This window comes from Callospermophilus lateralis, chromosome 5, assembly GCF_048772815.1.
Source record: "Callospermophilus lateralis isolate mCalLat2 chromosome 5, mCalLat2.hap1, whole genome shotgun sequence".
Lineage (NCBI taxonomy): Eukaryota > Metazoa > Chordata > Mammalia > Rodentia > Sciuridae > Callospermophilus > Callospermophilus lateralis.
Window position 1 is genome coordinate 34,203,672 of NC_135309.1, and position 51,220 is coordinate 34,254,891.

At 36.8% G+C, this 51,220-nt stretch overlaps 2 protein-coding genes across 5 annotated transcripts; one reads left to right on the top strand and one right to left on the bottom strand.

Annotated features, from left to right (window-relative positions):
- Positions 1-338: 338 nt before the first annotated feature.
- Hint1 (histidine triad nucleotide binding protein 1) lies at positions 339-5,996 on the bottom strand. Its single transcript, XM_076855751.2, has 3 exons — positions 5,798-5,996; positions 3,740-3,844; positions 339-654 (listed from the first exon to the last, which is right to left on the bottom strand). The coding sequence occupies exons 1-3, from the start codon at positions 5,909-5,911 to the stop codon at positions 490-492; spliced, it is 384 nt and encodes a 127-aa protein (XP_076711866.1). The 5' UTR covers positions 5,912-5,996; the 3' UTR covers positions 339-489.
- A 5,451-nt stretch (positions 5,997-11,447) lies between these two features.
- Positions 11,448-49,429, top strand: Lyrm7 (LYR motif containing 7). 4 transcript variants are annotated; one of them, XM_076856431.1, is made up of 5 exons: positions 11,448-11,515; positions 17,723-17,795; positions 20,581-20,651; positions 31,968-32,049; positions 49,187-49,429. In XM_076856431.1, exons 1-5 carry the CDS (start codon positions 11,498-11,500, stop codon positions 49,342-49,344), a joined length of 402 nt encoding a protein of 133 aa, XP_076712546.1. In that variant the 5' UTR covers positions 11,448-11,497; the 3' UTR covers positions 49,345-49,429. The 4 variants fall into 4 exon arrangements, with proteins under 4 accessions (XP_076712546.1, XP_076712547.1, XP_076712548.1 ...); XM_076856432.1 differs by having other exon boundaries at positions 20,584-20,651; XM_076856433.2 differs by lacking the exon at positions 49,187-49,429 and adding an exon at positions 37,782-42,226.
- Positions 49,430-51,220: the final 1,791 nt, after the last annotated feature.

A 51,220-nucleotide genomic window follows, 5' to 3' on the forward strand; every position in this document is an offset into this window, starting at 1 on the left:
GGAGAATGAGAATTAGATTAGAAAATCTTCTCCTGGACCAATACTTTAGCCAAATTTGTGAACTCTTGTGATTTGTCTTCAAAGACTAATCACACCATTATAACAATGCAGTATTCAAATGCTGTGTCCTCCTGGGGAAGCAAATATAAGAAATATGAGCTAAGGGTACAGCTCAGTGGTGGAGCACTTCCTAACACTTGCCAAGCTCTGGGTTCAATAACCAGCACTGTCTCCGCCCCCCGCCAAAAAAGGGCACAAAATCTCCAAAATATGAACCTACCTTTCATAAATTCCATCAAATACATTTCTTAAAAGAACCAATCAATTCAGAGACAGTAAACCATGCAACAATGTATTTATTATGTATAGGCATTTAAAATTATTTTCCCAATATCTCTAGACCGGGGCACAAATAATCATGCTGCTTAACATATTGGAAAATGCAAGCATAATCATTGCCTAGAGAAGGGAAAACCATCTAATACATGCTTAGCCAGGAGGCCAATTCATCTGCCGACCTCCAAGAACATGCAGATGAACATGATAGACAGACTGTCCTCCATCTGCACCTTCATTCACCACCATCCGATAACCCTTCTTCAGGCCTAGATCAGCAGCACATTTCTTGCCAACAATCATTAAATGTCCAAGAAGCTGAAAAAGAAAAAGAGTTTCTTAAGCAGAAGAAATTTACACCTTCTTGCCATTAAATAACAGTCAAGTTTAAATACCAAATTAAAATATTGCCAAGGTGAAACACACACCCTCTTGGGCAAATATTCTGAAACTCTCTTAATCCTAATACAGCATAATTTATAATTAAAATCCCATTAAAAGTAGGTACTTAGCCATTACTAATTTTAATAAACAAATCAAATATAAAATTTGCTGCTCCATTAAAAAGCTCTTTAATTATATTCCAAGTGTTTCTAAAAATATGTATGTGTGTCATTCCAATGACTTGGGAGACTGAAGTAGTAGGATCACAAGTTCAAGGCCAGCCTCAGCAACTCAATAAGACCCTTGGTGCCAGGAGCGGTGGCACATGCCTGTACTCCTAAGAGGCTCGGGAGGCTGAGGCAAGAGGATTGCAAGTTCAAAGCCAGCCTCGGCAACTTAACAAGGCTCTAACCAACTCAGCAAGATCCTGTCTCTAAGTAAAATATAAAAAAGGGCTAGGGATTTGCTCAGTGGTTAAGTGCCCCTGGTTTCAATCCTGGTAACAAAAAAAAAAAAAAAAAAAAAACTTGGCAATATGTACAGGTCCCGTCTCAAAATAAAAAATAAAAGGGTCTTGGACTGGAGTTGTGGCTCAGGGGCAGAACACTTGCCTAGAATGTGTGAGGCACTGGGTTTGATTCTCAGCACCACATATAAATAAATAAAAAATAAAGGCCTGTTGACAACTAAAAAAATATTTTTAAAAAATAAATAAAAATAAAAAGGTCTGAGGATGTATGTAGCTCAGTGGCAAAGTTCTCCAGTGCCGAAAGAAAATAAATAAATCTGAAGTCCCATTAGATCTTCTCCCTTTGGTACAGGGCTACTTACATTGAGATAGAAGAAACTCATCAAGGCACAAAAATGCCTCTTTGCTACTGCCCCCCAACATTAAAGAAGCAAGTCTGCTCTAGGAATCAAAACCCTTCTGAAGGTATAGTTTTCCCACTGTATTGAGTTAATAGTAAACAAAAGATATGTTGACTGTGGTGACAATGCTCTCTGCTTCCTGGAGTCATATTCTGAGCTGCCTTCCTCCACCTCACTTTTCCACCATTATATTCTGCCTCATCTTAGGCCCAGAGCAATTGATCCAGCTGTCTATGGACTAAGACCTCTGAAACTGTGAGCCCAAAAATAAACTTTTCCTCCTCTAAAAATTGTTTTTGTCAGATCTTTTGTTGCAGCAATGAAAAAGTTGACTAAAATACAGTTTTCTCTGCACAGAATAGGCAGCAGAGCCTACTATCCTGGTGCTTACTAAGGCAATGGGAACAAAAAACCTAAGACTCTCTCTCCCTTCCCTCTTTTCTTGCCATAGGAACTTCTTGAGAACTTGTAAAAATATTGGGAAAAGAGGCTAATCCCCTTTGTTCTCTTACCATGAGAAATAGCAAACAATGAACTGGTACTTTAAAGTTCTTTCTGTCACCCAACCTGCCTCTCTCTAACTTTTATTAAGAGACAAAGTTGGCAACACATAGGTAGACTCCTTGTGTAAACAGGACAAATTGCCCATTGACTGTATTGAAAAACAAAAACAAATGACCCAAAGTGAAATTAGGTATTTGCCACAGGTCCTACAAGTCCCCAGGCAATGTAAGAGATCTGGCAATGTCCACAGGAAAAACTACTACAGTGTGCTTTTTAAGTTATACCTTAATTTCACAGGTTTTCTAATTCCCTCTATAGAGCTAAGCAATTGATTCTGACTACCCTCTCTTTCTGTTTCTGGCCCATTGCCTCTAACCCAAGAAAGTCATAAGGGCAAAGAAAAATGTTCAGACACATTTCAATATTATACAATCCTATCAATGGGATCTGAAATATTAAAAACATTAAAGTCTGACTAGTACAATGTGATTCTAAGACTGTTGGGCTTTTGAAATTTTTGAAATACATATATTTGGGGGGCTGAGAATTAAACCCAGGGCCTTGTGCATGCTAGGTAAGTGATCTACCACTGAGCTACATCCCCAGCCCTCAACTTCTATCTTAATTTCACAGGTTTCCTGGTTGCTTCAATATAACAAAGTAATTAGATTATGACTACCCCTCTGTTTCTGGACTACTGCCTCTAAACCAAGAGTCATCAAATTTTCTCTGCAAAGGGCCAGACAGTGGATTACTTGGCCTCTATTAAAAACTACTCAAGGGCTGGGGTTGGGGCTCAGTGATAGAGCACTTGCCTTGAACCTGTGAGCAACTAGGTTTGAATCTTAGCACCATATAAAAGCAAATAAATAAAACAAAGGTATTTAAAAAACTATAAATAAAAACTTTATTTATACTGGAATCCAAACCTATAAATACAACTGTCCACTAAATAATTCACACAAGACATTTCTTAATTTCTTTTATTCAAGGGTCTTTGTAGAACAAAAGTAGCCATGGACACTAAACAAATAAAGTTATTGTATTCCAATAAAACTTTATTTATAAAAATAAGCAGCCAGTTAGATGTGGCCCACAGCCCAGCTGCCAGTCCTGGCTCAATTATGGGTTTAGTAATCAGATTTATAGACATAATAGGAATGTGCATTTGTAATTGAGTGTTGGAGAGGTTCACTTTGAGATATGCATGTGGATTCTAATGTTATCTATTTTGGGTAGACATGATTAAATTTGACTTGGAGTTTCATAAACTAGTGAGTTTCCTTTCAGTATAGGCCTTGAATGTTTTTGCACAAATTATCCTTTAGAAGATTTGTCATTACCAAAATTTTGGTCATAATTTTAATATTTTCTATTTGTATTTTTTCCCTCTCATTCAATCATGTAGCACACCAGTTCTTGGTCTTATGACATGCCAATAAAATCTATTTTATTTCTCTATATGCCTAATTTATAAAAATCAAAAATTACTTCTGTATGTTTACCTTACTTCAAAGTGTCACAATGCTTTGTTTTTCCTCAGTAATGCTCTTAGGAAGATGAAAAAATGACACCATTTTAAGAACAAAATATAATCTCCCAATTTAAAAAGCAATAAAATAAACTGTGTTGGAATTTTACTTACATTTTCATCATCATCTTCTGCAGCAGAAATCTGGGTTATATGTTTCTTGGGTACCACCAGAAAATGTGTTGGTGCTTGAGGGGCAATGTCATGGAAAGCAAGACACTAAGGGGTTAAAAAAAAAAGTCAAAGTTTTAGTATATTATCTGCTTGGCTTAAACTTTTTCTTTCAACATGTATTCATTAAACACTAACCATGTGGGAGACACTGTACTAGATGCTAAAAAATATAAATAAACAATGCACATACAGACTCCATGACCCCTTCTAAAAAGAAATTAACCACATCATCTCCCCAGTCAAGATCTCCTGAAACTCTTTACCTCCAAGTTATACTGTCCTTCAAAGCCCTCTATCCTCAGAGCTTTCCCCCTCTACTTCAAAGATGCTCTCTCCCTCCATACCCAACTTTTGCTGTTTAATTTTAAATGCTAGTCATTCCTCAACTTGAAGTGCTAAATCCTCTCTTCCTAGCACACCCATATATACTATATACATATATATATATATATATATAAAATTTCTGAAGGAAACCTGATTCCCTTCCCCTCACACTTTCTCTAGTCAGAGTCCTGATTGTGTAATTTCTGTGTGTGTTTTTTTTTTTCCCCTTTACAGGAATTAATCAGTTTTGTAATCACACGTTTGTCTCATATTTAAAGATGTATTCTTCCCATTTAACCCAACTATTTAAGAAACATATATGTTACCTTTTGTGGAACTGAACAGTAGCATTCTGACAAATCATTTACCACACTAGAAGTATCTGTAAATACACATACTGTATGAATGTCTTTATATCATTTGTTCTTTACTGAAAGTGGAGGCTGCTTAATAGAACTCATGCATGTTTATTTGTCTCAGAAGTAATTTTATTTGGTATTCCCTACAAAATGCTGTATCATGCTGTTGTGCTGAACAAAAGTCCTTACTTCAACATTCATTTATAAAAAGCAACTGGAAACTTTTAAAAAGAAACATGCTTTTTCTAAAACAAAAGAACTTCCCAACTAGTAACAAAAGTATCTAAATAAAATCCAACTCAAAAGAACTAATTAAACCTTAGATAAGGCTTTGAATCTAGTATCAGTAGCACTGGTTTTCTTTTATTCCGTTATTTCTTAAAGTTTGTAGATGGACACAGTAACTTTATTTATTTTTATGTGGTGCTGAGGATCGAACCCAGTGCCTCACATATGTTAGGTGAGCCACCTCTGACCACAACCCCAGCCCTCTTAAAAGTTTTTTAACAAAATGTTTACAAAAGTTTTTCTACCTATATGTGCCAAACTCCTGCTCAGCTTTATTTATACTGGAATCAAAACCTATAAATACAACTGCCCACTAAATAATTCACACAAGACATTTCTTAAGTTTAATCAACAAGGATTTCACCTGTAATGAAGTTAACTACTTAAGAACTATAAAACTAAAAGTTATAAAACTGTTTCCCGTGGAATACGAAAGAAATCACTGACTTAAGTGCACGTTTTTCAGCGGTACAGATCAAGCAGAGCACATCCCAGCCCGCCCTGCGCGACCCTGCGGCCGCCAGCGCAACGCGGTGCGCCTGCTGTGCGGTGCGGTTCCGGCCGAAGCCGCGCGGGGACGCCCGGGGAGGGCCAGCTGTGCGCGGGAGATCTCAGAGATTGGGCCCGAGTCAGGGCGCGATCGGGTTTCTCCCTGTCAAGCAGAGCGCGGGCGAGATTGCGAGATTCCTGACACCAACGTGGCCCGCGGCAGACGCGGAGCCGGCGGGCGTTGCTCCCGAGGAGTCCACGCGCCCAACGCCTGCCCAGGCTCCGCGGTGTGCAGCCCCACGAGCGGCCGGCGGCCTGGCCCGCACCCGTGGCTGATAACGCGTAACTGGAGCGCCGGCACGCGCCGGCAGGCCGCTTCCATACCCGCCGCCCTGCCCGTTGGCTGGGGGCCCGAGGTAGAGGCCACGCGGGCGCACGGCCGGGGCGGCGGGGCCCCTTCCCTCCCCTCCAGGGAAACCGGCGGGTCCTCGGGCCATTGCCCCGCCTTAGCCCCCGAGCGAGACGTGCCAGCGCCTACTTGGTCATCCTCGAAAATGATTTTGGCGGGGATTTCCTTGCGGATTATCTTCTCGAAGATGGTGTCGCCGTCAGAAGGCTGGGCCACCTGAGCCTTGGCGATTTCATCTGCCATCTCGGCCACCCTCCCGCACGGTGGCCAGGGGGGAAGTCGAGAAGAGGGAGGAACCCGGGGAGCCGGCAGAGGGCGTGTGCACGCGGTCCCGGCCACGCCTGCGCAGGGACCGCTGCTCGCGCGCTCGAGTGGTTCTGCGACTGCGTACTAGCCACCCGGGCTGCAGATGCGGCTGCGGCAAGCGCGCGGAAGTAGCGAGTACACCTCCTGCAAGGAGACACACCCGGGTCGTTTTCCCTTCGTCCTTTCTGGTTTGCCGCGGAGTGGAGCTATTGGCTTAAGCCTTTCATTTGCTTATGGACCCTTGTAGGAAAAAATGGACGCTGTGACTAAAAAGATTTGATTATATGCTGCTGGCTCCTGTTTGCTGACTGAGACATCTTAACACTTCCTTTCTCAACTACTTAATTAAGGTCTCGGCTAGAGCAATGAAGTCCATTTTGCATCAAGTTGTTTCTTTCCCTAGCAGTGGCTCTCAACTTTGCGCATTAAAGTCACTTGGAGATGTTATTTATTTATTGGCAGTGGGGATTTATTTTTTGGTATCCATCTCTGTGGCACACGCCTGTGATCCCAGCGACTCAGGAGGCTGAGACAGAAGGATCACAAGTTGGAAGCCAGCCTCAGCAATTTAGCAAGACCCTGTTCAAAATAAAAAGTAAGGACTGGGATTACAACTCAGTGATAGAATGCTTATCTAAAGCCCTGGGTTCAATCCCCTATATCACACACGCACACACAAGAATGGATAAATACTCTTAATAAAATAAATAATTTAAAAAGGCAGGAGATGTAGCTCAGCGATAGAGCATCTCTGGGTTCAATCCCCAGTGCCCCAAAACAAAACAAGTTAGTAAAATCATTCGGGAAGCTTTTAAAATTCCCTGTGAACCTGGCAATACACCAGACCAATTAAATCCAAATCTCTGAGGATAAGACCCAGGGATCAGTATTTGTAAACGCCCTTGGCTGCTCTCCAAAGATTCCCCCCCCCCCCAGCAGTCATCAACAAAGTGTAAAATACCTCACCTTAAAGGAACAAAGCCTTCCTTAATCCCACCTCCCCTTCCATATCTTGGCTCCTTTTAAAAAAGTGTTCTTTGCACATTATGTACACTTTCTCAGCTTTCACTTTTTAGTCCATTTCTCGCTTATCAAGGGTACTTTTTAGTACTAACAATTCTAGTTATCATGCTAGATCCCCTGGCATCATTTGCTACTGTTGACCATTCCCTCCTTTCAGCAGTGGATTTCACTCTACCACTTCTCTGCTGCCATTTTCTCCTTCCTTCACAGTGAGCTTCAGTTCCATACTTCTCAGTGGTTTCTGTTCTTGGCCTCCTTTTTAGATAACACAATCTCCATTGTCCATATTCAGAAAACTGTAACTATACCTCCTGAGTTACCCTTAACTTAACCACTTTGTTTTGGCAAAATTATTCCTAGTGGTTCCCTTTAATCTTAAAAGTGCCCCTTAACCTCTATTATCAAAGACATTACTGCCACAATTGATGGAATCTAAATAATGCCTATAAATGAGACAATAGTTTTTAAATCATGTTAATATCCTTTTTAACAACAGCAAAATTTTCAAAATCATTTGGTCTAAAGTGGGGTCCTCTAAGTTAGGTTTCTAACATGTTCCTAGGAAATGTGGTTGCTGCTGAACCTGGAACCACACTTTGAGGACCACCAGGTATGTTTTATAGGAAAACATCCTCTGACATATTTAGAGGTATAGGAGTATCATGTCTGCAACCTACTCTCAAACAGTTCAGAGGGAAAAAAAAATCTTTCGAGAAGGATAAGTAATCACAGTAAAATGTTAACATTTGGAGAATCTTTTTTTTTTATATATATATATTTTTTAGTTGCCATCGGACCTTTATTTTATTTATTTATATGCAGTGCTGAGAATTGAACCTAGTACCTCACACATGCTAGGCAAGCGCTCTACCACTGAACCACAGCCCCAGCATTTAGAGAATCTTAGTGAAAGGCATATATAAATTCTGTATTTTTCTGGCAACTTTCCTTTAAGTCTAAAATTGTCAAAAAAAAAAAAAAAAGAAGAAGAAGAAGAAAAGAAGAGAAAGAAATAAAGAAAAAGAAAAAAGAAAGTGCTATTTTAGCCCCAGCTACTAAGGAGACTAAGGCAGGAGGATCACTTGAGCCCAGGAGCTTGGAGCCAGTGAGGGCAACATAGTGAGGCCCTGTCTCAAGAGATAAAATGTGTCTATTTTGGATAATAAATAATACAGACAACTTCCACGTCATCTAAAGGCTGTATCATCTAAAGGCTGTATCATCTATAAAGCAATCACTTAGGTACTTGTCTCCTGACCTGTCTCTCCCCTTAATTCCATACTAGCCAAAAAATGTAAATTATTTCTTACTCATCACCTCCACTTACTGTCTACAAGGCCCTTGAAATATAGTTTTACTCTGTCCACAACAAACCCAAACCACCTCCTATTATATTCAATATCCATGATAGGGCTGGGGATGTGGCTCAAGCGGTAGCATGCTCGCCTGGCATGCGTGCGGCCCGGGTTCGATCCTCAGCACCACATACAAAGATGTTGTGTCTGCTGAAAACTAAAAAAATAAATATGAAAAAAATTAATTTAAAAAAATCCATGATAGAACCATTCACCGAGTTGCTCAAGTTAAGAGGTTTGAAATTAATCTTAAATCTTCTGTGGCATTTTCAACAGATATCATGAACCTAATTCTCATTTCCTCTATCCCCACTACTCTAATCCAATATCATCCCTGGCCTGGAGTCCTTGGAGGGACTTCTAGTTGGAAAGACTCTCTGCTTTCATGGTCATCAGTTTGCCACACAGTACCCAAAGTGTTCTTTGCAAAATATAAATCATGATGCCACTCTTTTGCCAGGTAATATTCCTGGGAATTCCATCACAGAATAATTCACATCCTGGCAGCTTCTCCTATCTCATCTCCTCCTATTGCAACCTGATGATTTGGTCTCACCGACTGAGGATGAGGTAGGTGGAATCTTGCCATATCCTAATCCCTGAGGCCTATGAATATGTTACCTTACATGGAAAAGGGATTTTGCAGATTGATTAAGGATCTCAAGGTAGGGAGATTTCTGGATTATTCACGGGGATCCAGTGTAATCACAGGGCCCTTTGTGAGTGAAAGAAAGAGATTCCATCACAGGAGTGAGAGAGAGAGAGATGTGATATCAGAAGCAGGGTGGAGATTTGAAGATGTTCTGCTGTTGGCTTTAATGATGGAAAGAGCCATCACAAGTGGCCTGGAAGTCATAAGTCAAACTGGATTCTACTCAGCTAAAATGAAATTGTCAAAAGGGCTGCATTCTTTGAAGACTCTACAAGTGAATCAACTCTCTTACCTTTTCCACCTTCCAGAGACCACCTGCACTCTTGGTGTGTGGCCTCCTCCATCTTCAAAGTGAGCGCAGGAGTATCTTCAGGCTTCTTCCTGTCTCTTCTTCCTTTTTCTACTTTAAATAATCTTTATCCAAGGATCAAGAATTTGTGCTCCATTTGTGTACAAGTGTCAAAATGCATTCTACTGTCAAATTAAAAATTTTTAAAAATCTTTGTTTTTCATTAGGCACAACATACAATCCAAGATAATATTCCATCCCTAAATTCTTAATTTAATCATATCTGTAAAGCCCCTTTCATCACATAAAGTAATATAATCAAAGGTCCTGGACATATAATCTTTTGGAGGGCATTATATTCCCTACAACAAAGCTCTGTGAACTTATGTGATGTTGGAATTTCCTGTTTGGTTCTGGGCCACACACTTTCAGATGCAGACAAACACGGACGCTTTAACCAGAAAGAGTTATTTCATTTGTGGAACAGTGAAAGGAACCACAAAGGTTTATGTAAGACAAAAGCACCCACAGATTGAACTGATTTGGACATTATAGGAACTAAATTTTCAAATATCAGAAGATGATCAAGCATGGTGGTGCAGGCCTGTAATCTCAACAGCTAGGGAGGCTGAGACACAGGTATTATAAGTTCAAGACCAACCTTAGCAATTTAGTGAGGCCCCAAGCATCTAGTGAGACCCTGTCTCAAAATAAAAAAGGTTGAGGCTGTTAAATTGAGGTGATTGTTAAATTAGCCCTGGGATAAATCCCCAGTACTCCCGCCACCTTCACCAAAATCGGATGTGGGATTTTGATTGGCTGAATACAGGACCCTAGTCAGCCAGAGATTACCATAATAAATTACAAATTTTCAATAAATTGGGCTATGATTTTAAAGGGGAATTTTTTTTTTTTAAAAAAAGCATCTTTTAATCATTGTCACCATTCAGAAGGCACTACAATACAATGTCTTAAGATCAACTAATTTATCATGTCCTGGATTCAATACAATATCCAGTACATTAGTTTAATTGCTTGATTATGTCAAATGCTTTTCCACAAATCTAATGCACCATAATATGTTTTTTTAAGCCAGGCACGGTGGCACACACATGTAATCCCAGCGACTCAGAAGGCTCATAAATTGAAGGCCAGCCTCAGGAATTCAGTGAGGCCGGGAGCAACTTGGTCAGACCCTGTCTCAAAATAAAATATAAAAAGGACTGGGGATATAGTCAGTGGTAATGCTCTGTTGGGTTCAATCCCCAGTATAATAATAATAATAATAATAATAATAATAATAATAATAACAATAATAATAAAAAGTAGACTATTATCTACTATTCTCATGACGCAGTATATTGAAATGCAGATAATAGAGAGGAAAGGGGGCCTTGAGTTCCATTGCTCCAAATCTTTCATTCTTTATAAAAAGTCAATTGTACCTAGAAATTAATCTGAAAGTTTGTGGGGGGAACAACTCTTATGACATAGGAACAAGGTTGAGATTTTTCTTACCGCTTGCAAAGTAAACTGTACTTAAAAGTGCTTCCTTGTTATGATGCTGTTAATAAGTTACCCATTTCCTCCTCTAGCAAAACAAGTAGGGCAAATTAAGTAGGTAGGATATAAAGGGTATGGATAGTCTTTGTAATCAGGCTTAGCAGATTTGTATCCCAGGCCTCCATTTAATAGCCATGTGAACTTCAGCAAGTAACTCACTTCACCTTCTTTGAAAGAATGAAAGAATATCAGTTTTTTAAAAATCAGCGTTCCAATCAGTGCCCAGTGTAGTTGTTAATGCTTGATTATTACTGATGCACGTTTCTAAAGAAACTGTCCCAACCGGGAAACGCTAAAATACAAGATATTCAAAACGTAACCAAAGCCCGAAAGAAAAGATAACCACTCAAGACGGAAGAGATTCTGCCCCTAATAAAGATGGCTTCCAGGTGATTTCCTTTTTTCTCTGGCCAGTAATTGGGCTCCAGTACTTCTCGCGGTTTTACAGTTGTAAATTGGCAAATGCCTCTCCCTGGTTCTTCCGAGGAAGGCGGGGCTACGGATATGCTGCGTGATGATTGGTTGTGGCGCGCTAGGAACTTGGCCGCCGGGAATTGGAAGTCAACGCCAGGCCTTGATTGGTTGCCAAGAGGCGGGGCGACTCAACCGCTTGAGTGGTGGCCGCCACCGCGAAGAGAGCCATGGGTCAGGCAGCCAAGGTGACAGGGCCTGGGGAGGGAGTGGGTGCGGTGCCGACGGTTAAGAGTAATAAGTTCGTGGCCGTGGGCTTGCAAAGGTTGTCTGGAGTTTCTGGAGGCTGGGGTTCGGGACCCTTTCTGGAGGATGATGACCAACCCTGAAGGGCAGTCGTGGGTTCATGCAGGTGCGGAGAAGGAAGGGAGAAGTCAATACGGTTCTTAGTTCTTTGTGCTAACGGGCACCGAGTGTTATGTGTGATAAAAGCACGCGACTTGAGTTCTGAGTAATTGAGGGACCGATTTCAGGTCTCTGAGAAGTACAGGAGATGTTAAACACAATCCGGAGTTAAAACCATGCAATGATGAGGAATGTTTACTCAGATGATCAGAAGGTGTACAGAAGTGTAGGAACCAAAGGAAACTGAGCCCCGGCAGAATTATTTGCAAAGGTAATATTTAGCGATAAATAGCAGAAATTGTGAGACCCAAGTTCTCAAAGTTTGGGATGTGCTGGACCTACTGCATTACTCTCTAAAGACCTGGTCTCAGATTCTTTTCTCGTCGAGCCCATGCCCATTTCTTACCAGTGCCCAATTCTTGACTTTAAATATCAACATTGTGGCCCATTAGGACTTGCAGTTGTCACTGGCCAAAACAGGCACAGAAAGGAAGCAGTGTGTTTATGGTTGATCAATAATAGGGAGCCACAAAGCGGTCCTCTTGTTCTATTGAACTTTGAATACACTTTAATATAAGTCACAACAATAGAAGCAAAATTGTACTGCCTGAGTCTCCTGAATAGCTGGGACTAAAAGCTTGTGCCAGGTCTAGTTTACCTCTCCACACTTTCTGAAATTCCTTGCAACATGTCTTCTACTACTCTTGCAATATTAAATTTCCAGGTTTCTATGATGGCATCTGTGTGAGTGTGTGTGTGTGTGCTGAGATTGAACCCAAGGCCTCACAGTGTTAAGCATATGCTATACTATGGTGCCTTTAAAATCCATATTTTTGCCAACAGTCTCTTCAGGGCTATCAAAACTTTTACTACCAAGCACGTCAGAATTCTTCCTTCCTGTACGCAGTAATCAATTAGAAAGCTACTTGCACATTTTGGGGTACTTGTTACAGCAGCATCCCATTTCCCAGTACCAAAATCTGCATTTGTCTCCTACATTTGTCTTAACAAAGTACAGGTTAAGCATCCCTAATACCAACATTGGTAATCTGAAATTCTCTGAACCATAAAACTTATTGAGCATCAATGTGATTCTTAAAAAGTTTCAGATTTTTGGAGCATTTTGGATTTCAGATTTTCAGATTAGGGGTGCTGATCCAATAATTTTATGCAAATATTCCAAAATTTTGAGAAACCTCAAAATCTGGAAAATTTCTGGTCACAAAAATTTTGGCTAAGGACACTCAACCTGCCATAAACAGTGTGGCTTAGAACAACAGAAATTTATTGTCTCACAGTAACAAGGCTAGAAATCCATGGTCAAGATGTCAGCAAGGCCACACTTCCTCTGAAACACTGTGCGGTGTCTTTCCTTGCTTTTTCTTAGCTTCCAATGGTGGTTCTGTGCCTTGCTGTTGTATCATTCCAGTTTCTATCTTGGTCTTCACCAGGCTCTCTTTCCTCTGTGTGTTTATAATCCGTGTGGTATTTTCCCCACATTGGAGTCTCATTGGAGTAGGTCACCCTAGTGACCTCATCTTAACTTGATTACATCTTGCAAAAGGTTTATTTCCTAGTAAAGTCACATTTACAGGTGTCTGGGATTAGGACTTCAACTTCTTTTGGGAGTATGCACATCTCAAAGCATAGTAGTATGGATATTCCACATTTTGTTTACCTATTCATGAGGTTGTAGACATTTAGGTTGTTTCTACTTTTTGACTATTATGAATAATGCTACTGTGAACATGTTTTCATTTTTCTTGGGTATATATCTAGTAATAGAATTGTAATCGAATTATTGGATTTTGAGATGACTGCATTTTAACTTTTTGAGCAACTGCTAAACTTTTCCAGAGCAGCTGTATTTTTTTTTCATTTTCACCAATAATATATAAGAATTTTGTTTTTTCCATATCCTTGCCAACACTTGTTATTGACTTTGTTTTACTATTGCTATTCTACTGGGATGTGGTAACATCTTATTGTGGTCTAGATTTGGATTTTCCAGAAGGGAAAGAATGTTGAACATCTTTCATAGCTCATTGGACGTTTGTGCATCTTTTTTCGGAAAAATGTCTACTCAAATCCTTTGCATATTTGAAAAATTAGGGTTATAAGTGTTCTTTTGATATTCTGGGTATTAAGCCCTTATCAATTATATGATTTACAGATACTTTCTACCATTCTGTGGGTTTTTTTTCTTTTTTCTGTTTCTTTGAGATAGGGTCTCACTCTGTTGCTTAGACTGAACTCATAGTTGGCAGTCTGCCTCAACCTCCCAAGTTCCTCTTGTACCTGGCTGGTTTTTGTTTGGTTTTGTTTGATACTAGAGTCTAAACCCAGTTGTGCTTTACCACTGAGCTAGAGCCCCAGACCATTTTTTTTTTTTTTTTTTTTTTTTTGAGACAGGGTCTCAAAACTAAAAGTTTCTAAGGCAGACCCAAAACTTGGGATCTCCTGCCTCAGCCTCCTGGGTTGCTGGGATTACAAGTGTGTGCCATAGTACCTAACTTTTTTTCTTTTTTGATAGTGTCTTTTCCCTTTCCTTTTTTAAAATAAAATTTTATAAAGATGATAAATATGTAAAGTTTAAGAAGTAAAATTGAAAATCAGTAGACACCCATTTTCTTCTACTTATTCCCAATTCTTGCTTCCCAGAGATAAGTGCTTTTTAATCATTTTAATCATCTGGGATTTACTTCATATTTCTAAATAACATGTTTAAACTGCTATTCATTGGTTTCTTTCTCTTTTGAGATATTTTTTGTTGACATTTAGCTATAGAAGATGAGGACTAGTCTCACTCTCATACGTTGTCTTCAAAATGTATAATTTTTTTTTTTTGAGAATTTTTTTTAATATTTATTTTTTAGTTTTCGGTGGACACAACACCTTTGTATGTGGTGCTGAGGATCGAACCTGGGCTGCACACATGCCAGGCGAGCACGCTACCGCTTGAGCCACATCCCCAGCCCCAAAATGTATAATTTTTGAAGAATCAGTTTTCATCTTTGATATTATTCCTATTATTATTGAGTGTAATTATTAACTTTTTCCAAGATTTGAAAACATTTTCTTGTCTTCTCATAGTGATATTATTTAGATGTTATATGCCATTCTTATTTTCTAATACTTTATTTATTTATTTTAATATTTATTTTTTTAGGTGTAGGTGGATACAACACAATGCCTTTAATTTTTTTTTTATTTTTTATTTTAGAGAGAGAGAGAGAATTTTTTTTAATTTTCTTTTTAAGTTTTCGGTAGGCATAACATCTTAATTTAATTTAATTTTATTTTTTGAGAGAGAGAATTTTTTAATATTTATTTTTTAGTTTTCGGTGGACACAACATCTTTATTTTATTTTTTTTATGTGGTGCTGATGATGGAACCCAGCGCCCTGCGCTCATGCGTGCTACCACTTGAGCCACATCCCCAGCCCAGTGCCTTTATTTTTATGTGGTGCTGAGGATTGAACCCAGATCCCGCCCGTGCTAGGCGAACTGCTACCGCTGAGCCACAATCCCAGCCCCTCTAATACTTTAAATGTGAACTGTTGTTTCCCTTAGATTTTATTCTTAGCATTTCACTGATATGCAACTGTGAGTTTTGTGTTTTACACTTGGTGGAATCCTTCTGTCTAGTGACTTGTGTCCTTACTTGGTGAAAAATGTTCTTGATTATCGCCCTTTTCCTTTTTTACTTCCATTTCTTTCTTGTTGGTGCCCCTGCTGATATTAATATTAGGTCTTTAGAGTACTCTCTTAATTTTCTTATTTTCTCTCCTCAATTTCTTTCTTTCTTTCCTTTTTTTTTTTTTTGTTGGGGATTGAACCCAGGGCCTTGTGCATGGGAGGTAAGCACTCTACCAACTGAGCTCTATCCCAGCCCCTTCTTTTTTTTTTAAAAAAAAAGATACTTATTATAAATATATTTTTTTAGTTGTTGATAGACCTTATTTTATTCATTTATTTATATGTGGTGCTGAGATTGAATCCAGTGCCTCACACATGTGAGGCAAATGCTCTACCACTGAGCCATAACCCCAGCCCTCTCTCCTCAATTTCTGTCTCTGGATTTTTGTTTTATGTTCTGAGCAGATTTTCTCAACCTAATCTTTGCTTTCATACAGTTGATATCCAAGAGATTTTTGGAGTTTTCTGCTCCCAATTTTCCTGGTTCTTTTTCTTTTTTGTTGTTGTTGTTGTTATTGTTATCTGTCTTTGATATTACCAGTTTTCTAATGCCTGTAAAACCCTTAATATGGTGTCAGGCATGCAGTATGTTCAGTGTTAGATTAACTGGAGAACAGATTGGAGGAAAGGAGGCAATGATGGTAGAGTGATATACCTTTGTAAGTCATCTAAGAAAGAGATAGGAAGGTCTGAACTAGTTTTAGGATGGGGGATATAAAAATGTTTAGGGAGGTATTCCTAAAGTTCTACATGGAGAGTAGAGTAGATTTAAAGGATGACCTTAACATTTTGGGCTTGAAGCTCAGTGGTCTCAAAAACTAAAATTGAGAACATGGGCTGGGGATATAGGTCGATGGTGAGGCTCTGAGTTTGCTCCTCAGCACCACAAAAAATAAATAAATAAATAATAAAAACAAGATTGAGAGGACAGGGAAGGAGTGCAATATTGAGTACCATTTTGGACTTGAGAAATGAGAGGTGACCTCAGCTTATCAAAAAAAAAAAAAAAACAGCTTGATAGGACTGGGGTTGTAGCTCAGTGTAGAGTGATTGCTTAGCATGTATGAGGCACTAGGTTAGATCCTCAGCACCACATAAAAATAAATAAGTAAATAAATAAAATAAAGCTATTATGTCCATCTACAATTTAAAAAATAAAAAAATCTTGATAATCTTTAACAAAAATGCCAGGTTCTTTTCTTTCTTTTTTTTACACAAACTCTGAATATTCATAAGTCTCAGCATTTCACTCTGCCTTTGAGAAACTGCAGTTAAACTTGCCTAAATTATCTGAAAACATTTTTTTTCTGGCTCTTTTCAGATATAATAAGTTCATGATTTTGTGTATGTGTGTGTATGATTTTAAGAGTAGATGAATGGGGGCTGGGGATGTGGCTCAAGCGGTCGTGCGCTCCCCTGGCATGGGTGTGGCCGGGGTTCGATCCTCAGCACCACATACAAACAAAGATGTTGTGTCTGCCGAAAACTAAAATGTAAATAAGATATTTAAAAAAAGAGTAGATGAATGGGGCTGGGGATACTCAATTGGTAGAGTGCTTACCTCCCATGCACAAGGTCCTGGGTTCAATCCCTAGCACCACAAAAACAAACAAACAAACAAGAGTAGATGAAAGCTTCAATATGTTAAGAAAGAGGTGAACAAATACATACTAAACTGGTAAAGTTGGTTAGCAGACTGATTTTTTAAAAATTTAAATTAATTAATTTATTTATTCTAATTAGGTATATATGACAGCAGAATGCATTTTGATTCAGTGTACACAACTGCAGCACAACTTTTCATTTCTTACAGTAGTGTCCCACCATATGTGCAGTCATACGTGTATCTAGGGTAATGATAACCATCTCATTCTACCACCCCACCCCCACCCTGCCTTCACACATTTCCTCCCTCCCCTTTGCCCAATCAGTTCCTTCATTTCCCCCATTACCCCCCCCCCCATTATGGATCAGCAAGCAGACTGATTTTTGACAGGATTATTATCTTTTTAACCATTCTTTCTTTCTTTGATTCAGAGAACTTTCTCTTGGTAAATAAAGTTAAAACTTTTTTGTAAATAAAGCTAAAACTTTGGGTACTAAGGATTGAGCTTAGGGCCTATGCATGCTAAGAATACACTCTACCACTAAACTGTATCTCTAATCTATATATCTTTCTATATATCTGAATGCAAAGGGAATGTTATTATGGCAAACCATGATTTTTCACCAGTTATTTTGAAAAATAGTTTAAGAAACAAATAGAAAAGGAAGACTGTTAATTTTTATAATACAATTATGGAAAATTGAAAGTTTTTCTTGTGAGGTCTGAATTCTTATTTTCTTAACAGGTTTTACAGCTCTTTAAAACATTGCACAGAACAAGACAACAAGTTTTTAAAAATGATCCCAGAGCATTAGAAGGTAAATATATTTTTTACCAATCTGGAGCAAGTTCATTTTTTAGATGGCTATTACTCTGTTCTGGAATCCTGCCTGTTTGGTTAAGACCTGTCTACGGAATGACCTTTACTATCTCTCCTCTGAGATTATTTCCCTTTTGATTTTTTACTTTTTTTTCTCTCTTGTTGGTGTTCTTGTTAATATAACTGTTCTGGATTACTCTCTTAATTTTCTCCTCTTAATTTCTCTCTGGATTTTTATTCTACATTCTGGGCAGTTTTTCTTTCTTTCTTTCTTTTTTTTTTTTTTTTTTTTTTTTTTTTTTTTTAGTTGTAGATGAACACAATACCTTTATTTTATTTATTTATTTTTTAATGTGGTGCCAGGGATCAAACCTGGTGCCTTATGGATCCTAGGTAAGCGCCCTACTACTGAGCCACAATCCTGGTCCTTAACCAAATCTTTGATTTTACACATATATTATAAAGATTTATTTACATTACTTTTTTTTGGTACTAAGGATTGAATCCAGGGGCATTTAACTATTGAGCCACATCCCCAGCCCTTTTATTTTTAATTTTATTTATTTATTTTAGTATCAGGGTTTGAGCTCAGGGGCACTCGACCACTGGGCCACATCCCCAGCCTTATTTTGTATTTTATTTAGAGACAGGGTCTTATTGAGTTGCTAGTGCCTCACTTTTTGCTGAGGCTGGTTTTGAACTCGCAAATCTCCTGTCTCAGCCTCCCAAGTCACTGGGATCACAGGCATGCGCCACCGCGCCTAGCTTATTTTTTATTTTGAGACAGGGTCTCACTAAGTTGCTTAGAGCCTCGCTAAGTTGCTGAGGCTAGCTTTGAACTTGTGATCCCCCTCCCTCAGCCTACTGAGTCACTGAGATTATAGGCATATGGCACCATGTCCTGCTTCTGTCATATTTCTTTGAGGAATATCTACTTAAAGAAAAAAAATTAAATCAGGTTTTCAATAAAGAATCAGGAAATGGTAGGTCAGAATTTCAGTGTTCTCCATAACTTGCCTTATTTTCAGATTATTAAACCTGTTTCTCTCTCATCATATTTTCACGTTTTAGGACCAGGTACCATCATATTGTAAATACCAGTTTTAGTCAAGAAGTCATAGTAGTTGAGAAAGAAAACCAACTCAGATGATTCCAAATTCAGCATCTCCCTGTTTTAAGCAGTTTCTATCTTATCTGGAAGTTATAGCTATAAGCTTTAAGTTTAGTAATAGTCATAGTCAACTTCACTCCCAACTTCCCTAGGAGTTAAAAATTTTCTAATTCACCAGGAATAATTTTTTAAACATTAAGGTATATATGTCATATGTACTTTATTATTATTACTTGATACTGGGAATTGAACCCACTGAGCCATATCCCTAGCCCCTTTTTGTACTTCCTTACAGACAGGGTCTCACTGAATTACTTAGGGCCTCAATAAGTTGCTGAGTCTGGCTTTGAACTCAAGATCCTCTTGCCTCCTGAGCTGCTGGAATTATAGACAAGGCCACGGTACCCAGCTTCATCTGTACTTTAAACAAATTCCTAATTTAATTCTCATATCAGCTCTATAGGGTAGTAACTATTATAACTCCTACTTTTGCAGAGGCAAAAACTAACAAAATGTGAAAAGATTTACCCCACATTATACATGATAAGAGGTAGAACTGGAATATAGCCTAAGTAATCTTGACTCCATAGCCCAGACTCTTAACCACCTTACATATAAAGATGTATAAAGCACAGAAGGAAGGTTTTATGGCTAGTCTCTGTTAACATGGTATATTTTTATTGCTTTAATTTTGGTGTTGGGGGGTACTAGAGCTTGAACTTGGGTGCTTTACCACTGAACTGCATCACGAATCCTTTTTATTTTAAATTTTGAGACAAGGCCTTTCTATGTTGTCAGAGGTCTTGCTAAGATGCTGAGACTGGCCTTGAACTTGTAATCCTGCCTCAAATTCCCAAGTTGTTGGGATGATAGCATGAGCCACTGTGCCCAGCTGCTTTAAAAGTTTTTAAGTGATAATCTTAGCAACCCTGGAGTCTGAGGCAAGAGAATTGCAAGTTCGAGGACAGCCTCAGCAATTTAATTGTCAGTGTATGTACATATATAGTTTAACACAATTGTATGTGTTGACTTTTGCTTTCTTGGAAAAACAAAAGACTTTTAATCAAAGTCCTTAGGTTTATAGAAAAAAAGCATGAAGCTGGGCTGGGCATCATGGGGAATACCCATAATTCCAGCTACTTAAAAGTTGAAGCAAGAGAATTACAAATTCAAGGCCAGTCTCAGCAACTTTGGGAGACTATGTCTCAAAATATCAAAATAAAAAATAAAAAGGCTGGGCATATAACTAAGTGGTAGAACACCCTGGATTCAATCCCAAGTACCAAAACAAAACAGAAAAACACAAACCAGCATTCATTTGGATTTCTTAGAATCCAATAACTATAGAGTGAAAAGCAGGGAAAGTATTAAGAGTGCTATTTATTTATTTTTTGTGGTGCTGGGGATTGAATCCAGGGCCTTGTGCATTAGAGGCAAGCGTTCTACCCACAGCCCCTATTTATTTATTTATTTATTTATTAACAAATTTACCTGTCAAAACCTCTCCAAGAGATTTATTTAATATATTTCTCATGCTTTGTTTTACATGGGAGCAAACTCTTTTTTTGCACTATAGAAAAAGAAATGAATAATATAATGAATGGCATGTAAATTGTTGAGGCAGGAATTCTAAATTCTAATGCAAATAACTGAATATATTTTTTCTCTCTAGCAGCCAGAATAAAGATAAATGAAGAATTCAAAAGTAATAAAAGTGAAACTTCTCCTAAGAAAATAGAAGAGGTACAGTAATTGAGTTTTTCAAATTATAACAATGCTCTTTTTTTTATTGGTGTATTTTAGTTATATTGTACATAATGATAGGATTTGTTATTACATTTATATACAGGTACACACTATCATAATTTGACCAATATATAATAAAATTCTTATAAAATTTTGTTGGCAAAGAGGAAATGATGAAAATAGAGAGGATATATGAAGTCAAACCCATTACTTGATAAATAAAACCATCACAAATATAGATAACCTTCATTTGTTTGGTGTGGCTCACCTTCTCAAGATCATCTGCCTACACCCAAATGACACCAAGTTGCCCTGTGAAAAGAACATGGAAGTAGCCATGGTCAAACCAAGAGCAGCTGAACCAACAGAGAAACCCATAAAATTCTGTCTTCACCTAAGGCAAGTGACTGAAACTATGGAGAATGTTGTAATAACTTGGAACTCCAGAGGGAACTTCTGCTCAACTAGTCAGGTCAACCCCTCCCCCCCACCTTTTCTTTTTTTTTTTTTTTTTTTAATTTCTATCATCTAATAGCATACACAGCCTCAGTTTATGAACTATTCTACTTTGCCTTCCATATTTGCTTTTTGATCACTTGCTATAGTTGAAGACACTCTACTGATATTAGTCTGTGAGCTCCATGGAACTCTTAATACATGCTCATAGAAAAGATGCACAGGTGATTCTTTTCCTGTATAATGAATATACATACAATGTCTCTATCCTGAGCTTCTGTGTCTATCTTTGTATAAAGGTAGGGAAATGGTCCTTATGAAGCAGACAAAAAATAGAGAATTTTTGCAAGGGTTAGTTAGGACTCAAAGAATTGGTTTGGTAAAAGCGAAGATACAAATTAGAGTCTTCCATTTTTAATAGAATTTTTATGAGTTTTAAAGAAATATGATAAAATGCATTTATATTTAGTAGGAAAAATAGTATTTTATTTTCTTTTATTTGGTACCAAGAATTGAACCCAGGGGTGCTCAACCACTGGGCCACATTCCTAGCTCTTTTTATTTTTTATTTTGAGACAGAGTCTTGCTAAGTTGCTTAGGGTCTTGCTGACTTGCTGAGGCTGGCTTTGAACTTGCAGTTCTCCTGCTTACACCTCCTGAGTTGCTGGGATTACAGGTGTGTACAATGGTACCTGGCAAAAAAATATACTATTTTTAAATAGTAAATACCTTTTATAGTTGAGCTAATAAAACAGAATAACATAGCCCAAGTATTTCCATCTGTATAATATTAAAAAAAAAAAAGGGAAGATTTCACTTAAGCATATGATAGGACAAACAGGAAATATGTAATTTTTATTTATGGTAGAAGTTAAGATGACAGTGTAATCAGTAATCAAATCATAACTAGGAAGAAGACTGTGGCACATGTCTGTAATCCCAGTGGCATGGGAGGCTGAGACAATAAGATTGCAAATTCGAGGCCAGCCTCAGCAACTTAGTGAGACCCCAAGCAACTTAGTAAAGACTCTGTTTCAAAATCAAAAAGGTCTGGGGATGTGGCTCAGTGGTTAAGTGTCCTTGGGTTTAATTCTTGGTAACAAAAAGAGCCAAAAAAAAAAGCAAGAGTATATGAAGGGAGCCAGGCATGGTGGCATACGCCTGTAATCCCAGCAGCTCGGAAGGCTGAGACAGGAAGATCATGAGTTCAAAGCCAGCCTCAGCAACTGCGAGGTTGCTAAGCAACTCAGTGAGACCCTGTCTCTAAATAAAATCCAAAATAGGACTGGGGATGTGGTTCAGTAGTCAGGTGCCTCTGAGTTTAATCCTTGGTACCTTCCCCCCGAAAAAAGAGTATATGAAAGGGGTCTGGTATTAAAGCTCAATGGTGAGCACTTGCCTGGCATGTGTGAGGCAATGGGTTTAATCCTCAGCACCACATAAAAATAAATAAAATAAAGGTTTCATGTCCATCTATAACTGAAAATATTTTTTTAAAATAAGAGTATATGAGGAAGTTTGTACTATTGACCATTCAGTAGATAGATTAACAACAATATGGTAATTATTTTAAATTTTGAAATTATTATTAAGTATGTTTTAATGTCACATGCCTCAAGTCCCAGCCACTTGAGAGGCTAAGTGGTAGGATTGCTTGAGGCCAGGAGTTTAAGACTAGCCTGGGCAACAAAGGGAGACTCTGTTTCAATAAAAAAGATTTTTAATTGAAGGCTTTTTCTGTCAACTAAATTGGGAACATGAACATACAGTCTCCCAAATTTATTCTACACATGGGACATTAATCTAACATTAACCAATATGGATATTGGATGTTTGTTTTATGTAAATACATATTTTATACTTTCAGTAACTATGTAAATATTATTTAGTAGTTATTGATAATTAAATTCTCATAGATTACAGGGTTCTTGAAATCTTGGTGTCAAAGGAATCCTAGGCATCTTCTAGACTAGCAGTTCTCTAACTTGGTAGTCTCAGGATGCCTTTACCCTCTTAAAAATTGAGGACCCTTGGGCCGGGGATGTGGCTCAAGCGTAGCATGCTCGCCTGGCATGCGTGCGGCCCGGGTTCGATCCTCAGCACCACATACAAACAAAGATGTTGTGTCTGCCAAAAACTAAAAAATAAATATTAAAAAAATTCTCTCTCTCTCCCATCTCTCACTCTCTCTTTAAAAAAAAAAAAAAAATTGAGGACCCTTAAATGACAAATAAGCCAACACTACAAAGAATACTCAAACTGTATACAGAGGAACCCAAAAACAAATCCCCAAACTCCCAAGTAGATAAAAATCAATAGAAAACTAATCATCTAAATGAGAATGAAGACAGTTAAACCTAAACAAAAATCAAAATGACTGTAAACCACAAACACATCCATAATAATACTGAATACACTTAATCTCAACTCCCCAATTAAAAGACATAGATTAGTGGAATGAATCAAAAAATAAGATCCAACTATATCCTCTCTGCTAGAGACTCATAGGCAAAGACACAGACTGAAGGTAAAAAGTTAAAAAATTTCCACTCAAATGGAGTCTGTAAACAATCTGGAGTAGCTATTCTCATATCTGACAAAGTTGATTTCAAGCAAAAATTAATCAAAAGAGACAAAGTAGGCCCTTATATACTGGTGGAGGAAACAGTCCCAACAAGAAGATATATGTGTGTGTGTGTGTGTGTGTGTGTGTGTGTGTGTGTATGTGTGTATATATATATATATATATATATAAATGTGTATATATATACACACATACATACACACACATTTATATATAAAATGTCAAGGTACCTAATTAAGAAAATATTCCTTAAATCCCAGATAAATCCCAATATAACAATACTGGGTGACTTCAACACACCCTTATTACTACTAGACAGGTCATCAGAGCAGAAAATCAATAAAGATGTATTCAACCTAAATAATACTATAAAAAAAATGGACCTTATAGACATCTACAGAATATTTTACCCCCAAACAACTGATTTACCTTCTTCTCAGCAGTTCATGGAAACTTTTCCAAAATAGAATATATTCTAGGTCATAATATAAGTATTAGCAAATACAAAAAAATAAAAATAAAAATCAATATAATCCCATGCATCCTATCAGACCATAATGATGAAACTAGAAATCAGCAGCAAGAAATAAAATAGAAACCACATATGGAGATTAAATAATACTCTTTTAAATGAAGATTGGGTCAAAGAAAAAATGAGAAGAAATCAAGAAATTCTTAGAAACAAATGAAAACAAAGATCTAACATATCAAAGTCTCTGGAACACTATTGAAAGCAGTACTAAGAGAAAATGTTATAGCAATGAGTGTAGGCACTAAGAAATGCAGGCATTAAGAAAATGGAGAGATTCCAAATAAATAATTATGCTCCTCCTCAAGGCCTTAGAAAAAGAATAAACTAACTCCAAATCAGTAGAAGATAGGAAATAATTAGACCACAGCCAAAATTAATGAAATTAAGAATAAATAGACAATACACAGGGTCAGTGCAACAAAGAGTTGGTTCTTCAAAAAAAAAAAAAAATTTATAAACCCTTAGCCAGACTAACCAAAAGATAGAGAGAAGACCCAAATCAGCAGAATTAGAGATGAAAAAAGAGATATCACCACAGATGCTTCTGAAATCCAGAAGATCATTAGAAAATTTGTATTCTAATAAACTGCAAAATCTAGAAGACACTGATAAATTTCTAAACTCATATGACCTGCCCAAATTGAACCAGGAAGAGTCAGAAAACCTAAATAGACCAATATCAAGTAATGAAATTGAAACAGCAATTAAAGGCCTGTCAGTGAAGAAAAGTTTAGGACCAGATGGATTCTCATTTGAGTTCTACCAGGCTTTTAAAGAAAAACTAACCCTAGTCTTTCTCAAATTATTCTGTGAAATTGAAAGGGAGCAAACACTCCCAAATACATTTTATAAAGGCAGTAAAACCCTGATCTCAAAATCAGGCAAAGACATATCTAGGAAAGAAAACTACTGATCAATACCCTGATAGATGTAAAAATTCTTAATGAAATATTAGCAAGCTGCACTCAAAAAAAAAAAAAAAATATATATATATATATAAGATAATATATCATGACAAAGTGGGCTTTATCCCAGGGATGCAAGATTTGATCAACACGTGCAAATCAATAAATGTAATTCACCACTTATATAGAATTAAGAACAAGAACTGTATGATCATCTCAATAGAAGCAAAAAACGCCTTTGATAAGATACAGCAACCATTCATGTTAAGAATAATGAAGAGGGGCTGGGGTTGTGGCTCATTGGTAGAGCACTTACCTAGCACATGGGAGGCCCTGGGTTTGATCCTCAGCACCACATATAAATATAATAAAATAAAGGTATAGTGTTCATCTACAACTAAAATATATATTTTTTGGAAAACACTGGAGAAAATGGGGGTAGAAAGAACTTATATCAACATTATAAAGGCTATATTCTACAAACCTAAAGCCAACATCATTACTGAATGGAGAAAAACTGAAAGCTTTTCTTCTAAAATCAGGAACAAGTCAAGGCTGTCCACTCTCACAACTTTTTCTCAATATAGTTCTTGAAACTCAAGCCAGAGCAATCAGGCAAGAGAAGGAAATCAAAGGAATACAAATAGGAAAATAAGAAGTCAAGCTATCACTGTTTGCTGATGACATGATCCTATATCTAGAAGACCCCAAAAATCCCACCAGAAGACTCCTAGAGCTGATAAAGAATTTAGAAAAGTAGCAGGATGGAAAGTCAACAATCAGAATTCAATAATTTTTCTATATTCTAATAGCAATTCAGCTGAGAAAGAAATCAGGAAAACCATCCTTTTCATAATATCCTATTCATAATATTAAAAAAAAAAACTGGAATTAATCTAACCAAGGAGGTGAAAGACGTTTTCAATGGAAAACTATGGAACACTGAAGAAAGAAATTGAAGAAGACCTTAGAAGATGGAAATTTTAATGGTATAATATAAAATAAAAATAAAATGGTCTGGGGTTGTGGCTCAGTGGTAGAGTGCTTGCCTAGCATGAGTGAGGCACTGGGTTTGATCCCTGGCACCACAGAAAAATAAATAAAATAAAGGTATTTTTGTCCATCTACAACTAAAAAATATTTTAAAAAATAAAATAAAATTGACGACTCCAGAAAGCTCCCATGTTCTTGGATAGGCAGAAGTAATATTGATAAAATGGCCGTACTACCAAAGCAATATACAGATTCAAGGTAAACCCATCAAAATACTGATATTCTTCACAGAACTAGAAAAAACAGTCCTTAAGTTAATTTGGAAGAATAGGAGACCCAGAATAGGTAAAGCAATTCTAAGTAAGCAATTCTGAGTAAGAAATTTGATGCAGAATGCATCACAATACCTGATATCAAATTATACAGCAGAGCTACAGTAGCACAAACACTGCAGTATTGGTATCAAAATAGACATGTATGCCAATTGAATAGAACAGAAGATAGAGGCAAATCCACATACTTATAGCCATTTGATACTTGACAAAGTTGGCAAAATATATGTTGGAGAAAAGAGCCTTTAAAACAAATAGTGCTGGGAAAACTGAATATTCATAGATAGAAGAATGAAATTAGATCCCTGTCTCACCCTGCGATTCAAAATGAATCAGACTTAGGAACTAGACCAAAAGCCTTGCAACTGCTAGGAAAAAAAACATAGTCAACACTCCATCATATAGGTATAGGCACCGACTTTCTTAACAAGACCCGTAAAACTCAAGAAATAAAACCAAGAATCAATAAGTGTGATGTCATCAAATTAAAAAGCTTTTGCACAGTGAAGGAAACCCATCAAGAGAATGAAGAGAGAGCCTACAGAATAGGAAAAAATCTTTGCCAGCTACTCCTGTGGCAGGGAATTAATATCCAGAATATATAAAGAACTCATAAAATTCAATTGCCAAAAAGCAGATAACCCAATCAATAAATGGCAAAAGAACTAAATAGAAAATTCTCAAAAGAAGAAACACAAATGGACAACAAATATATGTAAAAATGTTCAACATCTTTAGCAATCAGGGAAGTGCATATCAAAGCTACATTAAGATTTTATCTCACTCTAGTCAGAATGGCAATTATCAAGAATATAAATAATAATAAATGCTGGTGAAGGTGTGGGGGGAAAGTAACTTATACATTGTTGGTGGGATTGCAAAATTAATACAACCACTTTGGAAAGTAGTGTGGAGGTTCCTCAGAAAACTGAGACTGGAAACATCATATGACCCAGTCATCCCACTCCTTAGCATTTATCCAAAAGAACTAAAATCAGCATACTGTAATGATGCATCCACCTCAATATGTATAGCAGCACAGTTCACAATAGCCAAATTATGGAATCAGTCCAGATGCCCATCAATATATGAGTGGATCAAAAAATAGCAAATATACACTGTGGAGTTTTACTTAGCCAAAAAAAAAGAATGAAATAATGATATTTTCCAGTAAATGGGCGGAAATGGAGAAAACCATGCCAAATAAGTCAGACTTAGAAAATCCAGGGTCAGATATTTCTCTCTTGTAGAAGATAGAGCGAAATAAGGGGAAAAAAACAATGGAGGAGGGAATTGGGTATCATAAAGATAAAGGGAAGATCAGTGGAGTAGAAGTAGGAGGACGAGAGGGAGAAAGGAAGGGAAAGGGAAAGAAACACAGAATGAATTTAACAAAGTCATGTTATATTCATATGTAAATGGACCAAAGGGAATTTTACTTTTATGTATGTGCTTAAAGTACCAATCAAAAATAAATAAAGAAGGGGCTGAAGTTGTGGCTCAGCAGTAGAGTGCTTGCCTAGCACGTGTGGAGCACTAGGAAATAAATAAATAAATAAATAAATAAATAAATAAATAAATAAATAAATAAATAAATAAGCAAGCAAGCAAGCAAGCAAGCAAGCAAGCAAAAGGATGATCAGTAGAGTAGATGGAGAATAGGGAGAGGGAGAATGGGAGGAAAAAAAGAGGAATAGGGACTGAAGTCAGATTTCTTGTATGTGTAATTTTGTAAAATTGAACCCATATACTAAGTATGATTTTAATGGTATAATAAAATATAAAATAAAAATAAAATGGGCTGGGGTTGTGGTTCAGTGGTAGAGTGCTTGCCTAGCATGCATGAGGCACTGGGTTCAATCCCTGGCACCATATAAAAATAAACAAATAAAATAAGGGTATTTTGTCCATCTACAACTAAAAAATATTTTTAAAAATAAAATAGAGGACTTCAGAAAGCTCTGTTTATATCAATATTTAACATATTAGAAACTTAAACCTACAATTTCTTTAAAAGTATATTGATTCATTTTAAAATAACATTAATAAACCCATTATTGGGCTGTGGCTGTGGCCCAGCGGTAGTGCACTTGACTGGCATGTGTGAGACACTGGGTTCGATTCTCAGCACCACATATAAACAAATAAATAAAGGTCTATAAACAAGTTAAAAAATTTTTAAAAAATAAAAATAAACCCATTACATGTAGAAATAATCTTAAAGTTTAAACATTTTTTAAAAAGAAAGTACTATTTATGAAAAATAACTTTAAAAAAAATTTAATGAGAAGGGTGACATCATTTTGCATCTTTATAAAATCTCTTTAATGTCTGCCTCAGTAGAAGTTAGACATATCTTCTTTATTGAATCTTGACAACATGGTTTTTTTATATATACTTTTATTTATTTATTTAGTGGTATGTGGTGCTGAAGATTGAACCCAGTGCCTCACACATGCTGGGAGAGCACTCTACCACTAGGCCACAACCCCAGCCCTCTACAACATGTTTTTTAGGTTGAAGAAAATCCAGTCTCACACAGATATATAGTTGGAAAAGGGTAGAAGTATGTAATAGCCTTTTCAGATAATTGTGAATATTCTTTGATACTATATCTTAACAGTTCCTTAAAGGTCCTTTGGGATGTGGAACTTTGGTATCTGTAGACCAATGGATTTTTTTGGGGGGAGGCTCTAGATTTCATACAGACCACCTCTTGCTCATCTCTGATCCCCACATCTCTTCTTCCACATCTTACCTATTTTCAGCCTTAGCTCTAGGACTTAACTCAGTTTATCACCTCCAATGGAAGAAAAGACCCATTTGTCTTCCTCAGTACTCTGCTAGGCCCCTTTCTGGAGTCAGGAGGTGAGGCTTGCTCTCCCATAGCCTTCTCCACGTTAGCTAGTGGAAACTCCCTCCTTTTGATTCTCAAACCAAAAATGGTAGCATTTTCTTTTTTGACTACTGTCCTGTCACATATCCAATCTGTCAATAGATCTTATTGGTTTAAGCTTCAAAATAGATCCAGAATTCAGCCAGTTATCGTCTCCCTCATTATCACCTCATCCAAGCCACCGTCATCTCTCCCTGCATTATTGCATCAGCCTCCTACCAGTACTCCCTGCATCCACCTTCGCTCCCTATTGTCAAGGGAGTGATCCATTAAGAACACACACATCAGGTCACTCTTATATTCACAATCTTTATCCCCTTTAAAAAAAAAAAAATCTACTGGCTGGGGATGTAACTCAGTAGTAGATCCCTTGTCTGGTGTGCCTATGGCCCTATATTCAATCCTCTGTATCACCCCCACATTCCCCCCGCAAAAAAAAAAAAAAAAAAAAAAAAAAAGTTTTGATGCTGATCTACAAGATTATATATCTACTTGACTGAATCTGATTCCCACCTCAACTTGAATCATGTACCCTCTTACTTTTCAGTCACAGTGCCTTATTTTGAGGGTTCTTGAATCTACAAAGAACTTCAGTGTCTCAAAGCCTTTATACTGTTAACCTCTTCCTGCTAAGTTCTTTCTCACTTAGGGCTTTTCTTACTCAGAGCTTCATTTAGTAGAATAATGACTCCCCGCTGCCATGTACCAATACTGGTGACTGAACCCAGGGGCACTCTATCACTGAGCTACATCCCAGCCCTTTTATTTTTTAAATTTTTTAAATTTTGAGACAGGGTCTCACTAAGTTGACCAGGTTAGCTTCAAATTTGTGCCCAGCTAGACCAGTGAATTTTAATTTCTTTTCTTTTAAACAGATTATTTTTTTTAACTACACATGATTGTATAACATCATACAATGGTGATTTGGAAAATACAGTTTCACGAAAAGACAGATTTTCCAAATGTGTTAATGTAGTCCATTGTGTGTGCGTGTGTGTGTGTGTATGTATATTGTGTGTGTGTGTATGTATGTATATATGTATGTATATATATTTTTTTATTTTTTTATTTTATTTTTTTTGCCAGGGGGAGGGTATATCAGGGAGTTAACTCAGGGGTGCTTAACCACTGAGCTACATCCTCAGCCCTTTTTTATTTTGAGACAGGGCCTCACTAAGTTGCTGAGGCTAACCTCAAATTTGCAATCCTCCTGCCACAGCCTCCTAAATCTTTGGGATTACAGATGTGTGCCACTACACTCAGCCATTGTATGATATTTTTAAATTACATCTATTAATATTAATATCTATTTCATCAGAAAAATCTTTTAAGTATTGCAAAGCTTTCAAGCTCATATAGCAGATACAAGTTCTCCAGAATTCCAATTTTTAATGGAAAGCTTGAATTTCATTATTGTCAGCAAATACTTTCAATTGTTTTCTTTTTTTTTTTAAAGAAAGAGTGAGAGAGGAGAGAGAGAGAGAAATTTTTTAATATTTATTTTTTAGTTATCGGCGGACACATCTTTGTTTGTACGTGGTGCTGAGAATCGAACCCGGGCCGCACGCATGCCAGGCGAACACGTTACCACTTGAGCCACATCCCCAGCCCCTCAATTGTTTTCTTGAAGTGACATACTCATTTCATTCATGTTCACGATGTCTGACAAATATCTAAGTCTAAATAATCACAGCTCTTAGTATAAAATGGTATTTTTGCTGGGCATGGAGGCATATACCTATAATCCCAGCAATTTGGAGGCTGAGGCAGGGGGATTGCAAGTTTGAGGCCAGCCTCAGCAACTTGTCAAGGTCCTGAGCAATTTAGTGAGATTCCATATTAAAATAAAAATCTTAAGAAAAGGGGCTGGGGATATAGCTCAGTGATACAGTGCTCCTAGGTTTAATCCCCCAGCCCCAGAAAAAAGGTGTCAGAGAAAGCTGTACTACTCACAAACAATGCAGAAGGCTATATATAGTATTATGAAAACAATTTTGATTGTGTTCATAATATTTTCAGATGCCTGAAAGAATTTCAGAGACCCTCAAAGGTCCACAGCTTTAGGAATCACTGTTTTAGTCCAGTTATTAATTTTGCATTTGATGAGGTCTGAAACTGAAAAAGAGAGGGTAGTTAACCCAAAGCCATTCTTTAATGACAGAGCTAGAATTGGATTCCAGGGATTCTGACTCCTAAGCCAAAACTCTTTCTAATGTTCAGAACATTCAACTGTATAAAGAAAAAAAAAGTCAAACCTCTGCCCAACTATTGTGCATTTTAAACACATTTTAAAATATGCATTATTACCAAAAATACTCTAAATCTATTTTGGAACATCATATAAAACTATATAAGCTTTTTGTATACTTGGAATAGTTGCAAAAAGTTAAAAACAATATTATCTAAGAAGAAATTGTAGTACAATTATAGGTTTCAAAAATTAAACGTTCAGGGCTGGGGCTGTGGTTCAGTGGCAGAGCACTTGCCTTGCACGTGTGAGACACTGAATTTGATCCTCAGCACCACATAAAAATAAATAAACAAAGATATTTTTTAAAATTTAACATTTACATAAAACTCCTAAAAGATTTGTTGTTGTTTTTTTTTTTTAACAGCTAATGAAAATAGGTTCTGATGTTGAACTGTTGCTCAGAACATCTGTTATACAAGGCATTCACACAGACCACAATACCCTGAGTAAGTATAAAAAAAAAATTCTGACTGCAGTGTGTTTTGAAATATTGAATAGTTATAACACTTTTATTTGTTTGTTTGTCTGCTTTTATTTTAAAAGATGGGGTCTCGCTATTTGCTCAGGCTGTACTCAAATTCCTGGGCCCTTGTAGTCCTCCTGCCTTAATCTCTTGAGTAGCTGGGCCAACAAGCATGTGCCACCATACCTCACATTACCTGTTAATTACAGTACTTTTAATGTTAGTAAGTAAAACAGCTTGATTTTGCCAGGCACTGTAATATTTATTGTATGCATTTATAAGATAGTCTAAAAATGCTGAATTATGAAACTTTGTTATACCAGATTTCATTTTTTTAAAAATATTTTTAATATTTATTTTTTAGTTTTTGGCGGACACAACATCTTTGTATGTGGTGCTGAGGATAAAACCTGGGCCGCACGCATGCCAGGCGAGCGCGCTACCGCTTGAGCCACATCCCCAGCCCCCAGATTTCATTTTAATTTTTAAATTTATACCCTGATTATATTTATAAAACTACAGTTACAAAAACATTACTACTATTTTCATCATATTTATTTGAGATTCTTAATTTTTCTAGGCTCATGTATCACTTACCTAGACTAAATCTAATTTTTACCTTTTATTCTGTAATTATTTTAATTCAGAAGAATTGGGATTATAGGAAATGGAAATATAATTAAGAATTCTCCATTATACCTTGAGACTCTTTGTGGGATCCAGTAGAATCTCATTTCACATTATATATTGTTTTCACTCCCTGAAATATTTTGGGGGATAATAGCAACAAAAAACAATGACATTGAAAATCATTGCTTTTAGGGGGCTGGGGTTGTGACTCAGAGGTAGAGTGCTCATGGAGCATGCGTGAGGCACTGGGTTCAATCCTCAGCACCACATAAAAATAAAATAAAGATAAATGTTAAAAAAAAAAAGAAAGAAAGAAAATCATTGCTTTTAAAATTCTCCTTTTGGGGGTGGGAAACTGGGGATATAACTCAGGGGCGCACTTGACCACTGAGCCACATCCTCAGCCAAAAATCATTGCTTTTAAATAGACTATTGGATATATACAGAAAAGTACACAATATATAATTGTACAACTCATTGAATTTTCACCAAGTGAAAGACCTAACATCCACATCAAGCTGTATATTACCAGCATCCCAAAAGTCTCTTCATATCCTCCTGTTTTTTCTAGTAACCTTCTTCCCACAAGGGTAGCCACTATCCTGACTTTCAACACCATAGTTTGTTGGGTTTTTTTTTTTTTTGTATGGGGGTTATTGAACCCAGGGGCGCTTAACCACTGAGCCACATCTCCAGCCCTTTTTTGTATTTTATTTAGAGACAGGGTCTCACTGAGTTGTTTAGCAGCTTGCTAAGTTGCTGAGGCCAGCTTTGAACTTGCTATCCTCCTATGTCAGCCTCCTGAGGCACTGGGCATGCACCACTGTGCCTGCCATGGTTTTTTTTTTTTTTTTTTTTTTTCCCCTTTATTCTGTAGGTTCAAAATGGAACAGATTTGATTCCATTAAGTTATGTTAGGCAAATTCCTCTGAATATTTTACCAGTGTCTATCCTGCATATAAAAATGAGAAATAAAATTCTGCTTCTTGTTTAGAAAATTGAGAATTGTGATTATGAGTCTCTCTAGATGTATATGCATATACATCTATATATCTCAACATGAAGGTAATAGAGAGTGAAAATAATAAAATGAAACTACATTTTTGCAATTGTGCATGAATTCTAAATTTCTCTTTTCCTTCCATTCCAAATAATATCTGTACTGGAAATTAAATATTGAATTTCACTCAGCAAGAACTCCTTATCTTATATAATTTGTAATTTTTTTCCTTTTTAAAAACTAACTTCCTTTATCATGGTGTGTGATTTCAAAGTTTTTTATTATAGACATAACAATTTAATCATTTTGGGAAAATTTTCTTATTTAAAAAAAAATCTTTTAAAAATATTGTGGAAACTGCTTATTTTCCCCAAGTACTGGCTAGTTTTTGTGATTTTTTTTTCATATCATCTTAATTGCAAGAATGTGAATTAATCATAACATTTGATTCATACCATTCTCATCATTGGTCTAGCAGAGCCTTTAACTATGACTTAGAAAAATACTGAAATTAACTCATTGTTCCACAATTGCTTTCTCTTTGATTATTGACATAACATGGATATTAGTCAAATGGTCTTAGAATTGACCTTTATCCATCATACATTCTATAGATAGTTACCAAATTTATGCATAAAAATTGTATCAAGAAAACTCAGAACTTCATGTGACTATATATATATATATATATATATATATATTTTTTTTTTTTTTTTTTTTTTTAAAGAGAGAGTGAGAGAGAAGAGAGAGAGAATTTTTTGATATCTATATTTTAGTTATCGACAGACACAACATCTTTGTTTGTACGTGGTGCTGAGAATCGAACCCGGGCCGCACGCATGCCAGGCGATCGCGCTACCACTTGAGCCACATCCCCAGCCCCCATGTGACTATATATTAATGGTGTATAGTTTTGTTTTTGTTTTTGTTTGTGGTACTGGGGATTGAACCCAGGGCCCTGTGCATGTGAGGCAACTACTCTACCAACTGAGCTATATCCCCAGCTCCTGGTATATAGTTTTTGAATAGGATCATCTATACTTTTTAACTTCTTCTGTGGCATATATGTAAGACAAACAAAATGGGAATGTGCTTCGAAAATTGGTATGATACATTTTTTTCAAATGCACTAGAAGCCAGACACAGTGTATCATGCCTGTAATGTGACTTAGGAGGCTGAGGCAGGAGGATTGAAAGTTCAAAGCCAGCCTCAGCAACTTAGCAAGGCCTTAAGCAACTTTTTTATTTTGAGACCCTGTGTCAAAATAAAAAACAAATAAAATGGGCTGGGGAAGTGACTCAGTGGTAGAGCACTCCTGGGATAAATCCCCAGTACCACAAAAAAAAAAAAAAGCAATCTTTTTTCAAATGTGTTTTTAAATTTCTGCCTTTTCATTTATTTACATTTGTCATTACCTACAACTGTCTTAGAATTTGTATTTAAAGGCAAATTAATGTGATTCAGTAAACACTTATTGAATCCTCTTTGTGCTGGGCAGTAGAATTTATGGAGCAATGCTCTTAAATGTTCTTTCAGTCCTTCAATGCTGTAAGAGAGGCACATAAGCGGATCCCCATATGCAAGGATAGATTCTTGGAAGAAAACACTTAGTTTTCTAAAGTTCTCTAACTTCTTTCTTTTTTAAATATTTTTTATTGTTGTTTATTTTTTATGTGGTGATGGGGACTGCACTTAGGGCCTTATGCATGCTGGGCAGGTGCTTTACCACTGAGCTGTCTCCCCAGCGCCCCTGCCTTTTTTTAAAAAAATATTTTTAGTTGTAGATGGACACAATACTTTTATTTATTTACTTATTTTTATGTGGGTGCTGAGGATTGAATCTGGTGCCTCACACATGCGAGACAAGTGCTCCACCACTGAGCTACAATCCCAGCCTCTGATTTCAACTTATCATTTATATTTATGTTCTTGATATATTTAGCAACATTTCTGTAACTTCAGAGTTAAATATTTTAACATCTTATAAATTATTGATATCCAAAGTGTCTCTCTGATTGCCATACTCTTATAAACTATGCTACGCATAATAGATTTTTTTAAAAACTCCTGCCCTTAACTTTGATTTTGGTCTACAATTGAGCTAAAGCCTTTTTATTTCAAAAGAAGTACTTTGTAAATTATGCATATAATATGACCAGAGTAGATAAGGCTTTCAGGGTCCTATAAAGTACAGGAAATAAACCATGATCTCAGTGCAGTTCCTTATCAAAGATCTGGCAATGTCAAATAGATTCATGTGGTTAATAGTATTTGGCATCTAACATAGAGAGCAAAGTCAGAGATTTTACAATCAATAAAATAAAATTATAGAAAAATAGTATATACTATGTAAATACACCTGTGGTATGTTTGGCCTAATTAAAGTGTTACAAGTTAATGAATACAGAAAAATTCAATTATAGAGTATCCTTTGATTCCAAAGATCACAAAACAAGAAGAATTGAGTGAAGGGATAGAGTAGTGGATATTCGAGAGGCTTTCTGGTTATTTACCACTCTTTGAATGTCTTCCTTTGTCTTAGGAATTTTCATCTGCATAAGTTCTAGATCCTCAAGATAGAATAAAGAAAATTCAGGGGCTGGGGATGTGGCTCAAACGGTAGTGCGCTCGCCTGGCATGCGTGCAGCCTGGGTTCGATCCTCAGCACCACATACAAACAAAGATGTTGTATCCACCAATAACTAAAAATAAATATTAAAAAAATTCTCTCTCTCTCTCTCCTCTCTCACTCTCTCTTTAAAAAAAAAAGAAAGAAAAGAAAATTCAGTTCCTCAGTTTCCTTTCCATTTCTGACACAAGCACTTGATATGGATAGCTCACACCTTATTCATGTTCAGCAGTGAACTTGAGGGGCTAGCGGTGTAGTTCAGAGACAGAAGGTTTGTCTCATATGCATGAGGCCCTTGGTTCAATCCCCAACAAATAAACAAAAGAAATGACCTTGAGGGCAGAGGCTTGGCACAGATCTCTTTTACTGGCAGGAGTAGCATTAGTGGTTATAGGATCAGGTCCTCATGGGAAAGTGGCATGGATTTGGTGGCAGGGGAGATGTAGGAATGTTGTTTCTGGCAGCATCTGAAGTATAGCACATTGTGTTTCATAAGGTTAAAAATGGTGGCAGTTTCTTCTAGTGCTCCATTGGAGTGGCAGTTTTTAATCATTAGGTCAGTTCCAGGGTATGGTTTTGCTGTTTTTCTGAAAACAGTCTCAAACCTGTCAGATTCTTTAGCCCTCACAACAATGCCATGAATAGTTGAAAAACCTATTAATAATGTGTTGTTTTTTTTCTGCTTAATCAGTCCTAGTCCACTTGTGTTTAAAACCAACAGAAGTTTTCTCAAGAAGTGAGGTACTGAAGATTACACAACTTAAAATGTGAAAGTAGATAGTGAAAAGTAAGGGTAGTAGGGAGTATGATTATCATGGACCTGACCACTATAGGCTTCAAGCTTGTGACCCATATAGTGGTAAAACATAAGGTCAGGGCCTCTTTCTATTTCTTAGGACACAAACCAAGTACTACCTGAGGCTACAGCTAAGAGAAATTGCCAGAATGTCAGTGCATGCTGGTTAGTTCTTCCTGCTTTCAACAAGGTACTGAAAAAGAAAATGAGTGCAGATTTACTAGTTCATCTGCAAAGCAAGATGGATTGAACTATTATTTAGTTAAGGGGTATTCTTTGCAGCCTAAAACCTAATTGATTAAGAGTTCCTTAAAGAGCCTTGCAGAGGCTCTTTAAGAGAAAATGCCAATTGGTCCCATCCTCTAAAACTAAAACAAATACAAGCAAGAGGCTTCTCAACTCTAATGTGAAATAAAATCAGTGCCCTTAAAATTTTCTCATACTGCCAGATGCATTTAGTCACTGAAGCTTATTGTTTTTCATTGCTCTAAGAAGTGACTTAAGGTAAGGACCATTCCAGAAGATTATCTTAACACTAAATATTTTACTTCTATACATTTTAGGGGGAAATGACTATACTTACATTTAATTCTAATATAATGACTATATAACTATAATCTAATTTTAATAATTTTAATTATTCTCTGTTTTTCTTTTAGAATTGGTCCCTAGGAAAGATCTTCTTCTAGAAAATGTACCATACTGTGATGCACCAACTCAGAAGCAGTGAAATTTCTAGGATAAAACAAGACTTTGTACATTTTAACTATAAAATGTGTAACTGGCAAAAGTCCTAGAAATATTGAAAATGAATGAATTAAAGAGTAACATCATAATTTAATTCTACATTAAAAGGACATTGCTAAGAACTACAGAACATAGTTTTGGTTTTGGTTTTGGTTTTTGTGGTGCTAGGGATTATACCCATGGCCTATTCATGCTGGGTAATTGCTCTGCCACTGAGCTATATCCTCAGCCCTATAGTTAAGTATTTTTAAAGGACATTAGAGAAGATAATTTATTTTCATTGAAAATCAAACTTTATAAAGTAAAGCTTAGGGAGGTATATCATATTTACTTCTTTTAGACCTTTATAAGTGTTCTGCTCTTACCAAAATTATTTGAAAATTTAGTGTTTTGAAAAGTTGTAAGTTTTCCTCCCATGGGAAATTTAATTATTGAATGTAAATTATTAGATTAAATTAATGTTTACTATCCAAATTATTAAAATGGCCAAAAAGAGTCACGGCTCTCCACAGAAGGTATTCTTTGTTTCCTGAATACTGGAATTGTTTCTGAAGCTAATAAATAATTATAGCTTTGTTTTTTTAGACAATAGAGAGGTTCTCTGTGTCCTTATAAAGACATTTTTAATCAGTCTTCTAAAGACAGATGAGTAAAACTTTAAAATCACTTAAAGTCACTATGGAATAAAGAAACCCTAATTGTTTTAAAGAAATGGTGGGCTCAATCAAACTGGGTATGGCCTTACCAGAATTAGCTGTATTTAGACCACAGTTGACTTTACTGTGCAAATGTAACATATGGCTATATTCACTTTGTTTAAATCAATAAAACTTATGACTTTTCTTCTTCTACATGTCCCATCCTTGGGATGAGACTGAAGAATCACAAAAGGTCCTAGCATTCTACCATCTAATGCTAGAAGCTATAAAATTGTATTAACATTCTTCTTGTTTCTCATTTATCTGTGTATCTTTATCGTTCCCTTTCTCAATGAATAGTGTGTTCTCTCCAATTTGATAGTGAATTTGATCATCCCATTTGATGATGATACAGTGTTTTACATTTTTTGCAAGATTCTCAATGCAAGTTTATTTGTTAGCAAAACATTGGTATATCTATACAGGATATAAAATGTCAAATTGGAAAACAAATTAAATTTTAGAAAATCAAAAAATTATCAAAATTATTTAGATGTAGTACACTCAGTATTAAACCAGAGACTACCCTTTATGCATCTTAAATCTTTTTTTTTGGTGCCAGGGATTGAACCCAAAAGCCTAACCACTGAGCCACACCCCAGCCCTTTTTATATTTTATTTAGAGACAGGATTTTGCAAAGTTGCTTAGGCCCTCACTAAGTTGCTAAGGCTGGCTTTGAATTTGCAATCTTCCTGACTCAGCCTCCCAAACCCCTGGGGTGCAGGCATGTACCACTACACCTAGCGCATCCTAATACTTTTGAGGAGATAAGTTAGTAATCTGTGAAATGAATTATACACGTCAAAAGATTCATAACTTTTCATCTTTGAATTTAATTTTTACTATGTGAATGGAATTATATATATTATGTATAATATACTACAATTTTTCAGTACCATTAAACATGTGTAGAAGCTCAAGACTTTTAAAAAATTGAATTATTTGGTTTCATTTTTTACTCACATTCATTTAAGTATCTCATCAAACTTTTTTATAAACTAGTCATCATTAGTAAAGATTAATAATTGTATTTTTATTTTGTTAAAGCTTATTTCTTAGAGATTTTCTTTAAAATATGCATATAATAGAAATAGGTAGGTAGAATATTGTACTTTAATTCCTTAAGATTATAAAGTTCCTGTGAAGTATATCAACATATCAACAATAGGCTTGACTGTCACAGAATTTTGAAAGATTTGGCACCCTTTCCTTAGATAACATATGCATATTTCAAATAAATTTTAATGAGTTGTTTAATAATTTCATTAAATAACAGAATGGTTTATGAGTTCTTGGTCTGTTGTAAAACAAAGGGCAAGAATCAGGATTCTAGAGAGTATAAATTACTATACTTATGTAGTGTTTATTTTGTAAACCCTTTGTAAACACTTTGAGAATGATTATCTAGGCACCTACCTTCTCTCTTTTTTTTTTTTTAAGGGGGGGGGAGAGAGAGAATTTTTTTTTAATATTTTTTTTTTAGTTTTTAGCGGACACAACATCTTTGTATGTGGTGCTGAGGATTGGACCCGGGCCGCACACATGCCAGGCGAGCGCACTACCGCTTGAGCCACATCTCCAGCCCCTACCGTCTCTCTTACACAATGCCAACATTTAACTAAATCTTTTTATTTAATAAAGTTTCTCATGTTCCCACTGGATTTTTGTGGCCCAAATCTAATTTTCCACTTTGATTATTGAAACATAGTGATAATGGATCGTATGCATTCCATTTGGAGATAACCTAGGCTCAAAGGCCCAGCAGGAGTTTGTAATCTTTTTTTTTTTTTTTTTAATAGTAAACAATTTCTTTTAATATTTATTTATTTATTTTTAGTTTTCGGCGGACACAACATCTTTGTTTGTATGTGGTGCTGAGGATCGAACCCGGGCCGCACACACGCCAGGCAAGTGCGCTACCGCTTGAGCCACATCCCCAGCCCAGGAGTTTGTAATCTTGAAGAAGTTAGAAAAGGTGGATGGCAGGAGAATCAGATTTGGCAAGCATAGGTAGATAAGACTCCTTCACTGAAGATTTAAATTTAGGGAGAATATGGCAGGTAGTTTGTATAACATCTAATCCAGAACATTAAAATTAAGGGCTGAGTCACACTTCACTTAAGTTGGTTCTCATTTTTCCTGTAGAAGGATCTTTCAGTATCATTACAGTGTTTGGAAAGCACACAATTAAGAATAGATGAAATTTCTATACTCATCAACAAGGCAAATAAGTTTTATGGAAAATAACTTAAATGCAAGTGTAAACAAATGGAAATTTCAAAAGTGGATAAATCAAAATTAATATAGCTTTATCAGCTGTAACTAGAAATACAGTGGGGAAAAAAGATCTTATTTAAAATAGCAAACTGTACTTAGGAACAGACTGAAAAAAAAAAAAAACTGTAACACTTAAAAATGAGAGATACTATGTTCCTAGTTGGGACAACTGAAAATTGTAATGACACTTCTTTAAAATTTAATCTTGAAATCCCAACAGATTGATATATGTCTACATAAAAAAGTAAAACTTGTGTGTTCTGTGGAAGCCACTATAGACTGTAGAGAAAATTATAAGCCTCTTCTATAATGATTAAAGTAGTTATGAAAAAAAGTGCTTCTAGTAATCCATTAGCAAAATGTAACTCAGTGCAAAACAGGAAAATTATATAAATAAATAGAAAACAAAAACTATTGTCTTACTGGGTGTGGTGGCACACACCTGTCTTCCCAGCAGTGCTGGAAGCTGAGGCAGGAGGATTTCAAGTTCTAAGCTAGCCTAAGCAACTTAGTGAGGCCCTAAGCAGCTCTGTTTCAATATACAAAAAGGGCTGGGGATGTAGCTCAATGGTTGAGCGCCCCTGGGTTCAATCCCTGGTACAAAAACAAAACAAAAAAATATTTATATGGTCTCTTGTGAATGTAAATTAAAATACTTTCAAATTATTACAACTTAAAGAAGAAATTATACTCTATATTTGTAAAGAGTAAAGTGGGGGGGGGGGAATGGGCACTACCTTCAAAGGCATGTTGATTAATTAGAGGGCCTTTTTGAAAGGGTTGACATCAAAACTTAAAATGTACATATTCAATTCATAAAGAGCTAAAAAAAATACTAATGTATACTCGGATATATCATATATGGAAATTTCTGTATTAAAAAACGAAAAAAATGCTATCGTGGTTTTAAAATGCAAATGAGTGGTGTTATGTTCTATATATTCTGCATCTTTTTTATTATATATTGTTCCAGAAACTTGTCTTTATTGTTGCATGAACAGCTCTTTCACTTTTACATTTTATTCATGATAAGAATAAACTAATCCAATGGATAATAATGTTTCCAGTTTTTTTATATTGCAAACCAATTTGGAAAAAAAAAGCACACAAATTCTTACACCCATTGCAAAAGTTTGTCTGGATATATACTAGGAAAAGGAACTGTTGTGTCATAGGATATGTGCGTATTCAACTTTTCAAGAAATTTTTAAATTGTTCTTTAAAGTTATTGTGCCAGTTTACTCAGCAATGAGAAGTCCCATTTCTCTATATTCTCACTGTTTGTCACTGTAATTGTTATGACTTTTCTTGTTTTTATCAAGCTGGTGGATATGAAATGGTATATTAATTTGTATTTACTGGTTACTAGTGAGAAATAAATGTGTGTGTGTGTGTGTGTATTGTTCTCACCAATGTGTACTGACATCATCCAATCTATGGAAGACTGGAATAGTCAAAAGGGTGTCAGAAGATTGGATTTGTTCTCTGCTTGAGCTAAGACATCCGTCTTCTGACATTGCTGCTCCCAGTTGCCAGGCTTTCAGACTTAGGCCAGAACTTATACCATCAGCCCCTTATTCTAAGGCTCTTGAACTCAAGACTTAACACAACCATTTTTTGTATTCTCCAGTTTACAGATGACAGATTGTAGGACTTCTTGGCCTTTGTAACTACACGAGCCAATTCCTATACTGAATCTCCTCATATCTATAGATGTAGATAGGTAAATATAGATGTATGTCCTATTCTGTTTCCCCAGCAAGCCCTTAATAATATAATGTTGAAGATGAGTAGATTTGTGGAGAAAGATCAAGAGTTTAGTTTGGGGGCTGGGGTTGTAGCTCAGTGGTGGAGTACTTGTCTCATATGCGAGAGGCACTGGGTTCGATCTTTGGCATCACATAAAATAAATAAAGATATTGGGGCTGGGGATGTGGCTCAAGTGGTAATGCGCTCGCCTGGCATGCGCGGGACGCTGGGTTCGATCCTCACCACCACATAAAATAAAGATGTTGTGTCCACCGAAAACTGAAAAATAAATATTAAAAATTCTCTCTCTCTCCTCTCTCTCTCTCTCCTCCCTCCCTCTCTCTCCCTCTCTCTCTCTCTCTCTCTCAAAAAAAAAATATTGTGTCTAAACAAAAAGAGTTTAGTTTTGGATATGCATTAAGATGGCTATTAGACTTCCAAGTGCAAATGTTAAAAGGACATTAGATAAAATATTTAGAGTTCAATAAGTGATCTGGAGATAGAAATTTGGAGTCATGAACATAAACCAAGTACTTAAAATCGTAACATTGGAAAGCATCACCAAGAAACTGTTTATGGAGAAGAAAGCTGAGGGATGGATCTTGGGACACTGTGTTAACAGGTTAAGGAGTTAGGGAGCAACAAGAGATGAGACAGAAGTTTCCAGTAAGGTGAAACAAGGAAAATACAGAGGAAAAGATCAACAAACTTTGGGACGTAAGGGATAAATCTGAATTATTACCTTTTTTTGTAAATAAAATTTTATTGAACACATGCTCCTTCATTTCCATAGTCTACTGCTTTCACTCTACAACAGCAGAGTTAGTAACTGCAGCAGACACTATACAGCTAACAAAGTCTAAAGTTTCTGTTTGGTTGTTCTTTACATAAAAAAAAAGGTTGCTTATCCCTGGTATAGATAAGCATTGAAAAAGAGGTTATCTCCTTTGCCAAATGCTGCTAACAGGTCAAGTACGATTGGGACTAAGAATCAATAGTTGGATTTAACAACATGGAAGTGACTTTGATGACTTTGGCAAGAGTTTCAGTGAGATAATTGGAGAAACATTGTGTGCCCACATTCTCTTCAAACTGATCTCTAAATTCATTGTAATTGCAAATAAAATTCCAACAGGTCTTTTTATTTTTTTCTTTTGGAACTATTCTAAAACTTACTCAAAATTTTATGGGGAATAATGAAGATCCATAAAAAGCTAAATCAGTCATGACAAAGGAGAGTAAAATTGTATACTCACAACCAAAAATAAGAATTTTGATTCATACTTCATACCATATACAAACATTAACTAAAAATTGACTTACATGCAAAATCTAAGACTACAGGGCTGGAGATGTAGCTCAATAGTATGGCAAGTGAGGACCTTGGTTCCTTAAAAATTTTATTCTTCCACCTCCAGTGATTCTTCGACTCTGCATTCCTATCTGCTCTTTGCCTGTGCCCTTGGCACAGTATCCTGTAGCCCTGCAGTTACCTTCACCCTTCCTTGATCTTTCTGTGATATACAGATGAATATGTATAACTTGTAGGATGTGTGATTTGAGTATTGCAGATATTAGAAATTAAGATTGGAGAGGCTCGCCTGGCATGTGCGAGGCACAGGGTTCGATCCTCAGCACAGCATTAAAAAAATAAATAAAAAAATAAAGATATTGTGTCCATCTAAAACTAAAAAATAAATATAAAAAAATAAATTAAGATTGGAATAGAATAAGAGAACTTTTAATTGCCAGCTTCTGATATCAGGTCACCCACAGGTGAATTGCAACTTAGTGAGGCTTCTGAATTTATTGTCATTCAATAAATTCTGGCATTCTGGAAAAACAAAAAAGTGTTTATCTATGTTAATGGCATAGTTCACTCATAGCACTTGCATATTTTCCTCTCCTAGATATTTACCTAAGGAAAATGAAAACATCTATCCTCACAAAGCAGATCAGTGGTTGCCAAGGGATAAGGGCATGAGGACAAGTGGGAGGGAAAAATTAAAATACGGGCATGATGAAATTGGGGGAGGTGATGAAGGCAATTTCTTTGAATATATTTGTTAATCAGCTTACATTTAAACATTGCCTCTCCAGTAGGGCGTGCTGATGCACACCTGGGAGGCTGAGGCAGAAGAATTGCAAGTTTGAGGCCAGGCTGAGCAACTTAGCAAGACCCTATCTTAAAACATAAAAAGGCAGCCACTTGGGAGGCTGAGGAAGGAGAATCACAAGTTCAAAGCCAGCCTCCACAACCACAACTTAATGAGGCCCTAAGCAACTTAGCAAGACCTGTTTTTTTTTTTTGTTTTGTTTTGTTTTTGGTACCACACAAAAGCAGGGCAGGGGTATTGCTGGGGATGTAACTTGGTGGTAAAGCACCCTTGGGTTCAATCCCCAGTACCAAATAAATAAATAAATAGTATCCCTCCACTGATCATTAACTTTTTACTTTACACAAAATACCTACCAATAATAATATATTTAGCATTTTCCTTCTTCTCTTTCTCCTTCTCCTTCTCCTTCTTCTTCTTTTTTTTTTTTTTTTTTGTACTGGGAATTGAACTCAGGGGCCCTTTACCACTGAGTCACAAACCCAGCCCCTCCTCTTTTTTTTTGAGATGGGGCCTCACTGAGTTACTTAGGGCCTTGCTAAATTGCTGAGGCTGGCTTCAAACTTGCAATCCTCCTGCCTCAGCCTCCTGAGTTGCTGGGATTACAGGTGTGCATCAGTCATCTGTTCTTTTTTTTATGATTGCTTTTAAGATTTTTGTCTTTTCTTTGGTATTCTAGGTAGAGATTTTATTTTGATTTATCCTACTGAACACTTAGTATTCTTCATCTTTCTGAGAATTCAAGTTGTACATTAATTCTAGAAATTTCTCATCTATTTTCAAATATTGCCTCACATTATCTCTGTTCTTTCCTTCTGAAGCTCCTGCTAGTCATCTCTTTTTAAAAAAAAAAAATATTTTTTAATTGTAGATGGACCTTTATTTTTTATTTATTTGTATGTGGTGCTGAGGATCGAATCCAGTGCCTCACACATGCTAGGCAAGTGCTCTGCCACTGAGCCACAAACCCAGCCCCTAGTCATTTCTTATTCTGCTCATTACACTTTCTTCTTGTTAATTTTCTCAATTTCATAATTCATCGCCTGCTCTGATTCACTACTTCCTTCTTTTTCTCTTTTGCTTTTTATTTTTCTTTCCTTCTTTTTAATTATTTTTCTTTTACTGCAGAGATTGAGCCCAGGAGTACTCTACTGAGTTACATCCCCAGACCTTTTAATTTTGAGACAGGGTCTTGCTAAGTTGCCCAGGCTGGCCTCAAATTTGCAGTCCTCCTGCCTCAGCCTCCTGGTAGCTGGGATTTACAGGCATATGCCACTGCATCTAGCTCTACTTCTTTTTTCAGCTGTGTCTAATCTGCTATTCATGCACCCCATGTATTTCTTCTTTTTATTTCAGCAGCTTTATTTTTAATTTTTAGTCATTATATATTTTATATCAAATGCACTCTTTTTTCACAGCAATTTGTTCATTATGATTCTTTATATCTTTCATCATTTAAGATACTGATTTTATGCAGTTTCTTTTCAGAAAGTCCTATTTTATCAACTACATAGATAATCAATACTCCTCTTTGTGACACATTCTTTCCTCATGTGTTTTGTCAGCTTTTGTCATATGTATATCTTTTTGGGGGGGCACAGGGATTGAACTCAGGGGCACTCGACCACTGAGCCCTACCCCCAGCCCTATTCTGTATTTTATTTATTTTATTCATTTATTGATATGCAGCGCTGAGACTCGAACCCAGTGCCTCACACATGCTAGACAAGCGCCCTACCCCTGAGCCACAAACCCAGCCCCTGTATTTTATTTAGAGACAGGATCTCACTGAATTGTTTAGCGCTTCACTGGCTTTGAACTTGCGATCCTCCTGTCTGAGCCTCTTGAGCTGCTCGGATCACAGGCATGTACCACTGTGCCCAGCTTGTTATATGTATATCTTGGATGTACATTATTAATTCTATGAGGATCCCATGTGGAGTTGTGGATTGTGGGAATGTCCTTCTAAGAGATTTTACACTTGTCTTTGCCAGGCACCCTGAGAGTACTTAGGAGATTTCCATGCCACTCAAGAAATTTTTGATTCTAAATCATCATGTGGTATGGCAGTTTTCACTTCTCACCAGTGATTTCTCCTCCATGCAATGGAACCTTGCTCCTTCCTCAGGTTGATGTTTTTCAGCCTACATCATGGCTGTCCCAGGCCTGTGAGTTGCTGTGTCCCTGCGCAGAGATCTCAGTTCTAGTCCCTTATGTTGATTTATCCTACTGAACACTTAGCATTTTTCATCTTTCTGAGGATTCAAGTTGTGCATCAATTCTAGAAATTTCTCATCCATTTTGAAATTTTGCCTCACATTCTCTCTGGGTGTAGCAAGTAGGGCTTATTTCTAAGTCTTCTAACAGCCTCCAGAACTACCTCAGCATCAGCTTACAAAACACAGATTGTAAGTTTTCAGATCTCTTTTCTTTCTGGCATAGCTATGTTGTATGTGGTAGAAAACAAAGCATTGGAAGGATAATAGGGACATGTTAATGGGACACAGGATATCTGGGAGTGTAGCTCAGTGGTAAAGTATGTGCTTATCAGCATGTACAAGGTTCAGGGTTCATTCTCCAGCACTGGCAAAAAAAGAAAAAAAGACACAGGAGTTAAATTGAAGGAACTCTTGATGGTCAAATTTGGGACTTGTACATAAAAAAATAATAGTGACCATAACAGAATAATAGACCAACACATTCATAAAAAAATACCCAAATTCAAGGCCAGCCTCAACAATTTAGAAGGCTCTAAGCAACTTAGTGAGACCCTGTCTCAAAAATAAAAAAAAATGAAAAGGGCTGGGGATGTGACTCAGTGATAAAATACCCCTGGGTTCAATCCCCAGTACCAAAACAAAACAAAACCCAGGAATTCATAAAGACAAAGTAAAAAGTGATTTTCATTTTTTTTCTCATTCTAAAATTATTCAAAATAAAATCCTAGAGGGAATTAGTATTGAATCTTATCTAGCATTTTGTTGTAGGGAAGGGTCAACATTAGCTTAGTCCACATCTCCAACTCAAAATTTCAGATGCTATTCTTTTAAAGGAAAATAAATTTTTGTACATGTTTTTCTGACAATCTACTGTTAATATATCTAGTTTTCTGATATATTATTCAGTTAAATATGATTCAGGCTTTCATGTTAGGAGTTCTTTTTTCTGCAATAATATTTTTCTTAATTTCAACTGAATGCAATCTCTCCATGTATTCAACCAACATTAATTAAATATTTGCCCAAGGTGAATCTCAAGGTAGGATTCAACAACAGAAACAATCTAGTAGAGAAGACCAGCAAGAAGGTGGGCAATTGTAGTGTAACTAGTGCTAAATAGGGATTAGGCATAGGGTTTTAAGAATGTAAAAGTAATTGATCAGAATGAAGTTTGTAAAACATAATAAATGCATAATATGATGTGTATTTAGTCTCTTAAAGAAATAACCAGGTGTAAAATCACTCACACTTAACCCCATTTTTCAAAATATAAACTGGAATGAGAAAAACAAGATTTTGCAGGCGTGGTGGCACACACTTATAATCCCAGCGGCTTGGGAGACCAGATAAGCAAGGCCCTAAGTAACTCATCAAGACCTTGTCTCAAAATTTACAAATTTGAAAAGGGCTTGGGATGTGGTTCAATGGTTAAGTGGCTCTGGGTTCAATCCCTGGTAGCAAAAAAAAAAAAAAAAAGAAAAGAAAAGAAAAAGAAAGAAAGAAAGAAAAAGAAAAGATTTTCTGATGCTGGAAGGGGACTTTGATGGATCTTAAGCTTTCTATCACAAAGTGTTGTATGTAGCTTTTCCCCCCTCCTCTTATATTTTACTCTGGCAACAGAAGAGTGAAAAAGCTACTGTTTTAGATGAATTCCCAGAGAGAGAAAGATGGTGAGATAGAGATTTGCATGTAGGAGGTTTAAATTAGAGAGTGCTCCAGGAAGTGAAGAAAGCCAGACTGGGTAAAGGGCAGTTGAACTACAAGGCAGTTACAATAGGGCCTGGAGCGGAAATAGCCTTCAGAATTGTTCTGATGAGGCAAGGAGACTGGGACTTTGTTCTCTTGCATTGAAGGCCCGCCTACCCCAGGGAAGAGGCAGAACCACAGTGAGGTAGTTCTATTAACTAGGGATAACTCCTAGAAAGAGCCATAGCTGTGAACCTTTAGCAGCCAATACTCCCAGGAGCTGGGGAAATGAACACTTCCTCTGAAAGGGACGGCTGGGCTGTTTTCGGGACCCACTAAACCAAATAAGGCTTTTCATAATTAACTTCATCATCCCTGGGCTTCTGGTCCTATTCCTGTACAATGAGATGTCTGGAATAGATGATGCACTAGTTAGAATTGTTAGAATTCTGAGTAATAGAAAACTACTTGATTTAGTTTTTTAAAAAGAAGGTTCCAGGAAGGAAGGGAGGAGGAAGAAGAAAAAGAAAAGGGGAGATTGATTTAAATAATAAATATTGTGTCTTGCAGACTTGGTGTTGGAGCTGAGCTGTAGGAGCAGATTGGAGTGCCACAGGCAACCCGGGTGGCCTGCACCCCATCTTTGTGCTGTTTCCTTATTCACTGCTGCTGAAGTCCAGCTCACACCATCTTTCAGTTCACATGAGGAAAATGGCTACCAACAGTAGCTCCAGAGTTTTAACTCCTCTAGTCAATAAAAGGGTCACATTCAGGTTAAAATCCCTGGATACCAACTCCAAATTGCCAGAAAATAAAGTTCCTGAGTCTCATTTACGTCAAGGGAGCAACCTGTGATTCAAACACCTATGCCTAGGTAAAAAATCTTGTTAGGAGAGATGACACTTCCAGAGAAGATTTAACAACCAAGATATCTAGAGCTGTTATCTCTAAAATACCCCAATCCTGCCGGGCTCAGTGATGAACGCCTGTAATCCCAGTGGCACAAAAGGCTGAGGCAGGAGAATCACAACTTCAAAGCCAGCCTCAGCAACTTATCAAGTCCTACACAACTTAGTGAGACCATGTTTCAAAATAAAAAATTAATAAGAGCTGGGGATGTGGCTTAGTGGTTAAGCACCCCTGAGTTCAATCCCTGATACCAAAAAACAAAAACAACAACAAAAAAAACCCACCCAATTTTATTAATGAAAATAACTACCTAAGTAAAATTCAATTAATTTTCACTGACAGGCTAGGGATATAACACAGTGGTAGAATGCCTGCTTAGCATACATGAAGCCTTGGGTTTGATCCCTAGTACTGCGAAAAACAAAACAAAACAAAAAAAACCCTCACTGATTCTTAAACAATGTTGTAAATTGTCATTTTAAAACTTGGGGGAACCAGGCATAGTGGCAAATGCCTATAGTCCCAGTGGCTTGGGAGGCCAAGGCAGGAGGATCACAAGTTCAAAGCCAGCCTCGGTAAAAGTGAGGCACTAAGCAACTCAGTGAGACCCTGTCTCTAAATAAAATACAAAATAGGGCTGGGGATGTGGCTCAGTGGCTGAGTGCCCTCTGAATTCAATCCCCAATATCCCCCACCAAAAAAGAAAGAAAGAAAGAAAAGGAACATGGGGGAGCTGGGAATGTTGCTCAGTACTTGCTTAGTGCAGCATAGTGCAGCCCTGGGTTTGATCCCTGATACAATACACTCATTAAAAAAAAAAAAAAAAAAAATATATATATATATATATATATATATATATATATATATATATATATATATATATAAACTTAGCAAAACACTACCTTAAAATAAAATGAAGAAAAGAGCTGGAGATCTATATCAGTGATTGAGCACTTGCCTGGTTGCATCTGGGTTTGATCCCCAGCATGGAGTGGTATGACAATTGCCCATGGAAACTTGACAATAAGTGAGGAAAGCTTGAGCAGAAACCCCTCAGTAAAATGCCTCATGACTTAGCTTTTTTATTTAGACTCCTGAAACTAATAGTGATTGGTTTTCTGACTGGTTTCTGGCTTAGACCAATAGCTGATATTCACTTAAACAGGAGCTCGGTTGTTATTAAGATTTGTGAAGAGATTGATGGAAAGATCCATAGACACAGGGTAAGAATATAGGCTCTAATTTAGATATAGCTCATGATTCATCCTCACAAAGAGCAGGTGACATAGCCATGTTTCTGGTTCTAGATGCAAACTTCCCTAATCTTTTTTTTTTAATCTTTTAATATTTATTTTTTTTAGTATTCGGTGGACACAACATCTTTGTTTGTATGGGGTGCTGAGGATCGAACCCAGGCCGCACACATGCCAGGCGAGCACGCTACCGCTTGAGCCACATCCCCAGCCCAAACTTCCCTAATCTTCACGTCCCCCAAAAGATGCCAGTGAAATGACCCGAGGAGGAGGAGGATCCAGTCAGCTCCCCCAAGAGGTCCATTCCCACTGGAGGATAACAGCAAGATGGTCAACTGGAGGGGCTTGGCATACGTTCCTCCACAAAAAAAGGACCAAAACAAAGAAAAAAACAACAGCTACTTCACTGGAAAGTTTGTGATAGAGGGCTGGACGCTGCAGA

What these genes read in the sequence shown, in the direction of transcription:
- Hint1 (XM_076855751.2), bottom strand. Translation starts at nt 5,911, where the DNA reads ATGGCAGATGAAATCGCCAAGGCTCAGGTGGCCCAGCCTTCTGACGGC. An exon ending in TCATTTTCGAGGATGACCAA is followed by an intron (nt 3,845 to 5,797) that starts GTAGGCGCTGGC and finishes TTAACCCCTTAG; the next exon opens with TGTCTTGCTTTCCATGACAT. An exon ending in CAGAAGATGATGATGAAAAT is followed by an intron (nt 655 to 3,739) that starts GTAAGTAAAATT and finishes TTTCTTTTTCAG; the next exon opens with CTTCTTGGACATTTAATGAT.
- Lyrm7 (XM_076856431.1), top strand. An exon ending in CTCCTAAGAAAATAGAAGAG is followed by an intron (nt 20,652 to 31,967) that starts GTACAGTAATTG and finishes TTTTTTTAACAG; the next exon opens with CTAATGAAAATAGGTTCTGA. An exon ending in CACAGACCACAATACCCTGA is followed by an intron (nt 32,050 to 49,186) that starts GTAAGTATAAAA and finishes TGTGTCTTGCAG; the next exon opens with ACTTGGTGTTGGAGCTGAGC.